The sequence below is a fragment of the Salvia hispanica genome, chromosome 1 (genome assembly GCF_023119035.1).
Source record: "Salvia hispanica cultivar TCC Black 2014 chromosome 1, UniMelb_Shisp_WGS_1.0, whole genome shotgun sequence".
Lineage (NCBI taxonomy): Eukaryota > Viridiplantae > Streptophyta > Magnoliopsida > Lamiales > Lamiaceae > Salvia > Salvia hispanica.
This window is the reverse complement of record NC_062965.1, coordinates 38484422-38551364: the sequence shown is the minus strand read 5'-3', so window position 1 is coordinate 38551364 and position 66943 is coordinate 38484422. Positions and strand designations below refer to the sequence as shown.

The window sequence follows — 66943 nt, the reverse complement described above, 5'->3', positions numbered from 1 at the left end:
AAGTCCACTCTTGGAATTAATAAGATATTAATTAATTAAGTCCATAGCAGACATTAATTAATTAATGGACATTTATATCTTAAGCGCGGGAAATAAATAATAAACAAAGTGGAAACCCTGGATTACTTGTAATTTCGCATTTGGATGGGGAGAGTTCAATATTACTTACGTAGTGGTAATGCTCGTAATATTCCAATATAAGCTTGTATTAAATTGTGGGTTCAATTTAATTAGTAAAAAGCTAATTGGGGGAGCCCATATCCAAAACCTTCCATAGATCCCTGTCTGGGTCAAAAAGGAACTTAATATAAATAGGAGAATAAAGGAGACAGAAAAGATCACAATTTTACTTCTTGTAATTTTCGAAATTTTCGAAAATCTCCAGCTGAGGAGAATTTCGAATTCTACTCCCTTTTCTAAAAGGATTTCTTCTGTCTTCTTTATTCGAGTCCTAGTATTTTGATAAGATCAGTCCACCCTGATATCGAGATACAGTTCGGGAACCAGAGAGAAGATCCGTGGTCTAGTATTGAAGATCATCGTGGAGAAGGCGCGAGCAATCGACGATTCTTTGGAGAATCAAATCGGTAACTCTAAACCGTAGAAATCATGTTTTAGGATTTACTTTTTTGAGCATGAATTATTTGCGTTCTAGCATGCAATTATTAAACATGTGAATTGATTAATCGCATAATCGGTCAAATAGATCCGTGTCTGATTTATTTATTTTGTACAAGTCTTCCGCTGTGCAAGGGGCTCCAAACCCCAAAGCAGCGACGTGCCGGAGCTGGCTGCTGAAGGCGATGGCTTGGTGAATCTCGCACATAGAATGAAAGAATCCACTCTGAGGTGCTTAGCAGCTCTTTGTTCAAGGAAGAGAAAGATCTAATGCCATTATTATTCTTACAGAATTCGGGAGGGGAGGAAGGAGGTGTGATGAGAGGTGGAGAGATATTGGGTTTCAGAATTTAGAGAAGGAAGGGGGAGCGGCGGAGATTCACCACAGAAAACAAAGTCAATCTTTAAGGTTTTATTTACTATATTTAAATAATACTAGTATACCTATATAATATATATTAATATTAAAATAAAATTCAGTTTTTTGGATTTTTTTTCGTTCGAACCGAAAAACCGAAATTTTCAAAATTCTAAAACCGAACCGAAAAACCGAACAAACCGAACCGAATTTTAAATTTTGGTTTGGATCGGTTCGGATATTCGGTTTTCGGGTTTTTTTCTCACCCCTAATCCAGTCTCATAATAGGAGTCATATTTGATTTGGGCACGACTTTTAAGAAATATAAAGAAAGTGAGTTGTATAAGTTAGTGTAACATGAGTCTTACTTATACATATTAGGTTTATAGTAAAATACGAGTGAAATAAGTTGGGTGGAATGTGAGACCTACTTGTCATTTATAGGACCACATAAATGATAAATATAGATACTTCATCCGTCCCTTAAAATTTAACACCATTTAACCCGACACGAGTTTTAAGAAATGTAATAAAAAGTGAGTTGAAAAAGTTAGTGGCTTGTCGGTCCTACTTTTATATATTAGTTTTATAGTAATAAAATGTGAGTGGGAATGAGTTGATGGAATATGGGGTCCACTACCAAAAATGGTAAAAGTTAAAATTGACAAATTTTTAGGTATGGACGAAAATAGAATAAGTGACAAATTTTTAGGGACGAAGGGAACATCTTATTATGGGATAGAGGAAGTAATAGAATATGCATATCAGTTTTTATATACTATTACTCTCTCCATCCCATAAAAATATGGACAATGGATATGACACGAGAACTAAGACAAAATTGGTCTAGTAAAAGAGAGGAGGAGAATGGTGGATAAAGTAGTATTAGTGGATTGTGGGACCTATATTATTAAATTGTCATAACATTCTAAAAATGAAATGCACATATTTTTGTGGGACGGACGGAAATAGAAAATGCATATATTTTTATAGGACAGATAAAGTATAATTTAAATAATAGAATTGAAGAATAATAAATTATTAATATAAATTCACTTAGTATAAATTAAACAGAGGTAGTAAATAGGTTATTACTTAGTAGGAGTAGTATTCAATTGTCCAAAATTCTAAAATGACGAAATGGATTACTCCCTCCGTCGCAATAGTAGTCCAGTTCCTTTTTTGCACTTATTTTGTAAAAATAATACTCCCTCCATCCCTGATTAGGAGTTACAGTTTAATCGGGCACGGGTTTTAGGAAGTGTTTGAATGTGTAATAAATGGAGTTAGGTAGTGAAATTTGGGACCTCTTTAACTTTTGTGTGTAATAAATTTGTTAGAATTATTCAATGTGCAAATAAATTTTTGATCAAGAGAGAATGGTGTTGTGATTAAATAAATTTGAGTACATTTGAGTAACTAAACTTGTTAGCAAAATTGAATGGAAAAAAAAAACAAACTACACTGCCATTGAATTGAAGAACAAAGCTGCCATTCAAATTCCAAAAAATAAGGAGGGAAGGCCTCCATCCAATTCCACAGAGGGAATTTGTACAAACAAGGAGGGAAAATTTACAATGGATTTCAAACTCCAGCTACTCCTATAAATACATTCATTTCTACTCCATTCACTTCCACCAACCAAAACAAAAAAGGGAAACCTATTTAATGTGAAATACCCTCAGAAAATCTTCATCACTGGGCAATGGAGCAGGAGGTGGTCCGAGAGTTGGACCATGAGCAGGAGTAGCAGGTGCAGCAGGAGCAGGGGCAGGGTGGAAGAAACAGCGGGTCTCATTAGCATTGAACAGCCAAGAAAAAAACCTCATTGCACCGTTTCTTCTACAGCAAAGTAATGCTGGAGTGCTGCCAAGAGGTTCATTTACAGAGGCAGCCAAAAGATTCAACATCAATAGAAGGACAGCAATGAGAATTTGAAAGATCAGCAAGCAGCAAATAGACAGTGGGGAACCTGTAATGATGAAATGCAAAGCAATAGGTTATCAACACAAAGATAAACTCATGCTAGATGAAGAAAAGTTTAGAAACCTATCCATGCTTGAGAGATCAACAATAAGGAAGGTTGCTTCTAAGATGGAAGTAAGCAAGACAACAATTGGTAGATTTATTAAGAATAATCAGCTGAAACCTCATACAAATGTTGTCAAGCCTACATTGATTGAAGCCAACAAAATTGCAAGGATGAAATGGTGTCTTGCTCATATTCAGCCAACATTGGCTGAAGGTAAACTTCTTTACCATTCATTGCACAACATTGTTCATATTGATGAGAAATGGTTTTACATGACCAAGACATCAGACAGATACTACCTTTTTCCGGATGAAGATGAGCCTTATAGGTCCTGTAAGTCCAAGAGATTCATCACTAAAGTGATGTTCATGGTTGCAGTGTATAGGCCACTTATTGGCAGTGATGGGAAAATCATATTTGATGGTGAAATAGGACTATTCCCGTTCACAGAGAAAGTACTAGCCAAAAGAAGTTCAAAGAACAGGCCAAAAGAGACAATAGAGACAAAGCTTATTCAATCAGTGAATAAGGAAGTCATGACAGCATGTCTCCTAAACCAGGTATGCCTATTTATTTTTGTCATTAAAGCCATCAGACATTTTTAATGTCATCACTTAGTCATATACACACATCATTCATAGATTGTACCAACAATAAAGGCCAAATGGCTAGCCAATGCAAGCAAGAAGATTTACATCCAGCAAGATAATGCCAAACCTCACCTAAGAGTTGTTGACCAACAGTTTGAGGAGATTGCTAGTTCTGATGGGTTTAAATTCCATCTAATTAGCCAACCACCCAACTCCCCAGACACAAATGTATTAGACCTTGGGTATTTTAGGGCAATACAATCACTTCAAGATGACAAAATAGCCACCAATTTAGATGACTTGCTGAGGAATGTGTTTACCTTATTTGAATCACCACAAACTCTTAATAGAGTCTTCATCACATTGCAAAGCTGTTTCACAGCAATATTAGAAGTGCATGGGAGCAATAACTACAAGATCCCTCACTTAAACAGGGGGGCTGCCTCTTCAACTTTATGTTGAAGAGGGTTTGGTGAGAGAGAGTTTGGAGTACCTACAGCTGCCTGAGAACAATGCTGGAGACGCATATGACATAGGGCCTCTTAACCATGCTTTAGAGTACTAGACATCATATTAGGGGATGGAATTTACAGTATAAGCACCAACATATGTTTGTGTTTAAGATGTAAACTCTTTTTTTTGTACATAGGCTGCATTTTTTGTTATTGCCATCAAAAAAGCCTCATCACATGGCATCAGCCTCCAAACCCTTCATAGGGGGTGGCTTACTAAGCTAAATAGGCTAGATTTTGTATAAACATCATCACTGTACATCCTATTTTGTAGTCAGTGAATATCTTTTGTATTATCACATGAAATCAGCCTCCAAACCCTTCATGGGGGTGGCTTTTTTTTTGCATTTCCCACAAAAAATCTTCATCACATGGCATATGGACAACAACACAATGCATAGGGACCACAAAATACACATCCTCCAAACCATACACAGGGGTGGCAAGGAAACATGATAAATAGCATTGCTTTTTCATCGTCGATGTAATCCCTCTTTGGCTCCACCTCCACCGCCAGCGGCATTGCAATGCCAATTCCTTCATCGAGGTCATCCAAAACAATGGAAGGTGGTTCACTTTCCCACCAATTAACAGGATGTGAAGGCGGCTTGGCATCTGACCAGTCAAACGACGGCGACGGAGGCTGAGTTTAAGATTCGTCAAACACCACAGCCGGAGGTAAAGTTTCAGATCCGTCGAGTAATGGGGATGGCGGTAGAGTTTCAGAACCGTCAATTAATGGGACGGGGGTAGAGTTTCAGAACCGTAGAAGCCCTCGGACGGATCTTCAGGTGATCTGTCGAAACCCGTAGACGGAGCTTCATTTTTAGATCAGTCGAAAGCCTTAGACGGGGCTTCAGTTTCAGATCTGTTGAAACCTTGGACGGAGCTTCAGTGTCAGATCTGTAAAAGAACCAGTCGGGCGGTGTCGGACCTTCAGTCTTCAACCACGAACCGACGAGGTATTTCGTCGTCGTCTACCCAATCTGGCGGTCAGGGACAACAATGTCCATCGATTCGGAGGGAGGCGGAGTGGATGAGGCGGAGGGGGGAGGCGGAGTAGATGAGGCAGAGGAATTGAGAGTGAGTGAATGAGACTGAATGAGAGAGAGAAATAAGAGTTGACCAATGCCATTCTAGGCATCAATTTCTTCTTTTTTTTTTAATTGGAAATAATGGAATTTTGTGTAAATTCAGCCAAAAATAATGGGTATTTTTGATGTCCAAATATAGTAAGCAGGAAGTGTGACTCTTAATCGGGGACGGAGGGAGTAATAAATAATTAAAGTGGAGAGAAAATAAAGTGAAAGAGAATAATGTAGAGAATAGTCTTACCTATAATATTCTCTCTTATTTTATTTTATCTCAACTTTACTTATTTATTAATGTTGTTGCAAAACAAGTAAAAAAAAGGAAGTGAGACAAACTACATGGGACACAGAGGAGGAGTGCTTAATAGCAAAGTCGGGAAATAAGCCCAAAAAACATACTCTCTCCGTTCCATAGTAAGAGCATCCACAATGGTCGGCGAGCGACCGGCTAGCCAATCCACGGCGCTGGTCGGTCCGCTCGCCGAACCATTGGAAGCGGCGAGCATGGAATCGGCGAGAATTTCGGCGAGCGCTCGTCGATTCTCGGGCGCTGGCCGATGCGCTCGCCAATGCGCTCGCCGCCATTGTAGGCTGGCGATCGGCCAGCGCAATTTTTTTTTAATTAAATTTTCACGTCATTTTCATTCGCACCACTTGTTTTAACGAGTTTTCTCTCTCTCTTAATTTTTGTACAAGAGCAACAACGCAAAATGGATAACAACAACGAGTCTACTTTAGCGGCGAGCGAAACTCAAACTCCCACGGTACCCGCGGGAGCGGGATGGGGCCGATGGGCGGCGGGTACTACAACATGTACCCTTGGCAGTAGATGATGCCGCAGGGCGGGGGGCAGGGGGTACCAGGCATGCAACCCGGTTGGGGGGAGCCGGGATGCGAGATGATGCCACAGATGATGTCGAGGTGGCAGGCGGGGGTGCACCCGTGATGCAGGGGACGCCAGGGGGGGACAATATCTATCGCCCAACTCTTGATTTTTTGACTGCGTCTTCCCACACATCAATCCCAGTGGACTCAATTCACTGGAGATGACACTTTCTCCATAGAACAGTTGTTGGAACAAGTCGATCGATACGATGACACTCCCAGGGATATAGGGAGAGTCAGTTAGGGGCGGGGGCAGGGTCGGGGCGCACCGAAGAAGAAGAAGAAGAAGAAGAAGGCCAAAAAGTGGGTAGGCGAGTCATTGCAGCCGGCTGATGACGACCGTGCACGGAGGAAGTGGACGGATGATGAGAACGTCGCGCTGTCCAAGGCTTGGGTGTCTGTTTGTGATGATCCCCTCGTTTCGAACAAATCAGAGGATCGTCAACATGTGGGCTAAAATTGCAAGCAGCCTACAAGAGGAATTGCCCGCATGGGAAGGCATACACCGGGGAGGAGTGCCGGAAGGGGGTGGGAGCGAATCAGGGCTGCGGTCTCCCGATTTACGGGCTTGTACACCAACGCCTGGCTACGCGTGAAGACCAGTGGCCAGACTGACGAGGATTGCAGGAGGATAGCAGAGATAGTCTTCCCCATGCCGGGGCTGTATAAGGAATTCACCTACTGGAACTGCTATCTGGTGTTGATGGATTCCGAGAAGTTCCGGACGGGTGTCGATGCTTGCTGGCCGAAGAAGCAGCGGTTGAACTATGCCGGTGATTACAGCGGCAAAAGCAGTGGCGGTTCCCACGACCTTCCCAAGGATGTTTAGGAGTTCCCGTCCCCTCCATCCTTCGCTTGCCACACTCGCCCGATTGGTTAGAGGAGGCCGCAACGAGCAGCGAAGGGAGTCGCCCAGGGGTCCAGGAGTTCCAGTCGGCATCCCCCCCTGCTGGCAAGTCGGCAGCCGAGCTCGCCTTCTACGCGCGTCAACAAATGGGCAAACAGATGCACAAAATCCTAGCTGAATGGAGGGAGGCAACTGACCCCGTGGAGAAGAGGTTTCTTCACTCAATGCTCGAGAGTATGCGGGTCGATTTGGATGTCGCCGCGGCACAGTTGGGGGGATCAGACGCGGGCTCAGATGCCGCAGATATGGGGTCCCGGGTGGCGGCGAGGACGGCGACGGGGAGTAGAGTGGGATGGAGGCTCGTGTGTGGAAGCCCAATTTTTTTTAAAGATGTAATTTTTTTTAGTTAATGTACTTTTTTCTTATTTAAATAAAATTAATGAATTTTCCCATATATGTGTCGTAAATTTAATTCCGTAAAATTTTAGTTGTTTTTTTTAATTTTGTTTGACGTGGCTAGCCTTTAGCTAGTCTATTACTTGTCCAGTTGCTTGTCCTGATGATGTGACGAGATGAATTTTAGTGCTGATGATGTGGCAGGAGGAGTTTGTGACTGGCCTATGGCTGGCCTATAGCCATTGTGGATGCTCTAATAGAGTCATTTCTATTTTTAGTAAAAAATTATACATTTTTCCACATCTAATTTATTCTCTCTTACTTTATTCTCTTTTCATTTCTTTACCTTTTTTCATTTTTCAGTTACTCTTTTTATTTAACTCACCTAACATCATTTTTCTTAATCTCCGTACAAAAAAGAAGCAAACGAAGAGAGTAAATTGGAAGAAGCAGCATAAGTCCGAGGAATAACTTTGTTGTTGAGTGTTTGGGTGTATCTTGCTTATCCGAATTGCACAAAAATCGTGATGAAACCAAAATAACAAAACAGAATTGGCTCTTCCAACAGTTGAGTAGCTGCATAAATATAGTAAAACACAGAGGCTGACACGACTCCTTCTGACACGCTGTCGTCCCCAAATCAACCCTCTCTTGATTGAGAACATTCCCGAACTAACTTTGTTCAACTGGGTTTCCGCTTCCTTCAATTAAAGCTGTTTTCTTGGTTTGTAATTTGCTACTCCAATTGAAATTCTTGACTGAGAGCTTTAAAGACTTGATTTTTCTGAAGTGGGCTTCCATTTTCGAGAGAGAGAGAGAGGGATGAGTTTCCGGGAAGAAGTGGAAGATGGGAGGGGCGATCTGCGGAAGCCGTTTCTGCACACGGGGAGTTGGTATCGAATGGGGTCGAGGCAGTCTAGTTTGATGGGGTCTTCTCAAGTGATAAGGGATAGCTCTATCTCAGTCTTGGCTTGTGTCTTCATCGTTGCCTTGGGTCCTATCCAGTTTGGTTTCACTGTACTACACTGCTTCCCTTTCACTTTTCCTTTTCATTCTTTGCTCTATGATTGAAAGCGGTTGATATTATGAAAATCCTAAGTTGTTGTGATGTTTAACTACAATTCTACTTTATAGTATAGTTTGATTGATTTCAATTTGTGCTCAATTTGATTGATTCAAACTGTTTCACTGCAGCTCAAATTGTTGAAACATTTACATTTATCATATACACTGTGATGTATATTCCCTTACTATTTAAGTTAGTACTCCCTTCGTCCTTTATTAATAGAGGCATTTCTTTTAGGCACTGAGATTAATAATAATGAGTTAAGTGGATGGTGAATAAAGTAAGAGATGAAGAAATAATAAAGTAAAAGAGAGTGCCAAAAATATAAATTACGCAATTATCTTGGAACTTCTTAAAATAGAAAAACGACTTAATTAACAAGGGAGGGGGGGGGTGGTATTGCATAGATTGTTTGAGTCAGAGCCGTTTAACTGTTCTATCAGTAGTTTTTGGAACCAATTTTGCTGTGGTGTGCGTTGCTATCTTCTTTGAGTATTCGTTTTTCTATGCAAATATGAAGCTACTGACACAGGAGCTAAACCAGTTCCAATTTTTGGCTATGTAGTGTGGTTATTCCTCACCAACACAAAATGATATTACCAGGGATCTTAACCTTACCGTCTCACAGGTTGGTTCTGGTCTATTTACGGAGTCTTATAATTGTGTCAGTGTTTCTTGATTTCATAGAGTGATTGAACTAATTGCAACAGTTCTCCTTATTTGGTTCTTTATCGAATGTGGGAGCTATGGTTGGAGCGATAGCTAGTGGTCAGATTGCTGAGTACATTGGAAGAAAGGGGGTATGAGTTTTGCAGTGTTATTTATGGACTTGAGTATGAGTGTTAAACTTTTTTGTTCCAATAACGTGCAGTCTTTGATGATCGCTGCCATTCCTAATATCATAGGCTGGCTAGCAATATCATTTGCCAAGGTGAGACAGTCCTATCCTGTTGTGCCGATTTTTTCTCCTTTCCCTGAATGCTTTATTTCTTATCAGCCTCTCTTCAATTACATTAGGACTTCTCTTTTCTCTACATGGGAAGACTTTTGGAAGGATTTGGTGTGGGTATAATCTCTTACACGGTATGATAACACTGTCATATACTAGCATTTATTTTAGCAGTAGATAAAATGATAGTATGCTTCATTTTATTCGTTTTCTATTTTCTCTTAGGTGCCTGTATACATAGCAGAGATAGCACCTCAAAATCTTAGAGGAGGATTAGGTTCAGTGAACCAGGTTTACCAAGCTTACAATTTCATCTTTCCTGTGAACTTATTGTACTGCGACGCAACTTAACCTAATTTCATATTGTAGCTCTCTGTGACAATTGGGATCTTGCTATCGTATCTTTTGGGACTATTTGTGAATTGGAGAGTGCTTGCAGTTCTAGGTGATTTTTCATGGAACTTTGGAATTTATACAGTTGGTTTTGTTAAACTCAGATTATATTTTTTATGCCATGGTCATCATCCTTATTCATGTAATTTGTCTGGCAGTAAATTATTGATATTTAGCTTGAGCAAAACATTCGTTCATATTGTTAAAGATTCATTTTTGAGAACGTTTGTGGATCAAATGTTTAAGCCAAGGCTTTTCGGGGTCTAACTAATCTTTATTTTCTTTCACAGGAATTTTACCCTGTCTCATATTGATACCTGGCCTGTTTTTCATCCCAGAATCTCCTCGGTGGTTGGTGAGATCACAAAGCTTTCCTTATTTCCCACCCTAAGTTTTAAAACACACATGAATGACTAACATACAGACGTACTTCTTTAAATGCAAAACTTAGGCAAAAATGGGCATGACTGATGACTTTGAAGCTTCTCTGCAAGTACTTCGTGGTTTTGACACTGATATTTCAGTCGAAGTAAATGAAATCAAGGTCTGTCTTCTTCAACTAGTCTGTAATTCCCTAAGAACGGCATGAAGATGTTTTACAGACATAATTCTGGCTGGTTTTTTAACGGTGCACATGTTATATATCATACCACATCATTTTGGCTGCAGAGGTCCGTGGCTTCAACAAGCAGAAGAACAGCTATCCGGTTTGCAGATCTCAAAGTGAGACGATATTGGCTACCTCTGATGGTGTGTAACCCTCCGCAAAGCATCTAATATTCCTTTGTATGTTGCCCCTTTTACTATTAACATGTAAAACCTATAGTGATATTCTTTTGTGTCATTTTCTCCTTCAGATAGGAATTGGATTACTTGTCCTCCAACAGCTATCTGGAACTAATGGTGTTATCTTCTACTCCACTACTATATTCGAGTCTGCTGGTAATGTCCTTTTTCCATAGCAATAAATTGAAAATAATGTTGTTTATCTATTGAATTCAAGGTTGTAATACATCAGACTTTTGGGCTGTAATGTCTCAACGTTTATCTGGTCAGTTAATGATAGTAACACTGCCGATATAAGTGCTGTCAGTGTCTATTGTATGCATTTCAATATCTAAATTGTTAGCAAGTGGAGTGCTCGTTACACTGAAAACTTCCAGTATCATGATTTTTCCAGACTATATCTAGTTTAGTATAGTTTTTCGTCTTTAGTTTCAATTAAGGAATATTGATAAGTTTACCTTGTATAAACCAGGAATCTCATCGAGCAATGCTGCCACAGTAGGAGTCGGCATTATTCAGGTTAACTTCCTACTCGTTGTTTTCAAGCAACAATCTTTTTGAAAATCTAAACCAACACCTATATTTAGGTCATTGCAACTGCAGTTTCAACATGGCTGGTAGACAAGACAGGACGCAGGATTCTTTTACTTGTAAGTTCAATGAATATTGTATTTTTGGTCTACTTGTTGGATCACTTAAAGAATGTCCTATTTGTTTCAGATATCCTCTTCTGGAATGGCTCTGAGTCTTCTAGTTGTTGCTGTCGCATTCTTTCTTAAGGTATAAATGATATTTAAACATTTTATGTGTAGTTACGAAACTTTTTTTACAAATATTCTTATGATATACTGATTTTTGGTGCTTTTGCAATCAATACTTATTCAAGGGTGCCGTAGCACCGGATTCAACATTATATGGCTTATTGGGGATCCTCTCAGTTGTCGGTGTTGTGGTGAGCCTTCTTCTGGATACACAAGTTACCTATAATTCACTGAATCTTCATTTTTGCAAATTTTAAGTTTCAATTTGTTCAACTGATGTAGTGCATGATTATCGCCTTTTCTCTTGGAATGGGGCCCATCCCTTGGCTTATAATGTCCGAGGTACCATCTTATTTTCTCCCGTTCTCCGTGTTATAAGATAGTGTTACTATAAGCAATAAAATTTCCTGCGAATTCAATTTGCTTTTTATTTTTTGGTCCCAGAATTGATAGTTGAATGCTCTATAAATAAAGAGGCTTGATTTCTGAATTTGACATTCATGCAATCATGCATAAACTTGAGAAACAATTAACTCCCCTATATTTGGTGTCTCAGATTCTTCCACCTAAAATCAAGGGCCTCGCTGGAAGTGTGGCGACTTTGTTAAACTGGTTCATTTCGTGGGTTATTACCATGACAGCGCCATTGCTACTAGATTGGAGCAGCGGAGGTTCGTGCAACACAACTAGTTTAATTTTTAATTCGAGAATTTATATTCATACAATTTCTAGTACTACCATATTTTTTCATATATGAGCAATTAGAATGGCTAACTATATAAACTTCACCACTGAACGAAGAGATTGAGGAACCGTCTCGTTGAGTTTATTGCTGAAATTTAAAGTTTGAATGTGTCCTTGGAGTCTCAAGCTAGTATCCTTAACGATGAAACGGATTAGCATGCAGTTTTAAAACTATGACTTAGTTGGCTAAAGAAAAAACAGTGTCCTCTATTCTGATGTTTTTAAGATAGCAAGTATTTGGAAAACTAAGCAGCATTTAGGAGAATATCTGACGTAGCAGAAAATTTAAGTCGTAGCGTTATGAGATTATAGTGGTTCTTCTTACCTTTGATCCACGCGACTCCCTTTTGATCTGAGAAATTTGTGGTGATCTTTACAGGTACTTTTACATTTTACACGACCATGTGTGTCGTGACAGTGACATTTGTGGCGATTTGGGTGCCGGAAACAAAGGGAAAAACGTTAGAGGAAATCCAGCACTCATTCAGATGAAGATTCCGCTCCATTCATGTACGTTGTATTTCAGTATCAGAGCCCTTTTTGTGCTACCTACGATGTTTATTCTGCCAGATGCAATTTGTAATAAATCTGTGTTGAAGTGTATATGGGGAAATATTTTTAGTTCTTCAATTAAAAACATTATTAAGAGGTGCATTTGTAATAATAGCTGAAAACTTGGGTGTCGACATTTATTAACAGTATAAATAACATTAAATATAAAGTTAAGTATTAATTTTATGCATTAATTACGCGTATGCACGACCAATCCTTTGTAACATGTTTTTAAGGTATATAGCGCTCACAATCCAGCCCCCTTTGGAGTGGCCGCCTGACAGGAGGGTCTGCAATGTACACCCTCAATTCCAATCGGCCGCCTGGCTGTCTGCCTTCAACGTGGCTGCCAGTTACCCAACTGCTCTTAGAGTGTCCACTATAGTTGGCTGGGTCAAGCCACAAAACATGGCCAAGCCATAAAATCATGGCCGGGCCACCAACGCCCATGTTTTACACTATAGTGGACATGCCCAAGCTACCAAATAATTTATTTTTTTCATTTTGTGTATATTTTAATTAAAAATAGGTATATTTATAGAATTTTTGTAGGAATGAGGTAAAAAATGTGTATACTTATAGAAATTAAAAATAAAAAAATAAAAAAATCAGAAAATAGAGAGAGCCACGGCTCCCGCCCAAGAGCTGCGGTCGGGCCACGATCGTGGCGCTCCCGTGGGCACCCCCCCGCCGCGGCCGCCTATCCCCGTCACTATAGGGAGCCGCGGCTCCACTATAGTGGATGCTCTTACGGCTACATTGATGCAATGGCCGCGCTATTTTTTTGTTAATTTTTATTATTTTCTTTATTATTTAGTACCCCGCTTTCACCAATAAATAAATACCCCCTCCTTCCCTCCAATTTTCATGAGAATTGGGCTCATTCACGAGCTTCCACCCGACAAGCTTCCATTCACGTGAGTCGGGATAATAACTGTTAATGTGTGGATGCTTAATGAATATTCGAAGAGATCATGTTAGCGGCGGTTGAGCCGAGTTTTAAACGTTGAGCTGCAACAGATTGTGAGCTCACTACCGATTCGATTCATTGTGAGTAATATACACTATCTTCGTGAGGAATTCAAGATCAAAAGTGTACAGTTAGTTCACGAGAGGGTGAGCCAAATTCCTGAGTGTATTTTTCTCTCTGGGAGGTGAGATCTTGTGTGCGATTGTAATCTCAGTTTGTGGAATAAAAGCTCATCGTGATTCTCCCGTGGACGTAGGTTCTCAGAAACCGAACCACGTAATGCCATATGTTCAATCTGTTCTTCAATTATAGTTGTGTTCTTGTTGTGTGATCGCTTTGTGCGCGCTAGTTCTTCAATTTGTCGATCCCAATTTATAACAAATTGACGCCGCATGTGGGAATCAATGATATCGATCGAGATGACGACCGCGAAGTTCGATATGGAAAAATTCACAGGAAATAACGATTTTGGGCTGTGGAGGCTAAGATGAAAGTCGTGATGATGCAGCAAGGTTTGACAAGATAACTCGACAACACAATCATGGCTGAACATTTTGCATGTAGTTTCGGTTTTGACCAGGAACTATGATTAACGACTAATGTCTCTATTTTTGATTTTGTGATCTTAACTAATATTCCATCCATTCTAATAAATATGAAACATTTGTTTTTCAGCACGAGATTTATTTTGTGTTGTGTTATTAGTTAATGAAGATAGAATAAAATAAGAGAGGTGAAAAAATAGAGAGAGTGTTGTTTCAAAATAAAATAAAAATAACTTAGTAATTTTTAATGGGACAAATGGTTTATATAAAACAAAAAACAAATTTAGTTGCATAATTTATCAGCTTCCTGTAAACGATAAATGCACAAATTTAATTCGATATGGGCCAAGCGCAAATCGTTTATCAGAGTAAAAATAATTAAATCAATTTTATAGCCCAAGCTAGAAAAATAAATTAAAACCACTTGATCTGTTTGTACAATTATTGTGAAACGGCCTAAAACAGTTGTATTATTGTGGGAGAGCTGTATTCATAAAACAAAAACATTATAAAGTGGAAATTCATGTATTAGTAAAACGTTCGTTATGTTCTTACACCTTAACTCTCTTTTATATCAAAAGTTCAAAAGTAATGTTCATATATCGATTGCCAAAATTAAATTATTGTTAATTATTTAGCCATAACAATACCATGTTTCTCAATAAACAATACTCATTTTTCAGTCTTAGACATAATATAACGTAGTTTGAATTTGGTTAGATTTGTATTAGAAATGAGCCACTTACATCTTAAAAGGTCTTATAAGAGGGAGGGTTAATCATACTTATATAGAGAAGTCAGGATCATCACCAGGTTGATGTGGAGAGTTATTCATACTTATATAGAGGAGTCAGGATCATCATCAGGTCGATGTAGAGAGTTATCCATACTTATATAGAGGAGTCAGAATCATCACCAAGTCGATGTGGGATAAGATTTAAGAGTTTTAACACGCCCCCTCACGTGTGGATTGGAATGACACATCGGACTTCCATCACGTGGGTAGGGAAGAGAAGAGATAAAGAGATAAAATTCATCCTCGACTTAGGCCTACTCTGATACCATATTAGAAATGGGTCATTCACCCCTTAAAAGACCTTATAAGAGGGAGGGTTATCTACACTTATATAGAAGAGTCAGGATTATCACCAAGTCGATGTGGGACACCATTTCTAATATGATATCAGGGCAGGCTCAAGCCGATGATGGATTATATCTCTTTATCTCTTCTCCTGTCTGCTCATTTCTAATCATTTGTCATAATATTACTTTTTAATTTGAAATATTTTTGTAAATAACTAAGTTAAAAGATTAAAATTTGAGTTATTTTAGAAGATCCAAATTAATTTGTTAAGTTTGTTAGGAAATTGATTACACATGAATTGTGTATGCATGTCATTAAGTTATAAGTTGTCATACTACTTATCAGATAGGGATTAGTAAGAAATTATAATTCAATACATATAAAAAAAAATTTAAAAGCAAAAAATGATACCCTTCTGGTACATAACTGGAATTATAACTACATCAACGGCCGTTAATCCATTTCAAGGATTCCTAATGGTTTTAGGTAACTGAGCTAGAAGTGTAATGACAAAAAAAATTCTTGGGTCATAAATGAACATTTTAGATTGATAGGGCATAAAATACTCATTTAATGATAAAATCAGGCCATAATTGATAATTAACCCTAGAAACAATATCATCCAATTAGAATTCTACAAACATAAGCAACAATTAGACCCTAATCAACTCATTCTTTCAATAGCCACCAACTAGAAAAAAGTAAAGGCAATCACTCATCTATGATCTCTACTACCGTGACAAGATTGTGAATATTAATTATTGTCTCTATTATTTAACAAATCCTTTTTTTTTTATCACAGGTGTACTGAACCAGCCTTTCGCAAAATCTGACTAATCTTGTTCGATCGGGTTTGCGGATTAAGGTCGAAAGTCTCTCAGCAGGTGATGGGGTTTGAACACGTGACCTCAAAGGTCACCACAATTCCACGCTGCCAACTGCGCTACAATTAGTTGGTTTATTTAACAAATCCTTAGTACGTGCGAGTAGGGTCGGCCCACTAGCCCATACCCAACTTGAACCTCGCATATGCGCGCGAGTTGGGTCAGCCCATACTCAACCTGGACCCCGCAAAAATGACTTATACTCAGGCCTAAAACACAAGAGTGAGTACTAACATTTTTCAAATAAAATAAAAATACCATGGAATTATCATGAAGTTGAGAAAAGGTATATAAATAATGTGATATGGAAAAGGGAAGTTGCAATATGAAAAGCTATTCTTTTATATTGTGAAAATGTGAATCAAAGATGTGATCTGTCTATAAAATGGTGCCATCAAAATTTGCAATAATTGATGGTAGAGGTAGAAGACCCAGTCAACCACTAAAATCTTTCTACAATGTCCCATCACACAAGAAAGTTTAAAATTACCGGGGCCTTTTTGTTATGTCGATTTGTGCATGTGTTTGGTTCGATATTATTGAAAAGTTGAAGATTCAATAGTTATGTCGTTTTCTTTTTCATGTCGACTTTTCTATGTGTATACAAATACGATCCAATGTTAGCTTTAGTACACGGGTAGACTATAGTTTTTATTGGATTACTTTTCTTAAAATGCTGTTTATGCTTTATCGCATAATAGATTTTTTTAATGAAATGAATATGAAATATGTGGAGTTTGTACATGTGTATTTGATGGATTGTTATATACTAGGATCTTATCTCTATATCATTAAATATGGAATTGTGTGAAATAATAATAATAATAATAATAATTATTATTATTATTATTATTATTATTATTATTATTATTATTATTATTATTATTATTATTATAATAATGACTCTCCTGATTAAACTCAAGAAATTTCTAAAGAAATTATTTAACTATACTCCCCTGTTAATGAAAAATAGTTTCATTTTGTCATTTTGGGATGTCCACAAAAAATTAGTCTCGTTTCTGAAAATGGAAAGTTTCTCTCTCATATTTTACCTACTTTTTCTCCTTTTCTCTCTTATTTTACCAATTTCTTATTAAAACTCGTCTCGTCCACAAATGAGACTATTTTTTTCGTCATTTTCTTAGACAAATTCTGAAGTTCTCGTGCATTAATCAAATAAGAGGATTTAATTAATCACGTTCATTAACTCAGTAAATTAATTACTTCAAATTAATCTTAGTAAGTGCGGTTGTAACAAAACTTGAGAAATTGTGTACGAAGAGTAGAACAAAAATATTATAGCAAACAAATTGGTAAAAGCTCACATATGCGTGGATCAAGTCGACCCCAATAAAAACTACTCCGAATTTGGTCCAATCTAGACCCGATCAAAATGCTTATGTGATCGTCATATTTGGATGTGCTGGTCATGACGAACACTCCGAGTTAATTCTCAAATGTTGTTGTAGACTACGATTAGCTCCCTACACCAACGTTATGTGGGTTACCACTCCGTGAACCACTATTAAGAGTCATTCGATCTCCCCTACAACACCAATGTCCAATGATACCAAATTAGAAAACTCATTTTAAAATAAAAGAGAATCCATTTAATTTTAAAATCTCACATTTATTATTTTATACAACCAACTTCCTTACATTAGAGTCCATGACTGCCACTAGACCTAATTTTGTTCAAAAATAGAAATTTCAAATTCATACACGAGTCCACATCTGATGGATGATTGCAAGAGCTCTCATTTGTGCAAGTGGCTGCAAAAGTCTGACTATAGTATTTGTCGACCTATTATATTTACTCGTGAAATGAAAACATGATCGACAGATATGTATGGTTCATTCATTGTACTTATAGATAAGGCAAAATTAGCATATTAAAAAGACACCGATCACATAATTCTAAAATATAATATGAGTTTCTTGTCCTAATAAACGAAACCCTAACATCTCAAAATCAATATCCATCCAAGTTGAATGGTTATCAAATTTTTTTTGTTAAATCACACCACTGGGTGTATATACAAGTAATAAAACTGCTTAATCAAAATCTTTAAATATAAAGACGAACTTTAAGAAGAAGTACAAGACGTCAATGATTATGGTTAATTATTAGGACTACAAAGAAAATAATCGAGAGTAATGTATGTATCAGAATCAGATAGTTCAACAATACCAATTTTCATTTAATAGGTCAAGAATCAAGAACAATTTCACATGATCATATCATAAAATATAAAATTACTATTAATTACTAATATCTACTAACAAATTTTGGACCGTAAAAACAGTTTGCACCAAATTTTGTGAACTACGAAATTGGATAATTATATTTCTGATTAAAAACTTCTGCACGGGAAAATAAATAATACTCTCAATTACTTAAAAAACTAAATAAGCTATATTTTGTCTAAATACTTTTGCACGTGAAAATACGTAATAAAGCTCAATTACTTATATTTTGATAATCTTTGTTGGATTTTCAAAATATAGGGAATGGACCACCATCGTTTAAATAGTAGTGTCCATTTTACGATTGAATTCATCCACTAAAATTATTTTTTATTTCTATTTATGAAAATTTTCTAACCATTTTTTGTCCTCTCATAGAACTATATTTATTATTTCTCATTTTTCGTCTCTATGCATCCCCGATAGTGGACTAGCCGGCGCCCTAGCCGCCGGCATGCGACTAGGCGCTCGGCTAGTCCACTATTGCAACCGGCTAGCTGAGAGGACGAAAAAAAAATGCCCGAAAGGACGCTCATGGACGAGTAATATAGATGAATATTAATAGTACTCCCTCCGTCCCATAAAAGTTGAGTCGTATTCCTTTTTAGTCCGTCCCAACAAAGTTGAGTCATTTCCTTTTTTAACTAAAGACAAAACATCTAATCACTTTTATTTTATTCCATCATTTACTTTACTCTCTCTTATCTTTCCTACTTTTTTCATCTCTACTATTTATTTAATATAAATTCTTAATCTCCGTGCCCAAAAGTTTTGTCTCAACTTTTATGGGACGGAGGGAGTAGGTTTTAAATGGCCTAACTTCGGCAAAATCTTGGTTTTACATGACTTTCAAATCTTAATTTCAAATTTTACAAGGCTAGTCACATTTGGAAAAAATGTTGTTTGTCTACGCTGACAAGTAAGTTGACAACAAATCTAAAAGTCGTTCCCAAAATTAAAATCAGACCAAATTTTGTGGAATTTAATATTCAAACGAATTAATCCTATATATAATAGAGAAGGTCTCCATGCACGCGTATGAGGAGGATCAGTATCCCAAATCCAAGGCACGATGAAACACACCCCAAAGTGGGTGCATACAAGTTTTTGTCTATGCAATATTGTCTAATTTGAACATACTAAAAGACACATGTATTTCACCTTTTGTGTCTCATTTAACACATTATTATTTGTTATTCTCCATGTCCGCAAAAACTCCGATTGAGTAGGGCATAAATATTAAAAAAAAATGGATAGAAAAAAATAATTGGACGTGAGTCTCATTTATATATAGTAATTTTATAATAAAAATAAGTAAAATAAATTAGTTGAACATAGAGCTTACTTATCATTTATAGTAAAAATGAACCGGAACTTTTAATCGCACACAGAGGGAGTATTCATACTCCCTCCACCCATAAACAATTGTCTTATTTTTTTTCATTTTAGTCTATTCCATAAAATTAGTAGGAGTACTATAAATTCTTGTTGTCAAGTTTTTTCTCTTACGAGATGAGTCTCATTATCCATCAACAATACTGTAATTACTCTTTATTTCTATCCTTCTTTGTACCTTATAAATTTTGTAGTATTAAAATTCATGACATCTCAGTCCCCCTATTATCTATTAAAGGTTAGAAATTTTAAAGGGACATATGTATTAAAGGTTAGAAATTTTAAACATTATCTATCCACTTTCACAGGTGTATATAGCGATAATGTTTGGATTAATAAAATAAATATTGCTCCGTTCGAAAAAAAAAATAAATTTCATTTGTGGATGTCACGAATTTTAATGAAAAATTAGTAAAGTAAAAGGAGTAGAAAGAAAAAATGGATAAAATATAACAGAGAAACATTCCATTTTTAGAAATGAAACTAATTTTTATGAACATTAAAAAATGACAAAATAAGACTATTTTCATGAACGAACGGAATACAAATTTGAAATTTCTAAAACCAGATGACTTTTGGCATCAGAACTAATCATTCTATTACTATCCCTACAAAACACATGCACTACTAGTATGAAGTATAGGTACGGCATAATAATTTCCACACAATACTTATTTATAGTCGCCTTTGAAGCTAACTGATAAACAAAATCTGGTTAAGCAGGAAGGTGCTCAACGCTATTCATCAACACCCCTTTCCGCCATTAATGCCTTCTTCACTTCACTCACCAACGCACACCAACCACTTCCAAAATTAGGCATTTTAACCACATCTCGTGATCCTCTTCCCCCTCTTTTTTTCGCACCCAATCACTCCACCATAACCATATGATACTACTTGATTATTGAGTTTCATTTCATTTTCATGGCTCTCCACCTCTTATTATTCCTCTCGCTGCTCACCTCCGCCCTCAGTTTCCCCGCCGAGCGCCGCGCATTGCTCGATCTCCGCTCCTCTCTCGGAATCTCTGCTAAAAGCTGGCACAAAAAGGCCGATCCCTGCCTCAATTGGACCGGAATTCGCTGCCGAACCGGCCACGTCACTTCGATTACGCTATCAGGTTTGAGGAGAAGTCTCCAAGGGAGGCGAAATCCGCATTTCGCAGTTGATTCGTTGCAGAATTTTCCTCTTTTATCCACCTTTAATTCATCTGGTTTTGTGCTATCCGGCGAGATTCCGGATTGGTTCGGCACGAAGATGAACAATCTCCGAGTTCTCGATCTTAGCTCGAGTTCCGTTTCTGGCTCAATCCCCTTGTCTCTCGGGAGTTTGAGCAATCTTACGTTTTTGAATTTGTCTAACAATTCCATCACCGGAAGCATGCCAATCGCATTGGAGAAGCTGCACTCGTTGTCAGTCCTCGATCTCTCTCAGAATTCACTGACGGGACAGATTCCTGAAGAGATTTCATCTCTTCGGAATCTCAACACTCTCGACCTCTCGTTGAACTATTTATCCGGTGCGATCCCCATCGGTTTTGCTCTGTTTTCGAGTCTTAAGCAGTTGAATTTGAGCAGAAACAGCTTGAGCTCCTCGATTCCCTCTCAGATTGCAAATCTTTCCAAAATGGAGGAGCTTGACCTCGGATTGAATTCGCTGAGCGGGGAGCTACCTCCGGAGCTGGGACAGTTGAGGAGATTGAAGTATCTAGATGTTTCTAGAAACAACTTCACCGGCCTCTTACCTCCCTTTTTCAATGCCACTGCTGCAGTCTTCAACTTCTCCGGCAATCTCTTCTATGGAAATGTCAGCTCCGGGTTTGTATATGCTGGTGTAGTTGATCTATCAAGCAACTTTTTAGGAGGGGAAGCGCCTAATGGAAGCCTCTTTCGTCTCTCAAACAATTGCTTTTTGAAGGGAGAAAGGCAGAGGGAATTTGAGAAATGTTCCAAGTTTTACAGGGATGTTGGTATACCCTATGGCAGTGATAGTACCCAGCAACCAACGCCACCACCGCCTCGATTGGAAGAACCAACGAAGAGGGGGCGAAGTAAACTGCTTTATGTTCTGATTGGAGTTTTTGGTGGGATTGGTTTAGTCTTCATACTTGTAACAGCATTCCTGTTGCTTCTGAGATCACATAGAGCTGGGAGAAGTAATCAGCAAGCGCAGAGTAGAGATGTCGAGCAGCCTCCCACGCTCGTTGCTGACTTGTCTAGCTTGGGAGAGCCGTTCACATTTGAGCAGCTGGTTGTGGCAACGAGCAATTTCAGTAACGAGAACTTGATAAAGCAGGGGCACTCGGGTTGCCTGTTTCGTGCGAGGCTGGAGGACGGGGAGCTTGTAGTTGTGAAGAAAGTGGATCTGCAGTTGGTGAGAGCAGAGCTGTTTGTGGCGGAGTTGGAGTTTCTTGGGAAGGCGAGGCACCAGAGGCTGGTGCCACTTGTAGGGCACTGCTTGGACGATGATAATGTGAAGTTTCTGGTCTATAAATACATGCCGAATGGGGATTTGTCGAATGCGTTGTACAGGATGACGAGTTCAGAAGAAGGGCTGCAGTCATTGGATTGGATCACGAGGCTGAAGATTGCGATTGGAGCTGCAGAGGCCTTGTCCTACTTGCACAATGAGTGCAATCCTCCTCTTGTCCATAGGTACTATCAAATGTGAAGTTTTGTGCATATTTAGCAAAGCACTGAACTTGGTTTCTTGTTTTATGCAGAGATGTTCAAGCGAGTAGCATCCTTCTTGACGACAAATACGAGGTTCGGCTTGGGAGTTTCAGTGAAGCTTGTGCTACGGGTTCCAATAATCATCAGGGCATGGTAGCGAGGCTGACTTCTAGTAGACGGGGTAAGAGTTATGCAATGAAATGAACTCCGGTTTTCAGATTTTGATTGCTATATGAACTAGGATAATGTGAAGTGTTTTGTTAGTATGCCTTGAATCTGTATAGTTTGCCGCTAGTCAAACGGGGTCTCGCTATGCTATGTTTCTGGTTTATGCCCTAATTGTTATATTGGGCCTAGCCCGTCTTCTGTGTGCCTATTTATATAGAAGTAGGACACACAACTCTGTAATCCGAAAAACAAACTGAATACAATTTGTTTTCCTTTCCTGCCCGTGGACGTAGCCAACACAGCGTTAGTGAACCACGTAAATATATGTCTCTTTACGTTTCTGTTTGACTTGATTACACAATTATTCTATCCTGTCACGACAGTTTGATGGTTGTAAAAATTGGCAGGATCATCGTCTGGTACGTGTGCTTACGACGTGTACTGTTTGGGGAAAGTATTGCTTGAGCTGGTGACGGGGAAGGTTGGGATATGCACGACGAGTGATGCTGATTCACAGCAATGGTTGGACAGCAACTTACCATTCATCAGTATCTACGAGAAGGAACTGGTGAATAAGATTGTGGACCAATCTCTTATAGTAGACGAGGATCTTCTTGAAGAGGTATGGGCTGTTGCGGTGGTGGCTAAGTCTTGCCTGAATCCCAAGGCCTCGCGGCGCCCTTCAATGAGGCATGTGGTGAAAGCACTGGAGAATCCATTCAAGGTGGTGAGGGACGAGAATTTCAGCTCAGGGAACCTGAGAAGAGGCTCGTCTAGGCAGTCGTGGACAGCTGCATTGTTCGGTAGCTGGCATCATAGCTCCTCTGGCAGCTCCAACATGTCGAGCCAAACGAACAAGGAGATCATTGGGGGGCTGAGACAGGCCGAGAGAGTCGGGTCTCGTGGTAGTGGGACGAACGACCATTCGTCTTCGCATAAAAGATCGTCGAGCGAAGTCTTCCCACATCCACTAGATATGCAAGACGCAGAGAGTGGAAACTGAGGATGTGTAGTGTGTGTATTCCTCAATGAGTGTGTGAGAGAGATTTGTTAGTCTAGGATAGGAGCTCTTATAGTTTTGCTCTATTTGTACATAAACCAATTTATTAGTCTTTGGGTGGTTCTGATCTGAGAAAGAAAACTTTTCAATAAATGGAGAGGAAATTTGATAAGGAATTGTTCGTGAAATGAAAGAAAAATTTACTATAAATGAATATAAATTTTTTTGGTGGACAGAACAAAACTAAATTTACTATAAATGAATATAAATTTTTTTGGTGGACAGAACAAAACTATTTTTATGATGTAAAAAAGAAATACATATGCGATTCAGATCTTAAACCACAATTTTAAAATTGTTTAATACTACTCAGTAGAGGCTTTTACAAACTGGGCCGATCCCTACATTTCAGAGGACTTCGATATAAAAAAAAAATGGGCCCCTAAACGTTCGAAGCTTTAAAAGTCATGTTCACAGCCACCCAATTCAAATGGTGGTTAAATTAACGATAAAGCGTAAAATTCGTCTTCAATATTTATTGAAATATTTTTTAGTCATATACTATATGATAGTTTTTAGTCTTAAATACTCTCTCACTTTCTATTTTAATCTTCCCATAAAAAAATGAGCATTTATATTTATGAAAAATTATCTCAAACTTATCACCTCTATACATATACCATACCACCATTAAAACACTAATAATAATTGAAGTCCCACTATATTAGTTACAAAACCAAAAGACGAGGATCAAATGAGGATTTCTAGCATCTTGATAAGCAAAATCACCTAGATGATGTTTTCAATTCATAAAATTGCTAACCAATTTACCTTTTCTTAAAGCATAATACTGTTTTATGTACAAGAGAATAGATTGTAAATAGAGTAGTTATATTTCGTTGCAGTCAACGAATCTTGCCTTGAGCCAACACTCTATTACATTCCTCTGTCGATACTGTAGTCCAGCGTCGCAGTTTAAACTTTTTCTTATTGACACAAAAGAGAAGAGTTTATGAAATTGGGGACTAAGAAAATGATTCACAACTTCTATGGGGTGAATAGTCTAAACGGTCGCTACCTTCACATAAGTCGATTCCTTGTTGCTCGTATCTTCAGAGGGAGAGGATATCGAACTCATGAGGCATGAAATCTTCACTTGGTCTATAGTACTTGTCCGGTGAATAGAGGCTCAAATTACTAACTTGGCCGGTATACAGGCAAGCGAATCTCTCCACCTGAACAAGCGTTACCAAGTGAATACCAACAATCGTTTGTAATCTAGGCATAGTTTTAACGGATGTTAGACTCACCTGATGAGCAAAGCGAGAATTTTGATATCCGGTCTTCATCAGCTGTCCCCATACCTTGTGGAACTGAGAAATGTCGATCAACTGATTAAGGACTTTAGTGGTGGTTTGCTATGATTCCTATTTATGCTTCTTGGTTATCACTTATTACCTTCTGATGACATTCTCGTTGCGCTTCTTGATGACTCAGCCGTGCTCCCTCCTGCTCACACTGATAAAACCAATTGTTCATAAGAGATAGTATTTGAAGTTGATTGAGCATACAAAACACTTCCAATTAACTCTTCAACATTTTATAGAAGATGATATAGCTTTTACAAAACTGTAATGCCTGAATAATTGGCGAGGTTGGCAGAGAATAAGTGAAAGTGTAATCAGCAAGCTATTGCCTTTCAGTTGTTTATCACACACTGTCAGTTTAGAAGCATAGGATCTCTCCACATAACTAATATACTCCCTCCGTCCCTTAAAAATAGTCCGCATTTGTCATTTTGGGATGTCCCTTAAAAATAAACCAATTCTATGTAAGGAAACTTTTTTTCTATCTAAGAATGTGGGTCTCATTCTCCACTAACAATACTCCAATCACTTTTTTCTTTTTATCTCTCTCTTACTTTACCAATTGTGCATTAAAACACGTGTCGTTTCACATGTTGGCTAATTTTTAGGGACAGAGGGAGTCCTTGTCTGAGTATACAGATTGTAAAATAAATTGTCTCAGCAGTACTAACCTCCAACTTATCTAGTTCAGAAAGTAGCTCTTCATTATTGACAGAGTTCTTGCCATCAAACCTGATCAAAGAGTATGGGAAAAAGGTTCTTAATATAAGTTCGAAATGCTGTGCACGCTTATTTGATTTTATAACTGAAAACATAAGAATGGACAACAAGCTTTTTAACTTGATTAACATTTTGAATAGGATGGGTAGAATGGCACTGCAGTACGGAGTCCTATTGCTAGCGACATGCAGAACGGGGATTATCAACACTGGGGTAAATTTAGGTGGCACACGCAACAGTTTGAGTCCCTATTTAGTTAAACCTATACAATCCAACTTAGTGTTACTGTCCAGAGCCCATAAGAAAGAGTTAATATACGCAACGAATTTTCATTTTTTAAGGGCAGGAGATTATATTTTGTAGAAACAGTTTATCAGCTGGGCAGGAAGAATTCTAGTAAGACTGATCCTGGATTCTTTTCTATCACCAGCTGAGCAGAATGTACGCTTCAACGAAAATTCCAGACACATAATATCAGTGGCTTGAAAATGAGAGCGGACAGAGCCGAGAAGTACCTGAGAGACCACTTCAGATGATGAATTTGGTCCTCTATATGGTCACGCTTATACCTCAACAACTGAAGTTCCTAAAGAGAATTAACAAGAAGGTATAAATGTACGGAATCAAGGACCAAGTTAATATTCTATGATCACAGACACAACAAAGGTAGAAAGAAACATCAAAATAGTCAGCGGTCAGTTTCTCATAGCATTTGAAGCTTAGAGAAATGAAGCAAATGAAGAATAATGCCATCACCATCATCAGTTTCTCACTAATTGTTCTTCAATAAATGAACATTGAGCATTACCCCACCAAATGAGAAATGAAACAAAAACCTTTATCTGGCAGTTATATAAGACCTTTATCTGGACTACTAACAAAATGGATTGTTCCTCACACTTTAAAACTGAAACTTGGACTATATGATCCTAATAATACCTGAAAAACTGGTTTTCAGTTCAGGTCGTTTCTTCAATAAATGAACATTGAGCATTACCCCACCAAATGAGAAATGAAATAAAAACCTTTATCTGGCAGTTATATAAGATTTGGATTACTAAAAGATGGTCTCCGAAATGTGAGACATTATTTGTAACTTTAAGGGTCTACTGACTGAGAGAGAATATTGAGCATTACCCCACCAATCTTTCATTTATAAAGATGGAATCTCACAAGATAGGCAAGACATTTATAAATTTTTCTACTTTGGAAGATCTATGTGAATAAGGTTCCCAAAATGAGAACCTATTTTTATCCCAATTCTGTCTGAAGACTCTGAACAGATCACACACACACTATCTTGAAGGTTTTGACGTGAATTGAGGTATGTCTGGTCTTGGTATTAAATTATTCTCAATTTTTGTTAAATGTTACATGCATCGTAGGCGTTTCTCAAACGCGGCGTTTTTAAAAACGCACTCATGTGAGCGGTTTTTTCTTGATTTTGTAAATAAAAAAAAATTCCCCATTTGGGAACACCTTTTTGTAGATCTTCCCCAAAGTAGAAAAAATCCCAGCATTTATACCCATCCACAGCACATAGTGGTTAGCAAATCCTTTAACAAATTGCGGAAGCTACAAGATATGCCAAAACCTGTAGATTAATATAAATACCTTGCGAGTTTCTCTTAATGTCCAAAGAAGTTCTACTTCCTTCTCAAGCTCTGGAACAACTAGCATTGTTCTCCATCCTACAAAAGATTAACATTCCTGAATCAAACATCAGAAAATAACTTAATACACCAGCATCTTTAACTTATGTGCTTCTTATTTAAACAAAAACAAACTCATCTGAGGTTAATGAAGCTAAATGGTGGAAAAATATACTACTTATCACAATACTCTTATTACAATTTAGATCTGAACACATGAATTTATTTTTTCCCTTCAGGATAATATAACCAATCATAGGCTAGCACTTTCTTGAGGAGAAAATGAAGTAGTCTTAACTAGAATTTTTGGTGAAAAATATCTCACAAAAATATTCTCAAGATTCACCTCTAGAACAACTCTTCACATCACAAAAAAATAGATAGCATTACTTGCACAATTCAAGCATAATGCTGTTAGTCAAGCATAAATCAATTATAATGTTATTCCTTCCGAATGAACCAAGAATTCAAGATTAAGCAAATGAATTGCAGTCAATGAATACAAACCCCCACTTATCATGAAAATGAAGGAGATGATAGATGATATACCAAGAACTTTTTTACTCCGCAGAATGTCTCCATATATGTGATCTCCAACATAAAGTACCTAAAATATAAGATGTAAGTTGTTGAAATATTCAAACAAATCAAAACCACAGAAAACCTGAGCACCACAATGGAAAAAATGATCTTTCCTCCGCACACAGTATCAGTGGGCGAAGAAGACTACTAACAAAGGTACCATTCCTCATACAGTATCAATGAGAAAGGACTACTAACAAAATGGATTGTTCCTCATCACACGTAGTATCAGTTTTAAAGTGTGAGGAACAAATGGAGAATGAAAAACTACTAGCAACTTTCAGAATGTACTCATTTGTCTAATAAAGAAACGACCTGAACTGAAAACCAGTTTTTCAGGTATTATTAGGATCATATAGTCCAAGTTTCTATCTCATATTAGGAACAGTTGGCATATTTTTGTAAGCCACAATTTCCGAAAAAGTGGCACTAACTAATGGTCCATGCATATCTCAAGCATAGTATGCCCACTGGTGATTTCTCAATGGAGCTTGACTCTGTTGACCTATAAAGAGATTAAAATTGACATCACCTAAGATGTGGACATCCATACTGAATGGAGTACCTGGGAGCTTGACTCTATAGACAGCAATTTATGCAGGTGGCCAACATTTCCTCCCTGAAAGTGTAACTCCGGAAAATTAGTGAGCAGAGTTGAAGGATATCAATATAGATATAAACGGCTGTTGATTCTTTTCTTCTTTCACAAGAGGGAAAATGTTAGCAGTAGCTTACTGAATAGGGTTACCTGGAAAACTTGACAGCTTTTATCCAGGATCTTTAGTGGCAACCTTAGAGAAGAATCTACCTGGTTAGTCAATAAAAGAAAAGTCAATCAGCCTTGTGCAGGAGTCGCACACAATGATCTGTTTAATAAGATTATAAAAATGTACACTAACCTGAGGCATAGGAGTTCCATTATCTGTATTAAGAAGCATACCCGACTCTGGGTCCACTTCAAAAAGACTCGCACGGTTTTCATCATGGAAAAAACCTGGTTTCGCACTGTTGGAAATAAGTAATAACATGTAACGTCAGACGTTATCACAAGATAGCCAAGAGAACTTTCAGCTCATTTATCCATCATCAGAGGCTTTTAAGCCATGGACTATGACCAATAACACATATAATGTGCACTCTAATTAACTATAATTCTCTGGTTAAAAGCAACTCAGTGTGATGACAGAATACAGACTTCAAGAAAGACATAGAAGTTAGCTCAACATATCCTATCCACACCAAACACCGACTAATGACACCTTAAATAACAAAATCAACTCATCTAAAAAGTCATCTAAAGATGGTTAAAAGTGTAAATATGAAATTTCAGCACATGTTACTGAAAGTTGGTGATGCAGTAGTGCTAATATTAGAACTTTCTAATAATAAAGGAAAGCTTCCAACCTCCCAGTAATAACAACATCAAAATACTGAAGCCAGTCAAAATTCAGAACGGAGCAATCTTCCGCTGATCTTGGTCCACAGAGGAAGTTCATCACAATATTTGTATAATCCCATAAGCTGCAGAATAAAAGAAATGTTTTTAGTCAGACATCACCATGATAGAAATTCATATGTCAGAATCAGTCTCAACACACATTTGTTATGGATGACAGAGAATGGATCCCAGTATTTCACAATCTGTACAAGATTAAAAAGGCAGTACTTATTTGAGCAGAAATTCCAATTATTTGACATAAAAAGACGTAACCCATCAATACTATCACATATCGTTATAATTTATTGTAATTACTATAAGAAGAACCCTCTCATCCTACATCTGTAAACTTTCCCATTAAGCATCATGGAGGCTTAAGGAGATCCTTGAGATAGACCTAAATGACATACATTGACATAAATGACCTGTATGATGAATATAGAATATGTTTGTATAAAATAATAGTACCTGATATACTGCATATATATGTTATAGTATAAGTAATAAGGCATTTTAGTCAAGCAGTAAGTCTGGTGAACCATTTCCATCCACTGGAGCATTATAACATATATTTTTCATAAGACATTCACCATTAGGTTCCTTATCATATTCTAAACCACAGGATTCATTTACCTGTTTGTCACCAGAAAGGTAGCACGGCCAGAATCTCTAAGCATCTTTAGCATGGGAACAATTGAGGAGTCTTCGTTGATATATCTGAGTAGATAAGCATGATTTCAAAGTTAAGATTTAAAGAATCTGGGCTGACAATTTGGCACCAGTAATGAAAAACAAATAAGGAAATATTGCAAAGGTGAGAATAACTAACTAATGTTAGACTGCAAAATAAGAGAACAGCAGTGATGTAAAATATGAACCTTTGCATGATCACACAAATGTAATGTAACCTCACACAAGCATCAACTGGGTAACTTGAGACGAACTTATGAGATAGTTTGTCAATGTGAATTTACAAAAACCCTAACAAGGTAAACTGAAAAGAGCTGATAAAATAGCTGTCAAACTATGACTATCTAACCAAAATGATACGTGCTAACAGTTAGTGTTCAGTTACTTATGATGAAGATTGAATTCTAGCATTTGAAGACAATATATACTCCCTCCATACTCATCAAAATCCCTATTCTCTTTTCACACAGATAAACAATGACTGTATTTGGAAAAGTAAATTAAATGCATTTGGTCATCTGAAATAGAAAAGTTGTAAAATTCAAAGATCATGAATAGGAGTATGTTATGACAAAGAATAGTTAATATACCTCGAAAGAAAAGGACTATGTTCTTTGGATGGACTAAATATGAATCCGTGAAAAGTTTTGTTGATGAAAGGGCATAAATTTTAACCTAATGACAGCTCAAAGTTTCCTGTTGGATTCACAATATAAATGCTCAATTATCTTGACCTTGTTCATAACTCGGCCTTCTTGTAAGATTCAATATAGACCAAGTTCATGATATTCGGGTTTATTTCAGTTTGTATTACAAAGCATTTACTGCTCTTTCATCAGAAGTGACCAAAGATGTTTATTTTCAATAATCATGACATCATTCATGGTAATTGACATTCCTAAGACCCATTATAGATCAAGACATCTAAATTTATTACACTCAGCATTTACAAATAATTACTAGCCTTATGTCAGTTAAAATAGGCATTGAAAAGAGAATCTAACATATAGCCGCCATCACCCTGCATTAAAATCCCCACCTACAAAGGAACAACATCTACATTGCATATGTATATCATGCAGTAATGAAGTTTAAATAATTAAAAACTCATGAATCAAGAAAAATTAACTTTTCTGTTGTTGCAAGACGTAAAGAAAAATACATCCTAAAACAACTGAAGATGCAACTAAGGAATTATAAATGATTTTTTGCTCAAATATTTATGAACCAAGGCATTCAACAACAAAATGCTTTGTAAGTTCTTATATATCAACCAGATCCATATAATGCTATCTGACCCTGAACCTAATTTGAGAAATGCTTTTTAGTTATCAATTAATTATCAGGGTTTGGATATTACATTTCGGAATTATTATTTTACACTCCCCTCGCCCCCTATAAATAGAGAATTTGGGGATGACATGAGTTTTAATGCGAAATTGGTAAAGTAGGAAGAAGAGAAAAAGTAGTTAAAGTAGTATTAGTAGATAGTGGGGCCCACATCATTAGTAGTGTAATGTGTTGTGAAAATTTTGCAAAAATAGAATTGGACTAATTTTGGTGGACTGACCAAAATGGCAAAAGGGGGCTATTATTTGGGGATGGTACTTCCTTTTTCATAGGAATTCAATGATATTGAAATTTATATGGTACAAAGGGATCTGTCTATATGATGGTGATATCACAGTGGCAGTTATTATACCAAAGAAATTCTATGGGAGGTGCCAGAGAGAGATTCTTCAGAGTAATTTCTACAAAGAAACTGACAAAAGTTAACACCAATTTGAGAAATATAGAGAATGAGATGGATTATGCTATATATTATGCTTAATTGAGATGGATTATGCTATATATATATTTTGGAGAATAGTTTTATAGTTTGTCTACAATACATTAATTATGATTTGAAAAACTCGGGGAGAACTTTGTCCTTTTCATGATGAGTATATAAGGCAAACCAAGAATCAAGATAAACGAAGTATGCGCAAATGAGGTGGATAATTCTATATAATCACAACTTGCTCTATTGGAGAAAAGTTATATAATAGTTTGTCTACAATAAAAAAAAATGACAGTTTGTAACTCGGGAATAATTTTGTGCTTTTCTAGATGAGTATAAGGCACACCAAGAATCAAGATAGACGAAAGTCAAACCTCTAGACAAAAATAAAAAAGATAACAATATAATGAAAATTAAAAAAGATAATAGTGGTTTTAGTTACGACAAATCCATTTGCACGAGAAAGGAGAAACAAAAAGATCGACAGCTGCAACATCACAGTAGATACAGATATGAATGCGCTGCTAAAAAATGATAAGGAATAAATTAAATTAGCAGGTAGTCAAAAACAGGGCTGTTGGCGCCTGAGCATGACTTTGCACTACTTTAACACTAAATAGAAGACCTCACGAGAGGCTCACTGCATTTAATGTTTTCAATGAATATATAATATTTCTGCCCTCAATGCTACTAGAGGTTAAGCAGGTAATATTACCAGTTCCGTGCGTGCATTTATTGTCAAACGTTTTTAGATGATAAAATAATAGAAGAAATACATGAAAGGATGTGTGTGAAAGAGGAAACCTAGGGACTCGTAAGAAATATTTAGTTCGACATTCTTTCCCATGCATATAGTTCAACAGAAAAACAAAACAATTGCTACTCTGCACTTGTAAAGCAAAATGGAGGACCTTGTAATTACCTTTGGGGATCTTTTGCAACCATCTTTTTCAATGTCCCATCACGATGGCACAGATCAACTGCAGCTCGAACATCTTTGTACATACGAGAGTAGCTGCAAGTCGTGACATGGCAATGATGTTAATACAACGAGTACAAGTTAAATCTCTAACTATATGAAAGCAGCAAACATTGTTGTTATATGTAGTAAATAGCTTAACTAGTGAGTTTCTAGCATCTAATGATATTTCTCTTCATGGTGTTAGCGTTGTATTTCAAAACTAAAAAAGTAGAGGAATGTAGAGCATTCTAAGTAGGTTTCACAGAAAATATCCACGAGTCAGAAAGATCAAAGTAATATTTTGAATATCAACAGCAATTCTTTTGACACCAAAGTTGGACCATTTCAAAGCATTTCAAACAAAAGTATTATTAATATTCAATAGTATTACTGGATCTTATTTCCCATCTCACGACTCACATAAGGTTTTTTTGTGTAAAATCAAATTGTGCCAGATCTTTTATAGAATGGTGTCCAATTCCAATATGGACGTATTCTACATATATATAAACCACTTCTGACAGATCTAAACTCATTTTTCTCCATTATTTTTTTCTATACAATTATATAAATTGCTAAAGTTACAAATAAGTATTCTCCAAGAAATTATAGAAAGTCTTTTACATGTCTTCTCAACATATATAATAGCCAGCTGATACAGCTATGGCAGTTTTAACAACAATTATTTACTGATTATTAACTTCAATCTTCATGATGAGAACTCGCAAAAACAAACTTGAGCAGATATTTAACAATTTCTTCCAGGGAAAACAATGTTCCACAAAATAATTCATTAAACACAACTACAGGTTGACAAATGTAAATAAACGCAATATGAGAACTAAAAGAATAATCTTACTATTTTGAATATATAGATGAAAACAGGTCTAGCATAAAAGTCGCCCTCATCGTATTACTGCTAATCTAAAGCCAATTTCAGACTGCTTATCACCAAGCAATCCTGAATAGTAACACTATTTCTGAGGTATATAAGCTATTAAGACTACGTTGATAGCTTCAAGCAGGGAAAGATAGTTTTATATAATCCAACTGTGCACAAAAGATCAAATATCACTTGTGAAAGTTAATTTCACTGTTCATTCAAAACTGAAGAATGCTATTAGGATGCCCAAATTCATCGAAAAAGTACATGTATTGTGAATAATGTGACTTCTTCAAAAGTTGGAGGAACTTCACAGCATTGCTCAAATTTGTTACAGCATCATATGGTCGAAAAGTAAGGGGGACTGACTAACTGCAGTAGATAATGGATTAAAACAGAAGTGTGTTGTAGGTCTCTTACTCTGAGGGGATTTTTCCCAAGTTGTTGTCTTTATAGTCAACAAGTTGTGCAAATAAGTAAGCTTCAGCCAGGGAGAAAAGGGTATCAATTAAAGCATATTCAGGCTCATCAAATGCATCACGGATTAGTGTACTTCCATATGTAGCAACTTTCTCTTCCTTTGACAGCTCTCTAAATCCGTGATAAGCTACTTTGACATACTTATGCCTGTCCATCTATCGGAGAACGAGACAAACAATTTCATAAATACATAAAAACAAGAATCAAATTGAATAAAGTTTACTATAGAAGAATTTCAGTACCACCTTTGGAAACTTATGAAATGTGAGACTAAGAAACACATACCTTCAGTATATTGCCTCTCTTTTTATCTAGGACAAGCCCTCTGACCATGTAAGTCCAATCAAATGACCAACCAAGCAACTACACAAGCAAATTGAGTTAAAATGCTAAAGATTCTTAAGTCCAAAATATAAATAGAAATAACATTATTCTCATACATACTAAGTCTTTCATATATACTATTAACTATTTATATTACTCTGTAAGTTTGGATTCTGGAGACTGAAACTGGAGGACTGGAAAATAAATCACAATTTTAGCAAGATAGGCTTACATTTTATACTGAAAATAGCATTACTCAAATCAATTACTTTCCATTTTCCAACTACTTGCTATAAGCTAAGTGCAAGCTCAGTTACAGTAGGTAAATACTAACCTCAGCTGGGTATCCCAAATCATGAACTAGCTTTTTGACTGTGCCCTCATAGGCAAGTGATTCGAATGTCTCTGGTTTATACTGCGCCAACGTATAATCCATATCAAATCCGACAGCAACTATATTACGCATGTTTAGAGATCTATTGCAAAAGATCTGCTTTCCTATGTCAATCATTTGTCCTCCTTCAGGAGAAGACCACACACAAGGGTGTTTATCATCCACATTGCTGTTATTCCTCTCAAACTGCATTATTTTGCTGTCCATGGTATTACTTTTATAAAGCTGGTTATCACTTGACTCCTCTGTGCAAGAAAAGACAAGTATACTATAATTATAGGTATTCAAACAGAGATTTATCATCCATACCACTTTATATGCACTCTGGAAATAAAATTTGGACAAAGCAGGCCGGCTCTATAAATTCAGTTAAATGCCCTATAATAGTATATGTTGCTATGTTACTTCATATGTTTCCAATTGCTGTTATTGACATATATGCTCAGGATAATGTCATAATGACGCGGCATTGCCAACAATAAACTGATTTACATAGTGTTTTATATGATAGAACAATCAACCAAGAATTTCACATTGGACAAATGTACCGCTATATGTTCAATATAGAAATTTTCCATTATTGGCTAGACTTTCAACGTGGGATATCATATCAGTTAAACATAAAACTTTACAATAACCAAGAAATGGAAGTGACTACTCTTTTGAGGATAGGAAGTGACTACTTTGATTTTATGGTCGACAAGTAAAACACCCACAGACGGCTATATGTTAGGTTAGCAATAGAATCAAACTTTCAATTTAATTAGTGCGACGACAAAACTTATACTATATAAAACAAATGACATGAAATGCAATATGAAATAATCTAGAGACGATTTCATGCCTAAGGGGTATCTCAAAGTGTTATAAGCTAAAACCTAAATTAAAAACAACTCACAACTCCATGCAGTTATCAACTGTTATGCTATCAATTATATCAGCTCACATAATGTGATAAGACCCTTCAAGTTACTTACCAAAACCCACCCCCTAACCAGTGCCCAAAGGCCCCAAACTCATCATAATTAAACCCAGCAGATGAGCTTTCCAAACATCAAGATCAGGGATCAATGCTTGGCTGCTTGCATTTATTACACAAAATTCATCAGTCCATCCAAATACCATCGCCATACATACTCATTTCCCACCCTACATGCATGAATTTCAGGAGCCAGCACTTAATACCATTTTCCTTTTGCAAATGACATTACATGGATGACTTCCACCAAGCCTAGTTTTCCAAAATTATCCTATTCAAAATGATACATATTCCTCATCCAAGGTCTTCCCTAACCTTATGTTTAAGGAGGAGTCACCCCAGGCTTCCCTATGCCCAAACTTCTAGAAAACATCATGTCCTTAATGCATTTAGACTAATAGGAACCACCATTTCAATATGTCCTATGAGAAACAAGATTATTCTGTTGGAAAGTAAAGACATCAAAAATTTCATGAAAATAAAGTGTGGCGACACACTGACTCGGTTCAAAAGAGCAATGAATTTCACAATTTTCTCGAATTCTTTTCTTCCTATTTTACTTCAGTATAAATCCTTCAACATCAATCAATTGAGGTGTGGCGGGAAAGAAGAAACGAAGTAATGTACCAATTAATCAATGATTTCTCTAAAGAATGAAGCATGCACGTCGAAATTAAAAGAGTAGGTAGCTTGCAAAGCAGAATTTGATCCATAAACCAGAAAAACAATAAAAAATAAGAAGAATGTTTTTTCACTTGAATGAGTTACAGTCCTGCTTAAACACATACTCCAATAAAAAGTAGTAAGAAGAAAAAGAGGAACGCTCACGTACACAATCAATGGAGCTAGCACAAACCTCTGCTGCGAAAGACCTTCCTTCTACTCGGAAACCGATCGGAGATCGAAGAAGAAAACCTAGGCGAACGAAAATGCAAAATCCCGGGGGAGGAAGGAGTAGAAAATAAAGAGACGCAAAATGAAAATGAGCGTCCTCGAGCGATACGCATCTTGGCATTAAATAGCCATCTCTTCGCCTCAACGATTAAAAATAGCAGCACCGAATTCCCGAACACGATTCGAATTCGATGCGCCTCGTTGCCGCTCGAACTAAATGACGCATTAAAAAGCAATCAACAATGCGGTTCGAATTCGGATTCTCCGGCCACGTGGCGGCGGAGCAAGGCGGAGCTGTCGTGAGCTGTGGTGGCGGTAGTTGGCGGAAATTTGGGATTCTTCTATCGAATTTTTTGGTTGGGGAATTTTGGCGAACGTGTTGTGTGTGTTTTGGAGAAGTAACGGAAAAACTGACAGCCTTTAGATTCCTTAAGAGGAGTAATGAGGAAGACGCCTTGTTGCTAAAGTGATGGCGACATCAGGCTTATTTTCTGCCTGGAAAAATATGGTTTTTATTTTCTACGGAAATTAACGGATAATGATAGTATAAATTACTCTTATTCCTTTTTTATTCTCGAATTTATTCCCTCCAAATCCCATTAAATTAGCTTCTCATCAGTAATTTAAAAATAAAATGGGGGAGGGTTTGCTATTTTACAACTTGCGTTAGAATAAAAATCATGGGCAGTTAAAAAAAAAGTTACTTTTCTTTTTCTCTTTAGTTCATTCAAAAAAACTATAAAACTAGTCCTTTTTTACTAGTAATAAATCAAATCAATCTCTATATTTTATTTTACTATAACAATTTTGCATATTTTATAATCCTTCGGTCTCTACTAATTTGAATTGTATTCACTTTTGAAATGTCCTAATTAAATTGAGTCATTTTATTTATGATAAAAAAAATATCCAATCATTCTTACTTTATTTCATCATATATTTTATTCATCTTTGATACTTATTATTCTTTCTAACTTTTGAATACAGTTTCTTAATTATTTTTACCTAAAAGTTTTAACTCAGTTAGATTAGAACGGAAGAGGTACACTATTAAGATTATTTTAGTAAAGCAGTATAAAAGTTGTGGAAAAAATAACACTGCATAATGTGTGAAGAAGCAAACAAAAGTTATAGAGGTTTCAATCATTTTGCAAGTCTACAATAAAGTAGGAGAAAAGTCACGGTAAAAGTTTATTTTGTTTTTTTTACCACTGTTGTGGCTTCGGTCGATGGAAGCTGACGTGTAGATTAATGTATTTTCTATGTGCCCACGATTTCCGCAAAGATACGAATATCAGAAACAGTTGTAATTTCAACATAACTTTTCTCTTTAAATATTAGACAAAAGAATTTACTCCTCTAATCCCATTCAATATCTCATATTTGAGTAGTTCAGATTTTAAAAAATTATTTGACTTAGTTAATAAAAGTGAGTATAAAAAGTTAATGGAATGTGGAATCTACTTTTATATAGTGTATCCGTCCATAAAAAATAGTCTCATTTTGCTATTTCGGAATGTCTACAAAAATACTCTCATTTCTAAAAATAAAAAATTTATCTCTCATCCTTTACCATCTTTTTCTCTTCTGTTTCATACTTTATTCATTTTTTTCTTCATATTTCTCTTGTTTTATCTATTTTTTTCTCTTTCTCTCTTACTTTACTAATTTCTCAATAAAATATGTGTCAACACACAAATAAAACTATTTTCAGTGGAAAGAGGTTTTATGTGAGTGAGAATAAGTTAGTATCTTACTTTACTAATTATGCATTAAAAATTATATCAATCCTAAAAGATCTATTTGTATGAAACGAAGGGACTATGAAAACTTTAATGACTAGAGAGAGTAATGTTTTCCAACTAAGACCACAATTTGCGGTTGATAAAATTTTGTTGGTACGGAGAAGTAGCAGTGTAGGGGATGTACTCAAAGTTACTACTCCATTTGTCCGTCACTAGGAGTCTCATTTCTTGATAGCACAAGTTTTAAGAAATGTTAAGAAAAATGGGTGAAAAAAAGTTAGTGGAATAAGGGTCCCACTTATATATATTATAACCTCCGTTCCCCAAATTTTGACACACTTTTAAAGTATTGGTTTTATAATAAAATGTGAGTAGGAATGAGTTAGTGGAATATGAGCTCCACTACCAAAAATAGTAAAAAGTGAAGTGTGTCAAATTTTCAGGGACGGACCGAAATAGTCAAAATTTGGGGAACGAAGGTAGTAATTTTTAAATGAAATATGAGTGGAATGAGTTAGTGGAAGGTGAGACCCTATTACCATTTATGGTAAAAATGAACCGGGATTCCTATTCAAAATGAAAAAACGGAACTCCTATTCACGGACGGAGGGAGTAGTATATTTCATTACTTTATTACTTAAATATAAGTAGGATGTTACTATTGAAGAATATCAAATTCATTTTTACTTTGTTTACAATTCATTACTCCCGCCGTCCCTGATTAAGAGTCACACGTTGACTGGACATGAGTTTTAAGAAATGTAAAGAAAAGTTAGTTGAAAAAGTTAGTGAAATGTGAGACCTATTTTTTTATATCGGTTTTATAATAAAATGTGAGTGAATTGAGTTAGTGGAATATGTGAGACCTACTTACTATTTATGGTAAAAATGAAGTGTGACTCTTAATTGGGGACGGACCGAAATGAAAAAATGTGATCTTAATCGGGGACGGAGGGAGTATAAAATATTCAGATTTAAAATAAATTAAGTGATATTAAAAAAGTGACCTAAATTATTTTTACTTCGTTTATAATGATCATTTTAAATATTACATAATTCAAATTCCTTTTTTAATTTAATTCATATCCCGCATTTAAATATCTAAATTATTTTTACTTCGTTTATAATGATCATTTTAAAGATTACATAATTTAAATTCCTTTTTTAATTTAATTCATTTCCCACATTTAAATATCTAATATCCATTGATTAATTAAGTTTTTTCGCTATCTTTATATAATTAGTAGTACTACTACTAATTTTTTCCAAAGAGTGATCGGGTTTTGACTACCCTTGTGTATTGTACAGTACTTCCTCCATCTATTCAAAGTATGAATTGATTTAGTCTGTTTTTAAAAGTATGAACTTTCTGATTTTGAAATTTTTTTTGTCTTTAATGAAGTGAGACTCATTCTCCACTAGTTATATTTTAATTATTATTTTTTTTCATCTTTTTTATTTTACCAATTATATATTAAAACTCATGTTAAACCAAATATTCATATTTTTCAGGAACGAAAAAAATATTTATTTCTCTTAGAAAAATATTAACTCCAGCATAGCAAAATACCCGCTAACCAATACGTGACATGATATTTGGTTGCCAAAAACTCACATATTGACAATTAAAGCATATGACTGAAAAAAGTATTAATGCTCAAAATCAATTACGTAAAGAAATAAATAATTATTTAGACCTTGTATTTGGTTTAATAAAAATAAGTGTTTATTTTACCGTGATACATTTAGTGTTATATCATCTTCTAATGTCATTAGTTATCCAAAGAGGAACATTCTATATTTTTTCTATTTTATTCAATATTTTTGCTTTTTTATTTTTTAATTTGACATGTTCTATTTCTTGCAAAATATTCTTTCATGGTGTAATTAGGTACAAAATTCTATTTTTAAATACATATTATATGAAGGAATCTATCAATATATAAAGTGGCATTTTTTTGGACTGCAACCTGTCAACGTTTTTGGCAGGTAAGTGTCATATGTTTTCTATTTTTTTAAAAATAATTTTTGTAGGCTTTAAAAATTCATTTTTTGAGTTGCAGGCTTCTCTTTGCACACAATAGATCCAGTCTACTATGCGTTGCAGCCTTGTAGGTGTGTATAGGTTGTAGTATTCTATTACTACTATCTATTACAAAATCTATTTATTCTATTACAAAAACTATTTTTGAAATGAGAGAGGAAGTTGTCAGTGATCCATTGGTCTCTTTCCAATGAGATGTTGTCCCTGATAATAAATACAAAAGCAATGTTAGGAATCATAAAAATATATTGTTTGGAGTATATAATTTCGAAATAATATGTGTAATAGTATAATTTTTGTATGCAAAAAGTGCATAATAGTATAAATTTTTGTATGCAAAAAGTGCAGACTTATTGAATACAACTATATGAATATTCCCCCACTTTTTTTTCTTGGAACAAAAAGGAAACCCAATTAAATTCAATATTTTTCCATGGAAACAATTTAGTCATATCTGACAGTTAAAATATAAAATAGAAATATATCTAATCTGAAAAATAGTATAATAATATTCAAGATCTTTAATTTAATTCCGAAATACTAACAATTTAACTCTAGGTGAATATGGTCTGAAAAAGCAGAATTGGGTGATTTAATTTTATCATGTATAATAATCTATATGCATCTGTTAAGGTGATATACAACAACTACATCTCTGAGCCAATTTGGATTCATATCTAAAGAGAGAATTTGATACCTTTTCCATTTTGTGTTGATGACTAGAGTAGCGTTTAGGCACCCACGCCTGCCACATTATCCGTGCTCTCTTTGTGGATTGTGGCGTTCCAGTTCTCTAGGACTCTCTCTCTCCTTATTCTGCAGAGTGAGAGGCGGCTCCTTTATTTAAGGGTTTGTATTGTGTCACAGCTGAATGAGTCACCTATATACACAAGAGTAAGTTAGTAATATAATAGATGAAATGGGCTTTATATGAAGTTATATGATTCTGAACTTTATGAAATTAAATGGGCCGAGCTATACCAAATTTTTCCAGTAATTTAAATGACCTATATCAATGTATGTTTATAAAATTATAATTATAATTTTAACTTTTTTGCATATTATTCTTAAAGGCCTTTTAGTGAATGTTATTAACTGATCCAATATTTATATTTATTATATGGCAGGTTCTTTGATGATTGTGCTTTTCTTGGGAACCTACACTTTTTAACCGATTCGTCGCGCTGGCCGATCGGCTAGCCGAACCATTGGAGTCGGCGAGGGCGAAATCGGCCAGCGCTTCAGCGTGGGTTGGCCGATCGCTCGGCGCTGGCCGAAGCGCTAGCCGATCGGCTAGCCGCCATTGTGGCGGCCCGATCGGCCAACGCCCGATTTTTTTTTTTTTTTTTTTAAAACCTATATAAACGCGATTTTCGTTTCATTTTCATTTGCACCACTTGTTTTAATGAGTTTTCTCTCTCTCTAACTTTCTGTACAAGAGCATCATCGAGCGATGGATCACAACAACGAGTCCAGTCCAGCGACGAGTGGATCTCAGACTCCCATAGTACCTGTGGAATAAGGATGGGGGCAGATGGGCCCGGGGTTTAACATCCCTTGGAATCAGATGATGGGAATGATGGCCGGTGCACCGGGAGGGGGGGCGATGGGGGAGAACCAGGTGGGTATGCCGTGGGGGATGTCGGGCGGCGGGCAATCGAGCACCCGGGTGGGGGGTATGCCCCAGATGCGGCAGCGGATGATGCTTTGCAGCGAGATGATGGGGATGATGTGACAGGACGGGATGCATCACGGTATGCATCCCGGGATGCGAGGGGGTGCAGGGGTCCCGGGAGGGGACACGGTATATCGGCCCTCGCTTGATTTTTTGATGGCTTCGTCTCACACGTCGACCCTAGTGGAGACGCAGTTCTCTGGCGATGATCTTCTGTCATTGCATGATATCGGGATCGATCTCGGGGAAAATGATACTCCCGTTCCAGCGAGGCGGGCCGCGCCGAAGAAGAAGACGAGGGGGAAGGCCAAGGCGGTCGGGGAGTCATCGCAGCCCGCTGAAAGACGACACCCCCGGCCGGAGGAAATGGACGGATGATGAGTACGCCGGGAATGGCCCGCAGGGTGGTCAGAGGTGGCAGACCCATCCGCCTGCTGCCATAACAACCAAATGGATCGGCCAACATGTAGGCGAAGATCGTAGCCGCCTAGAGGAGGCACCGTCCGCCGCACGGGAAGCGGACTTCGTTCTTGAGAAGGTCCTACGGCAGGGGCGGGAGCGCCACTGTGGCCGCCGGGCCATGGGTCAGCTTTGCGAATCGAGTACGCCAACGCCTCCATCGCCCCTGAGTGCGTAACGAGGACGACGCCTCAGGATCGCCAGAGTCATGGAGAAGATGTTTCTTCACGAGATGCTCGAGAGCATGCGGGTTGATTTGGAAATCACGAGGGCACGGCTAGCGGGTTCGACGTGGGCTCGGATACCACGGCGGCGGCGGCGGCGCTAGCGCGGCGACGGCGATGAGGAGTAGAGAGTGGCGGGGCTCTCGTGTGTTGAAGCCCTTTTTTTTTTATAAAAATCATGTACTTCTTTTTTTTTTAATCTTTGTACTTTTTTTAATGGAATGGATTATTTTTCCCGTATATGTCTCGTAAATTTAATTCCGTATTTTAATCGTAATTTTAATTCCGTAAATGTAGTATATTTTGAATTATTTTTATTGCGGCCGGCCTACATGGCTGGCCTAAATCTGATGTGGCGAGGTGGATTTTTAGTGTTGTTGACGTGGCAGGGGAGAGAATGGCTGGCCTAAGAACCATTGGAGATGCTCTAACAATTGAAAATCACTTATCAAGCTCTCTCTACCTAAATCACTCAACAAGCTCTCTCCACCTAAATCACTCAAACATTATCAGCCAAAAAGAATACATCGGTTTCTTTGAACATTCTTCCCTCCATTCTTCTCCATTTACAGTTCTTCATGCATTTCTTTCTTATTCTGTCTTTTACTATTTCTAAATGTTCATTAGCTCCTATATAAAGTCATTTACCACCATTAGATAATACTACCTCTGTCCCTGAAAATTTGATACATATTACCATTTCGGTCCGTCCCTAAAAATTTGATACACTTCACTTTTACCATTTTTGGTAGTGGACCCCATATTCCACTAACTCATTCCTACTCACATTTTATTATAAAACTAATACTTTAAAAGTAGGACCCACATCCCACCAACTTTTTCAACTCATTTTCCATTACATTTCTTAAAACCCGTGTTGGGTCAAAGTGTAGCAAATTTTGGGGGATGGAGGTAGTATTTGCAGGAGGATGACCTATTTTTAAATGTTATTTGCCTTTGAATGATATTTGCAGGAAGATGATCTGTATCTCTTATCAAGCTCTCTCAACCTAATTAAATCACTCTTAACATTATCAGCTAAAAAGATTACTTCGGTTTCTTTGAACATTCTTCCCTCCATTCTTCTTCATTTATGTTCTTGCATTTCGTTGTTTTTCTGTCTTTTACTATATTTAAATGTTCATTAGCTCTAATATAAAGTCATTTACCTTCTTTAAATGATATTTGCAGGAGGATCATCTGTCTCTCATATGTTTATACTAACATGTTTATATAGAATTCATTTTTTAATGCTCCAATTTCAGAAAAAGTTCATACCTTTAATCTGCCATAGCATCCACTGCTATCTTATTTTTCTTCCTGTCGTGGCCCCTTCATGATGTCTGTTCTTTTTTATCATCTCCTGCTAATAGAATATAAATTGCATTTTTTTCATTTACTATTCTTTGTGCATTTCAGAAAAAAGTTTGTACCATTAATCTGTAATATTATTTACCTCATCCAGTATCAGGATTTAATTTGGCTTGAATGTATGATGCTTTTTGTTATTGTTGGAGATCATTTCCTGCATAAACCATGGATATTATGGTTTATCTTGATAGAGAAAGATCTTCATGTGCTGTTGGTTATTGCTGTAATTCCAATGATTTTTAAATAGGTTTGAATTCAGTTTAATTAGATTATTGATTACCTCATGAATATTTGTCTTAACTTTGCTTTCATTATCTGCCACCGCTATTTTTGAGATCAGTCCCTGCACTAAGTAATTAGATTAAGTTTCTGTCTCAGATTTTCTTCAAGAACTCCTGTTTTAAAATGCATAAACTTCATAATGATTAAACCCAGCCAAGGAAGAACCATAGAGAAAATGCTTACCTCAAATCCAAGAGAGCTTTTATCCCTATCTATGACCATATACTGCAGAGTTCTTCCTTCTCCATCGTCGACAGTAGTCACTGTAAATCATAGTTAAAGTACATTTAGCAACCAACCAAAGCTAAATCACACATACACAATTAAATACAATCATGTAATACACAAACTCACACCTTTGAAGAAACAAATGTTGAATATGGATTCCATTGTTGACACTTAATATATCACCTAATTTCTAACCCTTTTTATTTATTGATGTGCAGTTAGTTAGCATCTTCGAGACCCTTGGGAGAACAGGTTTTATCATAGTTATAAGCCCAGCTAAGATACCTAAACTCAGTATATGCCCTCTTATGAACTTTTATTGAAAAGTCATCTCAGTATAAACTGAAAGGTCATCTTGGTTAATGTGATTTTCAAAAGAGTAAAATTTGAAGTTTTCCCATAATGAAGTAGTCCTCAGTGGTTTCTTAAATTTACTACTATTCTTTATACATTATCTTCTTTCAGTTACTTGATTCACATATTCCTCCTGAAGCAATGAAGAAGTTAGAAATCTTAAATACTTAAGAGTTATGCATCTCAACTGTTAACAGTTTGAAATTCAGGTAAATAATATACCTTGCAACGGTCTTACTATTGTCCTCATTTTTCTTCAAAACTTTAGTTATACCTTTTTTTTCCTGGCACTTGATAATCACCATCAGACTAAAACCTTAAATATATATACACTATGCAATGATTTTTACAGATTAAGCTTGACAAGGTATTTAACTTATTTTATTATATCCTTAACATGAATTCTTTGATCCTCTTTTTCAATTTTAAAGCCCTCTCCAATTCTTTGAACAGTTGCACTCTGCTTTGTTCTTCAGCACAACCAAAAGATTTTTCTTTGTTGACCAATTTTTAGCATCTTCAGAAGCCAGCTAAATATAAGCAAATTAGTATGATGTATATGCATTTAGAACAATAAAAGTAGAGAACTAGATAAGCCTGTTAGAAATTTTATAAGCTTTTCACTCCAAATTTCTCTTGAATAAGTTATCAATCTTTCTTTGTTAATTTTACTGCCAAAGCCTTCACCTTGGAATGATAAGGCAACATGCAACATGCAAAAATATTTGGAGCAAATTTATAAAGGCAAACTAATCAAAGCGAAAGAAAACAGCCGAACCAAAGAGTTTAAAAATATAATTTGCATCTCTAGGGCTGAACTTAAATGAAAAAAAACACCATCATTCACTAATCTGCAGAAATCACTACCCATCAACGAAATTTGAACGCAAAAAATCAGTGTGGGATTAACGGGCCAAGATATGGATTAACACAGAGATAGAGCATCCATTACCTGATTCTTGCTGGCCAGTGGCGGCAAAGAGTTTTTAACTTTATCTTATTGCTGTTGGAGACGGTGTAAGGAGGAGCTATGCAGTGGGTTCGGTGAGGGTTTTGAATTAGCCGATTCGGAATTTTAAAAGCTGAAGTGGCGAATCAGCAGGAGACGACGGATTCACGGTTCCGGGGGGCTATGTAATTTTTACCGATTTTGCGTAGGGTTTGTAGAAATCGAATAGGTGCGTCTGTTGTAGTCGTGGATTGGAATCAAGGTTATGTTATCCGGGTGGTAGTGTTATCGCCGTTTTGGAATGGGATGGAGTCGTCGGCCAGCCGTTATTGTTTCGGTGTGGGATGGAGCTAGGGTTTGATCAAATCGAAACGGTTTGCCTCGCCGACTCATCCACCGTGTCCCAGATCGCATCGTCGGCGACTGAAAGTGGGGAGGAGTCGTCGCGTCGTCGTTTCGAGCATTTGGTGAAGGCAGAGAGATTAGGGTTTTGTCGGTGGGCGGCGCACTAAGCGAAAGAATTTGGTATTTATATGGTCTATTTATGTTCAATTATTTCTAATGTAAGTTAATTAGATTTATTTTAGATAAACAGTCTAGGTTATAACTTAAGTCAGATTTCTTTAAATTGTTGTAGTACTATTAATTTCTATTACATTTATTTGTTTTGGGTCGTTTTAATGGATCAAGGAAATTTGGCAGGCTTGTATTAATATGTGTATACAATGGGCCACACTTTCATTTTATTTGCAGCCCAATATTGTTATTTCTGAAAAATCATTTTCTTTGGTGTTGTAATTTTATATAATATAATTGCTTTGTAAATTTCTTAATTATTCCCTATATTTGATTTGTTTTTATAATTTAAATATAATTAATTTAATCATTTGTAATTTACTTCTATTTTATTAATATTAAGTTTTATTTTTTGTAATTGATGTGGGTGGATATGTTGATCCCTTACTTATAAATGGACACATGGTTAATTAGCGTAGTTCGTCTAATTTGAGTGAAACTAATTTGGATTTGTCGAATTTGATTCAAGGTGAAGGTATTTTTGCACTTTTTTTCTTTTTTATTTCAATATTTAACTTTATTTAATTTTATATTTTCAACGGCGTCAATTTTCTTTGGCTGTGTTATATGCAATGATGTTTAATAAAATTCTTTTTGTGTACATTTTATGTTTGTTTATAATATTTTGAATACTCTTTATAATTAGTTTATTTTTTATTTTCATTCTACATTCTTTATTTTAATATATTTTGCTCTGGAATATTTTAATCTACTTCGCCGTTAACTAAATAAACTACTACTCCCCGTGTACCCATTTTATTTATGAGTTTTATATTTTCAGTCGGTTCCTAATTAAATCTTTCACTTTGTTTTTACTACTTTTAGTGATGGACATATATTCAACTAATTCAATTCGTGTACATAATAGTATAAAACTAATATGAAAAAATTATAATTCATACGCCACTAATTTTTATAACACACTTTTTTTTATATTATTCAAAACCTGTATCAGGTCAAAATAAAGCACTAATAAACTTTTATTTCTTATTGAGAAAATATCCTTAATAAAAAAGGAGTAAGCTGTTGACTTTTAAGCTTTGAGCCTCTTCATTCATTCATTCAGAATTAAAAGTAGTTTGGCCCTCTCAGTTATAAATTCGAAAATCCATTAATTATTTAACTATATACCTTGAACTATCTTATTATATTTATTATATAAAAGTTATTTTCTTCTTCATTTTATCATACTACTAAATAAATAAATTGAATGTAAGTATGAATCACATTCTATTTCATCGTTGCATTTTATTTGTCATTTTAAATTTACCTTCTTCTTTGAGTGTTTATTATTTTTTAAAATGTATAGTTATCTTATTTTAGAAGGTAAATAAGAAATATATTTTTCAATTTATCTTTCCTTTTTAAGGGGGTGATGCCATGATGTTGTTATATTTAGTTCTCAATTCTATCTTCTTATTATTCGTTTTTTAAAAATATTTGGGCCGTAGTTTGAAGATTTTAGTTTGTGGGGATGAGAATGATAGTAGAAGTGATTCTACTTTTAATGTTGTTTACAAAGAAGTCTTTCAAAATGTATGAATTACTGGTGTCAGATAGATGTTTGTAACGATTTTGTTGAAAAGATGTTTGAATTCAATGTTTTGTTTATAGTGAACTATTTATTTTTTAAATAATTTTATTTATTTACTTTGGTATTTAGTATTACTCAATCTTTTGTTTGTATATCCTAACTTCTATTTCTTTCCCTCATTGTTACAGTGGATTGATAGATGTAGAAGGAGAAGCATGTTTTTTAAATCTTTATAATCTTATGAATACAAAAGTGAAATAGTTTCTATTCTTGATTTGTAATATGTTTTTACATTTTTTTTATATATTTTTTATTTTGATTTAATTCATTTTAAATATTTTTTTATTTTTTGAAAATCACTTGGCCCGTGCATAGCACGGGTGGTAAAACTAGTAATATATTGTACTTGACTTATCTAGTAAAAGTTGTCTCTGTTTTTCAATTTTATATTTCTGTTTTTTACAAAATATTTCTTTTTAGTAGTAGTATTATAATGTACTACAAAATTATATATTATAGATTTGTATTATATAATGAAATAAAATTGCTACATATTGACTTATTTAGTAAAAATTGAAAATGTTTATTATTTTGAAAAATAAATACTATCTATGTAACGCCCCGCTTTTTCGAACCCTAATTTTTGTGACGTGGAAATTTTGCATTAAATGCTTTTAATGCTATGATATGTGGAATTAATTGATGCGTGAATTAATTGCAATATTCTATGTGACCTAATTGCGATTTTGAGTTGAGATTGAGTTGAATGGTCAACTTGTTGAATATGTGACGTGGCTATTGAATAGTCAACATTGTGGAAAATATGACGTGGCCGTGGAATGGTCAAAGTCGTTTGAAAATGTGAAGTGGAGATGATTTTCGAAAAATGTGGATATTTTGATGTGGGAGGAAATAATATTTGTGGTGAATTATTATCCTAAGGGATGAGTGAGAATTTAATAGGAGCATTTTATTTAAGTATGTGGAATTTTCGACCCTCCTATTTATTGGAAAGAAATCCTATTTTTCTTGGATTTAATTATTGCTTGGGATAATTATCCAAATTAAATCTAAAGTCCGATTATTCCTTTTATTTGATGAAAATTTCGAAATCTATGTTATTCCTAGAGGGATTTTCGAAATTCCCTTATTATGGGAGAAGGGATTATTTTATTATATTATTTGATCCCTTATTGATTCTCTTCCATAATTTAAATTCAAATATCCTAACATATCTTGCCAAATCTAAGAAGATCTTACCATATCCTAATTTAATTAGGATTTTTAATTAAATCCCTTTGAAAGGCTCAAATCACACGCCACTTTCCTATTAAATTGGGGAGACTTTTTATTATTATTCTTGCTCCGTGATATTTTATTTGTTGTGTGATAAAAACGATATGATAATCGTACTTTGAGTTTGATTGTTGATTTTGAAAATAATCGAAGGGAAAAGGGAAACGAGAGATCATGCATAATTTTAATCTATGATTTGAGACTTATTTGAAAAAAATATGAACTAAAGGTGATAGTTCGCGTTCCCGGTGGGATATCAAGAAGAAGTGCATTTTTGTTGAACTCGAAAGAAATCGAGGTGGGCTTTATTCTAAACTCTCTTCTATATGCAAATATATGATGTTGGAGAAATAAGGGTGGATTAAACTGTTATGCCATGCCTATGAATTATTTTGGATATTGTGTGTGCCTGATGCCTAGATTGTGAGTACGCTCCATTAGGCTACAATGGCTATGATTAAACGCATTCGAGTCTGAGTATGGGCCGCAAACCTACCAGGCTGTGTACACGGTGGGATCGGGAGCCGTCCTTGCTAGTCGGCCGGTCTCGTGGGCGAAAGATGTGGCCACACTTTCGTCGCACTATGAAATGATGATTGATGAGAAAATGGGAGATATTATTTGACTGGCCAGTCCATGAAATATTTTGTGATACTCGATGCTTATCTTTATATAAATGTAAAACCTCGAGTTCACTATGGTAAGGGTGGCATAACTATAAAATGTTTTGGCATGAGTCCACTGAGTATGTTTAAAATACTCAGCCCTGCATGTGTTTTCCCTATGTGCAGGTTGAGCGGCGATGGGCGGTCGGTGGTGTTGAGAAGATTGAATCGAATAAAATGGATGTTTGGAACTATAAGTGTAGTCGTGTCTTCATACATGGCTCCGCTTTCTCTTGATATGCTTCCGCTGAATATTTTTGAACTTGTTATCTTTGGTTATGGTGAACTTAATTCTTTGTTTTGGATTGAGGGGAATTATTGCGTTTGTTGGATTTATGCTAAACCTTTGACTTTTGAGCCTAATCTATTAAGTCTTGATTCTCGTAAGTTAGCCGTTGACTTATTGCCTTGATCTTCATTAATTGCTAGGGTAAATCTCTTTAATTGAAACCCTAGTCTCTGTTCTTGTTGTTTTTAAGTTCGCCTAAGTAGCAGTCGCTGCATTTATTATACCCTAGAAATGTCGGGCTGTTACAATCTATATAATTCCGGACTTCGATAAGATTAAATGGGTAAATATATAATATACTCCCCCTGTCCATTAAAAATAGACATAGTTATGTATGATATGGGTTTTAATGTGAAATTAGTAAAAAGAGAGAATTAGTTTTAGTAAATTATTAGTTCTACCGTCATTGTACTCCATCCGTCCCAACTTAATTATCACTCTTGGAGTGGGCACGTTTCCATATTTAGAAATTAGTCTAATTTTTGTGGACGTCCCAAAATGATAAAACTTATCTATTTTTTGTGGACTGAGGAAGTATGTAAATTTATTTTAAAACTATTCTTTTTATTCTTATAAAATATTAGTAGTATTTGATAAATTTGTTTTATCATTTAACACACCCTCTGCTCTTTCTTTCCCCTTACATTTCTATATTTCTTGAAACTCCTTATAGCCTATTCTGTAACATTTTCCAGCGAAACGAACACGGATTCTGAAAATTTAAAGATGACAGAGAAATGAATAATAAAGTAGGAAAGGAAGAAGATAGAGAGATGAAGAGAGAATATTTAAGTAAGAGAGAATGAAGGTTGTTGCTTTTTTCCAAAATAGGACTTAGCTATAGTGGGACAATCCAAAAAGAAATACGACTCGACTACGAAGGGACAGAGAGAGTACTTAACAATTTGAATTAAACCGATGAAAGAAGATATGATAACTTTGAGTCAGTTCCCTTCTCTTCTCAACATATATATGTATTCCCTCTGTCTCTAAATAGTTCAAACATTTTTTTTACATAAAATTTATAACTTGATGAGTTAAAGATTAAATGAGAGAATAAAATTAGAGAAAAAAAAAATGAGAGGATTTAGTTTTTGCCACAGAAAAGAAAATGAGTCAACTCCTTGGAATGCAAGAAGTACTATTTGTTTTAAAACCTCAATACATGTTGTGAACGTATATGCAAAATTCGGTCTAATTGCACAACCCAAAATCAAAACACAGAGGTAATTTTTATAAAACACAGAAGTCGTTTTTATTTCGTATCTTATTCATTTAAAAAAAATGAATTTTAAAAGTATGGAAAAAATCAAAATCCACATTTTCTAAAATAAACTAAAAATGACGTTTCAACATAATGCATTAAATCTTGATCACAATCTTATAATATAGCTGAATTCATAATATGATAATAGTATAATTCGAAATGAAAAACTCTGATTTGATCAAACAAGAAGAAAAACATGTCTAGAAAAGCATATTAATGATGTTGTGAACATTGCTCATACCACTTCATTTAAAAGGATCAAACTGGTCTCCTCCTCCACCGCCGCCACCGCCGCCGCGATACAGCCCCACAAAGTAATCCCTCATCTGCGATATCTCCAAATAGTTGGCAACGTCAACAGCAGGCGGCGAGGGCACATAGCCATCCCCCGCGGGCAAGCGAGCCATTTGAGGAGGCGGCGGCTGCGGCTGGTGCGTGGCCGGGCGTGGCGGGGGGCAGCAGTCTTGTTGGGCGCGGTGTTTGTTTATGAAGACAGTGAGGGGCTCGACGTAGTTGCTGAGGCCGAGTCCCTCCATGGCTGCAACGACGTCGTTTGGGGTGACCGTGCGGCGGTACTCGCGGTGGCATCGCTCGTTGGCTTCGTTGGTGATGAAGGAGATGAACTCCGAGACGCATTCTTGGATCGTCTCCTTGGCGTCGTCCGCGACCTTTGCATGGTCAGGGAGGACGCGACGCATGATGCGCGTCAGGGTCGCGATCGGCATGTATTGATCGGGATCACGCTTCATATCTGCATCTGCATAAAAAAAGGATTGTTATATTTTTGTGTATTTGAAGTTATATAGAAAATAACAAAATTAGTTTTGATATTAGTAATTTGTATGATGTTAGCAATAGATTTTAAAGTATCCGAATCAATACAAAAATACACTACTCTCTCCGTCCCGCTCTAAGTGACGATATCTTTCTTTTTGGATATCTCATCCTAAATGACATATTTTTAAATATAGAAACATCACTCTCTCTTACTTTATTTTTCTACTTTACTCACAAAACAACACTATATAAAATATCGTGTCGAATTAGAAATGTTCTACTTAGAATGAGACCGGAGTAAAACATAACCAATAATGTTAATGTGGAGAAGACAAAATGATGCTTACATAACATATATGTACGTTTTGAAAGGTCTCGCACTATAATAAAACTAATTTCCATTCAAGAACTTAGAACTTTTAATAATGTATACTCCCTTCGTCTTTCAATACGTGTCACTTTAACCCGATGCGGGTTTAAGAAATTTAATAGAAAGTGGGTTGCAAAAGTTAGTAGAATGCAGGTCGCACTTTTATAATAAAATGTGAGTGAGAATGAGTTGATACATTGTGAAGTCCACTATCAAAAGTGGTAAAAATGAAGTGGGACGACTAATATGGGACGGACCAAAATGAAAAACTAGGACACATAATGAGGATGGATGGAGTATTAAAATTATTAACACAAAGACATAACTTTATCAATACATGTAAATTTAAATATCAACACAAAGACATAAGTATATCAACAGTCTTATTTATGTTGATGTCCTTATATCTTTGTGTTGATAATTTTTACATACAAAATTAAAAAAAAAAATATAGTTTATGGATTAGAAATTAGTTAATATTTGATAATAACCCTGTAAATAATAATCCCTAATATAAATAATTATAATTATAAACTAACAAAGTGAAATAGTCAATAAAACAAAGAAAATCCTAATTTGATAGTCAATCCAAAAGGTTGCAAAATATCCTTCCACATCCAAGTTTATGTCTTTTTTATAAAGTAAGAGAGAATGAGAAAATGTCTCTCCAAATGTAATTAGACTATATTTCTAAGAAACGGATAAAAAAGAAAATTCAGTTATTTCTATAAGACGGGGGAAGTATTCAATAATAGCATGTAAGTTATTGACGACGCTAATGATACCCTTATAACTTTTATTCAAAATTGGTATGTAAGTTATTGTATAGAACACAACGTGCGAATATAATAACTTTTCTATTCCATAATGGCATATAAGTTATTGTACCTCGCTTGCTCCGACTATTTTCTCATTAAAGGTAGAAACACTCTTACAACACCCCTCAAGTTGACCTAGTAATGTTTGTAGTAACAAATTTATGATTGCAAGGTAGAGATTTTGAATTTACAATATGAATTAGTTTCCACAGTTCTAAAGATTCACAATTTCGAGTTAAGTACATGTAGGCAATTTAATTTGTTTCTCTCTCTATTTCGAGAATGCAATTTCATGTACTCATTTATGGCTAAATTACAGTTTATACAATTCGGCTCAAGATGATTTTATTCATATTTATAAAATTTGTCGGTATATGTTAACCCAAAAATAACAACTTGACCCATATAACACAAATCAAAATACAAAGGCATAGTTTAAAGGAAATCAGTTGAAAGACACACATAATAAATTTATTGAATAGTTTTCATAACGTTTTGAAAATATAAAACCATAATGTGGTTCGTTTTGTGTTATAGAGAATCTATATTATATTTGCATATAACGTAAATCTATTGCTGTTTGAAGAAAATAGAAATGCAAACGTGATATTCCATAAGCGTACTTTTTTCTCATTTGTTCGATTAAGGAGTTTATCTACTGAACAAAATAATGTTATGAATTTCATGTATTCTAATTCCTAACACCACTTAAATAACATTTAAACAAATGAAATAATAAAATTCCAAAGAATTTACAATAAAACAAAAACCCAATACATTAAAAATAAAAAGGAATGCAGAACATATTTCGTCACAAGATGGATTACTGAAAGGATAAATCCTAAAATGTAATCATGAAAATTTGAGCTTATAACACATTTGTCCAAATATTAGGGCAGAGAAAGAAAAGTTAAGCACTATTACGTACCAGAGAGTGAATTAGAGCTTCCACCTCTCTCCATCTTCGATTGTAGTTCTTGATTGTATGTTCTTCTTTCTTTCTACTTATCTGCCTCCTACTTTTGAAACAATTGAGGGAAAACGAGGATTAGTGGTGTTTATATGTGTGGTGATATAAAGGGACAATGGAGACAAATTAATTATTACTCCTATATCAATTTTGTCAGAAGAAAATGTGTGTATGGTGATATTTATTACTCATTCTATCCGCGATCAAGAGTCTTGGAATTTTTAAAATTCTAAATGAAAGTGAGGTGAAAAAAGATAATATGAGATGTTTGAGTCCTATTTTTATATAATTTTCCTTCTACTCTTAGTGAAACATTTCTCATTTGACACAAGATTTTATATAGTTTTGTTTTATGAGTTAAGTGAGGAGAATAAAATAACAGAGAAAATAAGTAAGAGAATGACATTTCAATTTAAACGAATGTGTCATTTATAGTGGAACATCCCAAAAAGTAAAATGTGTCACTTAGAGGGAGACAACTGGTATATTAGTTTTATAATAAGATGTTAAGTAGAATGAATAAGTGGAATGTATGACTTATTTACCATTTATAGTAAAACTGAATCATGATTCATAATCGCTGACAGACTAAAGTGAAAAATCGAGACTCCTAATCCTAGACGAAGGAATCAAAATTAGGCATGAGCGCAAATTTATTTTTCGTATTAATGATATTAGTTGTCATATTTATGACATTATTGTCGTGTTTTAGTATTAAATAATATAATAATTTTTCTCAAATTCAAAAGGCGATTTCCACGCTCCTAGGGTCCCACGCCCCGGTCAGATATAGTAGTGAGAGCGCAAATTTATTTTCGTATTAATGATAGTAATTGTGATATTTATGACATTATTATTGTGTTTAAGTATTAAATGCTACTCCTCTGTCTCAATGATGATGATTCATGTTAGGATTGGTATACTAAAAAACATATGTTGCTCGGATATAATTGCTTGTATACAATAAACACTGCACTCTATTTTTAACCTAAGGCGAGAAGAAGTAATTTTATTGCATTGGTGTTTGTTTATGCATTTATAAAATATTTTCTCAAACATTTAAATGTTTAAGTAAACAAGTCTAATTATTCTGCATAGTAGACTAGTCGTGAACGACGTTCATGATGGGGTTGGTAGCGGAAGAACAAATAAATCAAACAAATTCTATCAGCGTAATTATCACATGTATCATGCTCAAAACTAGAACTAAAACGTGCTTTTGATTAATTGAAACCTAAACATGCTTTTCTACGGAGAGGATTTAATATCTTCTCGATTCTCCAAAGAATCGTAGATTGCTCGCTACTTCTCCACGTGATAATCTTCAAAGAAATCGGCGCCTCCTAGAGAGGGACGAAAATTATGAGTATTAGTGTGTTCTATCTCTCCTTTATTCTCCTATTTATACTAAGTTACATATTGGGCCCAGTCAGAATTTATGAAGGTTTGGATGCAGGCCACCTCCATATGACTTTTATCTAATTAAATTGAACCTACAATTTAATTAAAGCTCTAATTGGAACATTATTATCAGTCACTACAGTAATAATGTTGTATCACCTATCCAAATTCGAATTACAATAATAAAAGTTATTTCTCGCGCTAAAAAAAGTAAATGTGCATTAATTAATCAATGTCTGCTATAAACTTAATTAATTAATATCTTGTTAACTCCAAAAGTGGAATCAACAAGAAATGTTTATTTATTATTCATGGAATAATTAAATTCCAACTAGCTAGGTTCCGAATAATAAAACATTGTTTCGAGCTCCCCTTGAGGACATTATCAAACAAGACTTACCAGACGTGCGTTAACAATCCTAGCACCGCTAGATATTAATCACCACTACCCAAGATATCAGAGTTATTTGGTTATGAAAAACTCGTATCATACCATTTGATAAGTCAAAGTAATGCATAATCAGTACCATATGGTCAATGCTAAATATATTGATTAAGAAATGATTGTTTATCAAGACCTCGTCTTTAAGTAACTGTAGATCCATTCAGTGTTATATCACACCAATGTCATCTTATTTCAGTAAGACTTAGAATTATAGCAACATTTCAAGACAGGTGGTCAAAGCCTATCTGGGTAGTGAAATTCAAGGGAAATTAATCCTCTGATGTGGTGGGTTCACAGCAGGGGCTCCTGTGCCGTGAACGTCACCGTTTTATCCCATTTTTTCAATCCAAACTTCCAACTATCGCTGCAGTAACCAATCCACATTATTGCAGCCCAAATATCAATGATTTAAATTAATTACTCTACTCTATTGTCACACGCCCCTGCTGATGAAATCATATTTATTTAATATTTTGTTGAATAGTGTTTTAGTTAATATGATAATTTGTTGAATATTACTCTAATTTTTAGCACTCCTTCCGTTTCATAATAGTGGAGTCATTTTATCATTTTGATACGTTCTATAGTATTGGAGTCATTTTTCTTTTTAATAAAAAAGTTAACATATTTCTTCTCTCTTACTTTATTCTCTTTCCATCTCTCTATTTTTTACTTTTCCTACTTATCCTTCCTTTTTCTTAACGTTTTTTTCTTAAATTGCATGCTAAAAAAAATGCATCCACTGCTATTAAATGGAGAGAGTACTACGTTATCATTTAAAACTATTTAACTAGTAGTAGAATTATTTAAATCATAATTAGAGCATATTGATTGCAACATGGGTTTATCAATTACAATTCTAATTTGTTTTTGACTAAAAATTAATCAAATTTGAAAATTCATTTAATATTTAAATTTAGGGATAATTGTTAATAAATCATAATTTTAGTTAAATTTTGGCCAATTCCCTCCTAAAATCTCATGCAGACTAAGAAATGTGTCACTTAGCCGGAACGAAGGGAGCACTAAAAATTAGAGTAATATTAAAAAAAAACTATTATTATTATTATTATTAAAAATACTATTCAACAAAATATTAAATAAATATATGATTTCATCAGCAGCAGTGTGGACAATAGAGTAGAGTAATTAACTTAAATCATTTATATTTGTTGCCACTACAGATAATAACTTAACTGAAAATGCTTAGTTGAAAAGTCAAGGGGCTGCAATAATGTGGATTGGTTAATGCAGCGAGAGTTGGAAGTTTGGATTGTAAAAAATGGGATGAAATGGTGACGTTTCGCGGCATAGCAGCCCCTCCTATGATCCACTGCAGCAGACGATCCATCCCAAGTGAAATTATGTTATTCCTTTGTTTCAGAACTGACTGTATTATCTTAAAGTGGACGACACCCACAACAGGTCTATTAAAACAAAGACTTAAACTTATTATGTTTCTTATACATTTAAACATATAAAGCAACCATTAAATGTAAAACTTAACACCATCATGACAAAATAATACTCCCTCTGTCTCAAGTTACTTGAGTCGCTTCTTTTTTGCATTCGTTTTGAAAAAATTACGATAAATAGTTAAAATGGAGAGAGAGTAAGTAAGTGAGAGAATATGAATGAGAAGACTCTTTTCTACATTATTCACTCTCTTACTTAACTATCTCTCCACTTTAATTATTTATTATTATTTCCTCAAAACGAGTGCAAAAAAGAAATGGCTCAAGTAACTTGACGGAGGAAGTACGTTTTATTTCTTGAAAAATAAAATAAGAGTTTTTACAATATCCAATCACTTGAAAGGTAATTTCTAGTATACAAAAGGTGATGCAGTCGGTTCTTTATAAAAGAGAAATAGAATATAATTTCACAACCTAGATTTTGGCTACCTATCGTGAAAGGTTGCGGTGTTAGTTCGCATGTTTCCTTACCTTAGGAAATAAACGATACTGAAGTGGTGTAGCATTGATGGATCTAACAGTTGAGATAAGTCTTTCGTGCTATTTACTTATAGAAGAGGTCTTAGTGATTGTTATTTCCTAATCATTGTTGACATAACATTATGCACTACTTTGATTTATCAAATGGTGCAGATTTTTTGCAATCCAATTGTTGGCGAGGATAATGGAATTGATTGAGCAACAAGTGGAAATCAAGAACAACACTCTATCAATGGAAGAGGAATATTTCTGTGTATTGAACTACTCTCGAAATCGATTACAGATGTTGAAGAAGAAATGAATTAACATTTTGGGGATATAAACCCTCAGCTACTTAACTAGCAAAGTCAGCTCAAGTAAAAGGAATGGCCGAGATTTAATCCATCTTACAAGATATGATCTAACGGCTAACAACTAACTTCAACACTTAAGCTATAAAACGCATTCTAAGTAATGCGACTTCTTCCTGCCTCAAGTCAGCTGCTCAAACCAGCAACCAAAGAGTTCACAAATCTCCACCTTGGCTGCCTGGCTTTGAGCTCAGTAACCTCTCTTCCTCATGCCGATTAACTCTCTGCACAACTCAAACTTTTCTCTGTTCAGTGGCTTAGTTAGCATGTCGGCCGTATTATCTTCTGTGTTCACCTTGAACACAAGTATGTTCCCCTTCTCAATCTCTTCCCTCACAAAATGATAACGCACGTCTATGTGCTTACTGCGTTCATGAAAAACTTGATGCTTCGACAAACTTATAGCACCACTATTATCACAGCCGATTGGAATTGTCCTCTGCACCACCCCAAACTCTCCAGCAATCCCCCTCAACCAGAAACTTTCTCTCACCGCAGCTGTAAAGGCCATGTACTCGGCCTCAGTGGTGGACAAGGCCACAACACTCTGCAATGTTGATTTCCAGCTGATAGCTCCACCAAACAAAGTGAAGACATAACCTGTTTGTGACTTCCTGTTGTCAATGTTGCCAGCAAAGTCACTATCACAGTACCCCACCAAGGCTTCCCCCTTCAACTCCTCACTTCCCCTGTACAAAATACCATACTCATTTGTACCTTTTAGATACCTCAGGGTCCACTTGAGTGCCAACTAGTGTTGCTTTCCATGATCTGCCATGAATCGGCTTGTGACACTGATGGCTTGAGCCACATCAGGCCTAGTGCTAATCATAGCATACATGATACTACCCACAATGTTAGCATAGGGTATCACCTGCATCTCTTGTCTTTCCTCATCACTTTCTGGTGTCTGCTGTTTTGACAGCCTGAAGTGCAATGCCAAAGGAGTTCCAACCCCTTTAATTTCTTCCATCTTAAACTTCTCAATCACCCTATCGACATAATCACTCTGATTTAGCCATATCTCCTTCTTGCTTCTATCTCTTACAATGTCCATGCCAAGTATTATGCTTGCACTACCAAGATCTTTCATGTCAAAGGCCTTACTGAGATCATCTTTTACCCTCTGGATTTCTTTCTTGCATTCACCTGCAACTAGCATATCATCTACATACAGTAGCAAGTATGCAACCACAACTCCACCTCTCTTCTTAATATAGACACATTCATCATATCTTGACCTTTTGAAACCATTGCTCAGAACATGTTCATCAAACTTCTTATGCCACTGTCTACTAGCCTGTTTGAGCCCATAAATGCTTCTCTTAAGCAAACAAACTTTGTTCTCTTCCCCTGGCTTCACAAAACCTGGAGGCTGCTGCATATAGATGGTCTCATCTAAGTCCCCATGCAGTCTTGACATCCAATTGCTTGAGTTCCCAATCCTTCTTTGCTACAACTGCAAGAAGAATCCTGATTGAGGTGTGTTTCACTACAGGAGAGAAGACCTCATTATAATCAACTCCTTCCTCTTGTGTGAACCCCCTTGCCACCAATCTTGCTTTGAATCTTATCTTGTCATTCTCTGTAGACTCCAGTTTCTTCTTGAAAATCCACTTACAACTTATCACTTTTCTGCCCTCAACTTTGTCTACAAGAACCCAAGTCTTATTCTTGATTAATGAGTCAATTTCCTCAATCATTGCTAGTAGCCATTTATCCCTTTCTGCACAGCTTATAGCAGCCTGATATGATTCAGGCTCTGAGAATACCACCTGCTCAGCCACACATAATGCAAAGAACAATATCTCTGAGTCCACATATCTAGCTGGAGGTCTAATATTAGTTCTCCTGACCCTGTCTCTGGCCAATTGGTAGTTCCTCAAGTCTGGTTGAATATTTGGAGACTGATCATATGCCTGAGTGTCTACCCCGAGTATCTGCCTCATCTTCATCAATGGTGATCTTAGTGACTTCAGACTCCTCTCCACCAAATTCTGGTTGATTCTCCACCTCAACTCCAGAACTATTAGAAGCCAGCAATTTCTCCCCACTGCTTTGAGTCTGACTTACAGCCTTGAAATGCATCTCTGATTCAGAAAACACTACATCTCTGCTGATGATGATCTTATGATTCCCAGGTTCCACACACCACAGCCTATAGCCCTTCACACCTGGCTGATATCCCAACATAACACACCTTAGTGCTCTTGCATCAAGCTTAGACTGCTTCAGATGTGCACAGGCCTTACATCCAAAAGTTCTGAGATGAGAATAATCCCCATAATCCCCATACCATCTGAAATTTGGAGTATCACCTCCTATACTGGAAGAAGGACACATGTTCATAAGTTTCACAGCTGTGGTAGCAGCTTCTGCCCAAAACCTCTTCTCCATTCCAGAGGCAAGAAGCATGGACCTAACTCGTTCCAAAATTGTCCTATTTGCTCTCTCTGCAACTCCATTCTGTTGAGGATTCAAGGGCACAGTCCTATGCCTCTTAATCCCCTTCTCCAGGCAGAAATTCTCAAATTCCTTAGATAGAAACTCCAACCCGTTGTCTGTCCTCAGGCATTTCAAACAACCCTTCTTCTCAGTTTCCATCAATCTGCACCAATCTCTGAATTTTCCAAAGGCCTCACTCTTCTCCTTCAACACATACAACCAAATCTTTCTAGAATAGTCATCTATAATGCTCATATAGTACCTCCCCCCACCCACAGAATTTACAGGAGCAGGACCCCAAAGGTCACTATGAGCATAATCTAGAGGGGCTGAAGAAGTATGCTTACCTTTGGGATAGGATAGTTTCTTAGACTTTGCCAAAATGCACTCCTCACATGTCTGATCATTCTTCTTGCCATCACTAGTGATTACCTGCTTCTTTATCAGTTGATCAATGCTTCCAAAAGCAGGGTGGCCGAGCCTCTGATGCCATAATTTCACTGACTCGGCCTTTATTGAATTCAGCTCACCATGCTTGATCACACTGGCATCCAAATAATACAAACTACCTCTTCTTTCAGCTTGCAGTGTCATCTCTCCACCCAATCCAACAATCATCACACCTTTGGAAGAACAGAAAGAATACCCTTTCTTTTCAAGAGCACCAAGAGAGATCAGATTTCTTTTAACCTCTGGGATATATCTCACTTCAGTGAGAATCTTGATTGATCTATCAGCAAGCCTCAGTTTAATACTCCCAACCCCATCAATTCTACACACTTGGTTGTTTCCTAGAACAACTGAGCCCTCTGCTTTAGAAATAGAATCGAACCAATGTAGCTTTGAACATATGTGAAAGCTGCAACCTGAGTCAAGAATCCAAGAGCTCTCCTCCACCTCCTCCATGATGTTGAGAGCATGAGCATTCTCAATCTCTTGCACACAGTCAGAAGTCTGCTTGTTGCCAGCAGCTTCTTCAACCTGCGTCTTCTTCCAGGCGAAACAGTCCCTTTTCAAGTGCCCTGGTTTCTTACACCAGTGGCAGGATCTAGTTTCCTTTTGGTCCTTGGAGTTTGGCTTAATGGCTTCCTTCTTCTCCCCTTTCTTGCCCTTGAATTTCTTGATATTCAGGCTTTCTGGAATTTGAGAGTCTTGAGGCTTCAAATCTTGATGTCTGCCCATACCTTTCTGCAATTCTTTTGCCATCAAAGCCGAATGAACTTCAGCCACGGTTATAGGCTTATCTCTTCCATACAATATAGCATCCCTCAGTTGGTCATACGATTTCGGCAAAGCATTCAGCACAAGAATCGCCTTGTCTTCATCACTCAATTTCACATCCACGGCTTCTAAATCATCTACCGATTTTGTGAAATCATCATATTGCTCCATTATCGACTTCTCTTCCACAAAACAATAGGAATAGAGTCTTCTTTTTAGGTAAAGCCTATTAGCCAGAGACTTACCTAGATATAGCTCATCCAGTTTCTTGAGGATTCCAGCCGCAGTGGTTTGATCTTGTACTTCCCGCAGCACCTTATCGCCAAGACAGAGGATCACCGCACTATGCGCCTTCATCGACATCTCTTCTTGCTGTAGAAGCGCTTTCTCGTCGAGCGGTTCGTTCCCCTTCCCCTCCGAATCTTTGGTCTGCAGCGCACTCATTAACCTAACCCTTGCTGGATCAAGAGAGCCTTCATCTTCATCTTCCATAGCCCGTTGTCGTTCTTTCCATTGAATTTCTCTGCTGCCTCAAATCGCGAAGCCATCTCGATCAATTTTCCAAAAGACTCCCCCAATCAAGACGATTCCCACAGACGGCGCCACTTGCTGGCGAGGATAATGTAATTGATTGAGCAACAAGTGGAAATCAAGAACAACACTCTATCAATGGAAGAGGAATATTTCTGTGTATTGAACTACTCTCGAAATCGATTACAGATGTTGAAGAAGAAATGAATTAACATTTTGGGGATATAATCCCTCAGCTACTTAACTAGCAAAGTCAGCTCAAGTAAAAGGAATGGCCGAGATTTAATCCATCTTACAAGATATGATCTAACGGCTAACAACTAACTTCAACACTTAAGCTATAAAACGCATTCTAAGTAATGCGACTTTTTCCTGCCTCAAGTCAGCTGCTCAAACCAGCAACCAAAGAGTTCACACCAATAATTCTGATATCTTGCGTACTGGTGATCAATGTCTAGAGGTGTTCGAAAAAGGTTTTATTATTCAGAAACCCGGTCAGTTAAAATTTATTCCAAAATAATAAATAAAATTTTTGAACTAGAAAATTCTTGGTAAAAGATATTAATTAATTAATATCAAATAACAGATTTAAATTAATTAATAGATATTTAAATCTTAAACACGAGAAATAATATATTAAAGAGGTAATTTGGATATTTATGTCTTAAAACCCCGAGTACCCGTAATTTGGGATTGAACGGATAGTCAATATTATTTTACTGTAGTAGCTAATAATAATATTCTTTTGGACTTATATTAAATTGGGGCTCAGTTTAATTAGTAAAGACCAACAGGTTTGGCCCAAGTCCAACCTCCATGGATCCCTAATCTGAACCATTACCACTCTGTATAAAAGAGACTAAATAGAAGACAAAAGAATTAATTTTATCATTAAAATTAACTCAAAATTTCGTGCTCCCCTTCTAGGAGTGCAATTTTTCAACTCTTTCCAGAACTGAAATTCTTCATTCTTTTCTAGTCAAGTCCTTTTGATTCAAACAAACTTTGTCCACTCAAAGGTCATTATCCGAGTCCGGGATACAAATTAGAAGGTTCGTGGTTGAGTACGAAGAACATTACATGGAGAAGACGCAAGCAATCGACGATTATTTGGAGAATCAAATCGGTAATTCCAAACTGTATGAAATTCATGAATCAAGGTTTTGATTCCTTGTTTGTGAATTATATGTGTTCTAGGATGCAATTGATTGTTTAACATGTGAGTAATTGATCACATAATCTGTCAAATGGATATGTGTGCATGACTTCCGCTGTGCAAGGGTAGCAAACCCCAGATGCCTTGGTGGCACGGAATTTTATGTAGTTTTATTTTACTATATGTATTAAGTGGAAGAATAAAGTAGAGAGAGTAAGGTAGAGATAAAAGTGTTTTTATTTTTTGTAATGGATTATCTTTGTTAACAAATAAAAAAGAAACACGGGTCATCTTTTGTGCGGCAGAGTGAGTATAATAATATTTCTGAAACACAAAAGGAAATTTCATCGCTCACAAGGTCTCACACCCGCGGTGTGATATAGTAGTGAGGGGTATATCACGGTGATGCACTTTTTATTAGCACTAAAAATACCTGCAAGTATACATGGTAGATCTAGTATAGCTAAAGGTCAGTACCGGGATATCGAACAAGGGGAATATAATTGCAACTGGCTATTATGTACTAAGCGTCAAATACTATCTAGAGAAACAAGAGAAGTTTTGGGTTTTTCAAAGTAAAACAATTAAAAGCAATCAAACAACTAAATGCAATTAAATCACAAAGATAAAATATGAGAGATAAGAGAATTCCATGGATGAGCGTTCACAGTTATAGTTATACAAATTCCAACTACAATACCCTAGCACAATTTATACTTTGCAAGGACGAGTCACCTAGCTTATGCTCATGCGATGCAAACGTTGATTACAAGGTTAGGGTTGTCAATCCTAACACGTAACTCCATAAAGCTCCTAAGACCCTTGAAAAGTCTTCACTCTCAATTAACAGTGCCGTTTTAAGGGAAGCTAACTGTAGCGTCTACTAAGTGGATCTAACTCGCTAGAACTCTCTCACAATTATGAAGCAAGCTATATTAAATCATACAATATTGTGTCACTCAATCATGCAGCATCAAAACTACTTAGGGAAGAAACAAAGTAAAAACAAAACGGATATTAAATAGAAAATGGAATTGTATAACCAAAGTCGTTACTAACACATCCCTAGAATCCTATGAGTTTAGTTACACATAATGGAATAAGCTAAACACATAGATTGAAGGGAAGACAATTTGAACATAAAACTAAAGCAAATAAAACCCGTAGGTTGAATCCTTGTCGTTCTTGATGTTCTTGAAATCCTTCTCCAACCCCTTGCCAAAAAGAACTCTCAAATTTATGCTATGGAAGTAATTGCCAAAAAGATGATGAAGAATTAAGGTTCGAGGAGGAGCTATGAAAGCTCCCCTTTTTGGGGGCTATGGAAGGGTTGAATTCTATGAATGAGGTTATGGGGTATATATAACCTTGAGAAGGATTTAAATTTGGTAATAAGTTTCCACCAAGCATTAGGAAAGATGTAATTTTCGTTCTCCATAGTAGAAGGAAAAGATTTGGCTTCACAAGGTAATATCTTCTTTCCTTCAAATTTCAGCATAGACTGCAGCTGACAGATTTGCGCGACTTTGGTAGAATGGTCATAACTCTCTCCACTGAGCTCCGATTGAAGTGATTCTTGTACCATCTTGAAGCTCGTTTCAATACGAGGAGAATGGTGTGTAGAAAGCCCCAATCGGACTTCTGGATCTCCGGAAAATTGAGTTTGAAGACCGCTATCGCGCGCCGCATTTTTGTGGCGGGCCGCCACGCACTTCCTGGCGGTCGCCGGGCGTGTCTTTGTCACCGCTGAGCGCCGGCGGTCGCTGGAAGTGTTGCGGCGGTCGCCGGAGACCACCTGAAGCTCTCCAGATTTCCTACTTCGTGTTTTAACTCCCTTTTTAGGCTCAAATATGCACATTTCCCATAAAACATGTCAAAATACCAAAATAGATAAAATATGCAAATAATGGACATGTAATGCAACTTTGACATTAAAAACGGACCACAAAATGGCCTTAAAATAGTGCAAAATGCAGCGTATCACACGGTAAATCTCAATTTATTCCATAAGGAAAGGTCCATGTACCTGGTGCACACAAGGAGCCACCGCAATGGATGAAACTCTCATACTGTCGCTGCCGACATTTGAACTTAAGACCTTAAATTCAATTAGCTGCTTGAAAACCAGATGAGCTACACTTAGGGGCAGAATAATAATATTACCTTTTAAAACAATAATAATTTTTTTGTTTACCATCATCATTTATTATTGTGCAAGCACAATAATATTTTTTTTTGTTTATAATTAAATAAATAAAACAATTTAAAGTAGAGAATAATTTGATTTTGGAAAACATATGAAACAAGGGAATTTCAGGGATAAGATTTCACTACTTCATTTTATTCAAAGCACAATTATGATATCTAAATTGACAAGATGTAAAGCATTATAGAACATAATTGAACGAAGTAAATATAAGTTTTGGATATCAAAAAAAGAATCAAATAAACATGAAGAGTTACTTTCCGATCCCCAAAATTCAACAGATTAGTTACTCATGAATGAAGTAACAAAATCCATAATAAAGAAAGAAAGCATAAAAATTATCTATGATAAAAAACCAAAGTTAGAATCTTGATGGATCTAGTCTCCTTTTTATTCTCTTGCTCCAATCTCCAAGTGCAGAATGATACTCCTTCCGTCCCATAAAAATATGTGCACTTTCCATTTTCGTCCATCCTACAAAAATATGTGCATTCCATTTTGGGAAAGTTATATCAATTTAATAATATAGGTCTCACTATCCACTAACACTACTTTAACTATCATTCTCTTCATCTTACTTTACCATACCATTATCCTCATCTCTCTTACTTTACCAATCTTATTTTACCAATTTTATCTTAATTTTCGTGC

General features: G+C 36.0%; 5 protein-coding genes across 10 annotated transcripts; 3 read left to right on the top strand and 2 right to left on the bottom strand.

Moving 5' to 3' along the window:
- The first annotated feature begins 2953 nt into the window (after positions 1–2953).
- LOC125196124 lies at positions 2954–4163 on the top strand. The gene is made up of 3 exons (XM_048094506.1): positions 2954–3568; positions 3650–3767; positions 4033–4163. Exons 1-3 carry the CDS (start codon positions 2954–2956, stop codon positions 4161–4163), a joined length of 864 nt encoding a protein of 287 aa, XP_047950463.1.
- Positions 4164–7909: 3746 nt separating this feature from the next.
- On the top strand, positions 7910–12774 carry LOC125201071 (sugar transporter ERD6-like 6). Its single transcript, XM_048098968.1, has 18 exons — positions 7910–8346; positions 8961–9023; positions 9106–9195; positions 9267–9326; positions 9413–9478; positions 9570–9635; positions 9714–9789; positions 10028–10092; positions 10189–10281; positions 10407–10487; positions 10595–10679; positions 10996–11042; positions 11111–11173; positions 11244–11303; positions 11410–11475; positions 11567–11626; positions 11841–11955; positions 12408–12774. Exons 1-18 carry the CDS (start codon positions 8152–8154, stop codon positions 12518–12520), a joined length of 1464 nt encoding a protein of 487 aa, XP_047954925.1. The 5' UTR covers positions 7910–8151; the 3' UTR covers positions 12521–12774.
- Positions 12775–20385: 7611 nt separating this feature from the next.
- Positions 20386–23717, top strand: LOC125201796 (probable LRR receptor-like serine/threonine-protein kinase At2g16250). The gene is made up of 3 exons (XM_048100051.1): positions 20386–22359; positions 22428–22558; positions 22953–23717. The coding sequence occupies exons 1-3, from the start codon at positions 20630–20632 to the stop codon at positions 23546–23548; spliced, it is 2457 nt and encodes an 818-aa protein (XP_047956008.1). The 5' UTR covers positions 20386–20629; the 3' UTR covers positions 23549–23717.
- Positions 23718–24344: 627 nt separating this feature from the next.
- Positions 24345–37148, bottom strand: LOC125201797 (5'-nucleotidase domain-containing protein 4). 6 transcript variants are annotated; one of them, XM_048100054.1, is made up of 18 exons: positions 36652–37145; positions 34757–35061; positions 34384–34461; positions 34039–34253; positions 32697–32789; positions 29938–30021; positions 29271–29387; positions 28766–28871; positions 28615–28674; positions 28432–28485; positions 27834–27891; positions 27247–27323; positions 26148–26218; positions 25584–25644; positions 25004–25063; positions 24856–24936; positions 24624–24780; positions 24345–24531 (listed from the first exon to the last, which is right to left on the bottom strand). In XM_048100054.1, the coding sequence occupies exons 1-17, from the start codon at positions 36800–36802 to the stop codon at positions 24658–24660; spliced, it is 1794 nt and encodes a 597-aa protein (XP_047956011.1). In that variant the 5' UTR covers positions 36803–37145; the 3' UTR covers positions 24345–24531; positions 24624–24657. The 6 variants fall into 6 exon arrangements, 4 of the variants coding, with proteins under 4 accessions (XP_047956011.1, XP_047956010.1, XP_047956012.1 ...); XM_048100053.1 differs by having other exon boundaries at positions 24345–24780; positions 36652–37144; XM_048100055.1 differs by having other exon boundaries at positions 24345–24780; positions 24856–24918; positions 36652–37141.
- Positions 37149–51892: 14744 nt separating this feature from the next.
- On the bottom strand, positions 51893–52396 carry LOC125196115 (nuclear transcription factor Y subunit B-9-like). The gene has a single exon (XM_048094496.1). It carries the CDS (start codon positions 52394–52396, stop codon positions 51893–51895), a length of 504 nt encoding a protein of 167 aa, XP_047950453.1.
- Between the last annotated feature and the right edge of the window lie 14547 nt (positions 52397–66943).

Coding starts and splice junctions, on each gene's coding strand:
- LOC125196115 (XM_048094496.1), bottom strand. CDS start 52,396: ATGAAGCGTGATCCCGATCAATACATGCCGATCGCGACCCTGACGCGC.
- LOC125201797 (XM_048100054.1), bottom strand. CDS start 36,802: ATGCGTATCGCTCGAGGACGCTCATTTTCATTTTGCGTCTCTTTATTT. Junction 30,022..32,696: donor GTTGCAAAAGATCCCCAAAG/GTAATTACAAGG, acceptor TTATCTACTCAG/ATATATCAACGAAGACTCCT. Junction 28,675..28,765: donor ATGGAACTCCTATGCCTCAG/GTTAGTGTACAT, acceptor TTGACTAACCAG/GTAGATTCTTCTCTAAGGTT.
- LOC125201796 (XM_048100051.1), top strand. CDS start 20,630: ATGGCTCTCCACCTCTTATTATTCCTCTCGCTGCTCACCTCCGCCCTC. Junction 22,360..22,427: donor AATCCTCCTCTTGTCCATAG/GTACTATCAAAT, acceptor TGTTTTATGCAG/AGATGTTCAAGCGAGTAGCA. Junction 22,559..22,952: donor GCTGACTTCTAGTAGACGGG/GTAAGAGTTATG, acceptor AAAAATTGGCAG/GATCATCGTCTGGTACGTGT.
- LOC125201071 (XM_048098968.1), top strand. CDS start 8,152: ATGAGTTTCCGGGAAGAAGTGGAAGATGGGAGGGGCGATCTGCGGAAG. Junction 9,636..9,713: donor GATTAGGTTCAGTGAACCAG/GTTTACCAAGCT, acceptor TTCATATTGTAG/CTCTCTGTGACAATTGGGAT. Junction 11,304..11,409: donor CTGTCGCATTCTTTCTTAAG/GTATAAATGATA, acceptor TACTTATTCAAG/GGTGCCGTAGCACCGGATTC.
- LOC125196124 (XM_048094506.1), top strand. CDS start 2,954: ATGATGAAATGCAAAGCAATAGGTTATCAACACAAAGATAAACTCATG. Junction 3,569..3,649: donor CAGCATGTCTCCTAAACCAG/GTATGCCTATTT, acceptor CATCATTCATAG/ATTGTACCAACAATAAAGGC. Junction 3,768..4,032: donor ACAGTTTGAGGAGATTGCTA/GTTCTGATGGGT, acceptor TCACTTAAACAG/GGGGGCTGCCTCTTCAACTT.